The sequence below is a fragment of the Lithobates pipiens genome, unplaced genomic scaffold (genome assembly GCF_037356315.1).
Source record: "Lithobates pipiens isolate NorthernLeopardFrog02 unplaced genomic scaffold, aLitPip1_a1.2 Scaffold_28, whole genome shotgun sequence".
Classification (NCBI taxonomy): Eukaryota; Metazoa; Chordata; class Amphibia; order Anura; family Ranidae; genus Lithobates; species Lithobates pipiens.
The window spans coordinates 201,241,664-201,313,752 of record NW_027507789.1 but is presented as its reverse complement, the minus strand read 5'-3'; the positions used below and the strand labels follow the sequence as shown (position 1 = coordinate 201,313,752).

General features: G+C 42.2%; 1 protein-coding gene across 1 annotated transcript; it reads left to right on the top strand.

Annotated features, from left to right (window-relative positions):
* The first annotated feature begins 34,864 nt into the window (after positions 1-34,864).
* HRH3 (histamine receptor H3) lies at positions 34,865-70,310 on the top strand. The gene is made up of 3 exons (XM_077460281.1): positions 34,865-35,425; positions 55,391-55,557; positions 69,023-70,310. Exons 1-3 carry the CDS (start codon positions 35,182-35,184, stop codon positions 69,920-69,922), a joined length of 1,311 nt encoding a protein of 436 aa, XP_077316407.1. The 5' UTR covers positions 34,865-35,181; the 3' UTR covers positions 69,923-70,310.
* The last annotated feature ends 1,779 nt before the right edge of the window (positions 70,311-72,089 follow it).

Sequence of the window (72,089 nt, the reverse complement as noted above, 5' to 3'; positions counted from 1 at the left end):
ATTGCACTACGTAAAACTATTCCTTTTGTTGTTTTTAGATTTTAGAATGCAGTGCCTTGAGATTGTGCAAAATTTTAAAGTGTGCCTTGACTGGAAAAAGGTTGAGAAACACTGCCTTAGGGCATCTGAAAAACATTTTTGTTTCCCCTGGCGGAGCAAACTGAACCAAGCTTTATAAGGGTTTTTGCCTTCCTCTGGATTAACTGTGGGTATAGGGTTCTGTATGTGGAGGTTTTTAATTAATGTATTCATTATTCTATCGGTTGACCTCAATGGACTTGTGTCTTTTTTTTCAATTTGACTAGCTAGTAAGTATGTAAAATGTGCCATGTTGCTTTGTGGCTCACATTGGACCTTGAAAGAGAAAAGGATTTTAATTACCAAGTGTCCTTCATTATCAAAGACGGTACAAGGCTCTCCGCTCTGCTCATACTGTCCATACTAATGCACCGTCACTGTTTCGGCGCATATGTGAGACAAAAGAATACAAAATATAATGATCTGTGTCTGGCTGTCTGATAAATATCAAGCCGAGGGTCCTTTTATGTCCTACTAAATGAAGTCAGTGTGACTTAAGGAGTCAGATCATACAGCACATAGAAAAATTTAAATTACAGGAAATCAGTGTCAAAGGTGTGCAGCATCTTAGGGTAGCCACTAAGACTGATCATACTAAGCTTGTGGAAGCTTATCTGTAATTTGCATCATTGAAACCAATCTGTTTTCCTAAATTACCCGAGGAAGAGTGGACACATACTGTAAGGAAAGAAAGCATACTGCCGGCATCTAGTATACATCCAGTCATTAGGCTAGAAATCTAAAGCATTGCTGTTGTTGCATGTCTGAAGTAGAGGTAGAGAATAGTGTCCACATGAATGAGTGTTATGGGACTCTTGAATGATGCACCACCACGTACTGGATAAAACAAATCTATCTACATTAGTAAGTTATTTGGTGTAACCCAGACAGGGATAGGAGTGTGCAGTAGTAGGCAGGGCACTTTTCTATTCAGCCATGGGGGAACTGTCCAACAGGCATGGTGCTGAATGCTTTGTAATGCAAAAAGTGATGTTAAAGAGGAACTGCAGTTACATAGTTACATAGTTATTCAGGTTGAAAAAAAAGACACAAATCCATCCAGTTCAACCACAAAAAAAAAATAAAAAAAAATAATAGCATACGATCCCATATACCCAATTCTATACCCACAGTTGATCCAGAGGAATGTGAAAAACCCCAGCAGAGCATGATCCAATTTGCTACAGCAGGGGAAAAAATTCCCTCCTGATCCCCGAGAGGCAATCGGATTTCCCCCCCGGATCAACTTTACCTATAAATGTCAGTACCCAGTTATATTATGTACATTCAGGAAATAATCCAGGACTTTCCTAAAGCAATCTACTGAGTTGGCCAGAACCGCCTTTGGAGGGAGCCTATTCCACATTTTCACAGCTCTTACTGTGAAGAAACCTTTCCATATTTGGAGATGAAATGTCTTTTCCTCTAGAGTAGACGTAAAGCGTGCCCCCTTGTCCTCTGTGTTGACTATAAAGTGAATAACTCAACACCAAGTTCACTATATGGACCCCTTATATATTTATACATGTTGATAATCTCCCCCCTTAATCTCCTCTTATCAAGAGTGAATAAATTCAGTTCCTCTAATCTTTCCTCATAGTTGAGCTCCTCCATGCCTCACTGCAGTCTGTTCACATAATTTGTAATAAAAACATCTTTGCCATTCTGAAGCTTCCCTCCAAGCACTTTGCATATTATTTTATATACACTGTGATTCTCTACTTGCCAAATACGCTGCAGAACTCTCCCTACACTGAGTCTGGCTGCAGCCATCTTAACTGTAGGCAGCAGAAGCTGCTGCCTGTTCACTTCCTGGATTTACACAGACACATAGAGACACACCTCCAGCTCTGCAGCTCTCATTTGCCCTCTTATGAATCTCACCCTCCCTGCAAACTCTCATGAGAGTGCGCAAGAGAGTTGTGCAAGATGTCATAAGCCTAGGCTTTTTACAAAAGACTACAATGTCTAAAAAGTGATACAAAAAATGTGAAGTGTCTGACACTAGAAAAAAGGAGAACAAATGAAGTCCAAATCTCAAGCAAATAAATTAGTCCTTGGAGTCCACATGAAATGTAATATTTCACACAATGTATGAACCGAGAAGTGATCCCAGAGACATTTCACATCAGTGACATCAAGGTAGGTAAAAAAATGGGTACTCTCACCGGAACCACTGGACCTGTGCATGAACACTAGGTCATACAGGCATGTATAAATGGAACCTTGATGAATCCCCGTGGGTCTGTACACTACTGGAGGGGCTATGGGTCCTCAGGCCAATAAAGGAGTGGTCTGCACCAACAAGGAGGTTCCAGTCTTCTTCTCCAAGGATCCAGATGAAATGGCAAAAGAGGTAAACTCCGGCCAATAGTTTGGCGGTATATAAAGCCAAACTCGTGAAAGGGATCATATATGAAACGAAAAAGAAAAACAGCTTCCCATAGTGTAGGTTGAAAAAATATAAAGATGGCTGTTTATTGGCATAAAACCAGCGTATACAATAAAAAAATGAATAAATAAACGTGATCACATATTAAAAAAAGGCAATACAGGGAACACGACAACCTCGCCAACCTGGGCGAGGTTGTCATGTATGAAATATCTATTTTTATTAATATGTAGAAAAAACCCTTTACATGATGATTAAAACATGAGCTTCAGTGGGAAAATAAAAATAAATGAAAAACGGATACATATTATCAGACAATGGTTACATATCAGCATTACATAATAAATTTCAAGATAGTAAACGAATTTCAGCCCTGACGCATTTCAACCCCAACTGGGGTCTTCTTCAGAGGGACTTGCTGCTAAAGAAATGTATAACAATTACTTATTGCAAACACTGTTGACATATCATAATCACATAAGGTACAAACAGTTGGTATAGTTACCCCATAAACTGTATCCGAAAAGATGAAGAAAAATTTATTCCCACATGAAGAACCTCTTACTTAAAAAGAGAAACCTCTCTGACTCCCCAACCGGGGTTCCGGATTACTCCACGGGCGCCACAACCAGGAACAGGCCAAGGCCACAGTATGGCTTGCGAGAAGTCACACTTATAGGGTCCTATAAGTGATTATGATATGTCAACAGTGTGTGCAATAAGTAATTGTTATACATTTCTTTAGCAGCAAGTCCCTCTGAAGAAGACCCCAGTTGGGGTTGAAACGCGTCAGCTGCAATTGGTTTACTATCTTGACATTTATTATGTAATGCTGACCATTGTCTGATAATATGTATCCATTTTTCTTTTTCTTTTATTATTATTTTCCCACTGAAGCTCATGTTTTAATCATCATGTAAAGGGTTTTTTCTACATATTAATAAATATAGATATTTCATACATTGCCTATTCACTAGTATTTCCCCCTCTCTTTTGTTTGACTGCCTAAAAACCCCACAATAGGGGAGTTTTTTCCATTTTGTGTCTTTATATACTGTTGCCAGGTAAAAGCAATTTAGTTCTCTTAATTACTGATAAATCAGAATATTGCTGATGTTTAACCATATCTATCATAGTATAATTATTGCCGTATTGATTATTTGTAAAATTACAATTGCTAATCCTCTCTTAATTCTGTTTTTTTGGCCTAATACATTCTGTGAAATATATCAAGGTGTGTAAGTATAACTGCATTGTGAGAGGCACTGCTGCCTTGACTTCTAGTATCACCAAATTTGGACTAAGATTTGGTGACATCACTATTTTGCTGCACACCGTTCTCCCTGCTGGAGAAGGAAGTGTAAATGAAGGCCTGCACTGCATGAATCTCCCTGCTTCTGCTTCAATCATTCTGCATATCTGTGTTTTCTGAGCCTTTTCTTTCTGCTGCTTGATCAATCAATCATCAAATTGGCAATCAGCAGTGGGGCAGCCTTGTCATGAGGAAGCAAAGGGCTGCTCCGCTACCAAGAGTGCCACCATACAGAGACAAGGAATGGTATGTCAATCCTGATCTTTTGATCAACTGCAGGTAAACCACAAAAAATCGTGATGAGTATTGCATTGCCCTTTTTGGACACAGCTTCCAGTGTTCAGGTCTTCTTTAATCAATATCATAAACAGCACCAACTTTTATCAGTTCAGTTATACCTTAGGATTGTTGCTCAGGGTAACTGCACCTTGGAGAGAGGGTTTAGGGCCCCTTTATACAAAAACTGGAGTTAAGGAGTAAGTCTATTAAATCAGTGACACAATTCTAGGCTTATTGTGAGCACCAAAATTCTGTAAACCACCACAAGTAGTCACAATCAATCTCATACTAATTAGGTGTCAGCACAGTGAATTGTGTTTTTTTTTCTAGGCTTTAGAACTTTGCAGTAGTGCTTTGCCAAATGTATACAGACTTTCAGTTTGTGCTTGCATTCCTGACTCATTTCTATGACTATGGCCAGCCTAATGCCACGCACATATGATTGGAATTCTCGTCGGAAAAAGCTATGATGGTTTTTCCGAAGGAATTCCACTCAAACTTGGCTTGCATACACACGGTCACACAAAAGTTCACCGAACTTTCGACCATAAAGAACGCGGTGATGGACAACACTACGACGAGCCAAGAAAATGAAGTTCAATGCTCCCGAGCATGCGTCCAATTGCTTCCGAGCATGTGTAGGAATTTTGCGTGTTGGAATTGCTACAGACGATCGGAATTTCCAATCTAAACTTTTTCCGTCTGAAAAATTGAGAACGTGCTCTCAATCTTTTGCTGGCGGAAAACTCGACCAGCAAAATTCCGATGGAGCATACACGCGGTCGCATTTTCCGACAAAAAGCTCATCGGTCTTTTGCTGGCCGAATTTACGATCGTGTGTACACGGCAGAACTCATCAAAGAGGGACACTGACTTGTTCCTGTGCAATGTTTATGAATCTGGAAGAACCTACACCCACCAAACACCGTGGTTGACATTTATATATATTATTTGCAGGGGCTGTAGTGGGGATCAGAGCAGAAATATGGAAGGTAAGTAAAGTCACTGGGGAATGGGGGAGCAGTTTTTTTCTTCTTAATCCAGACGCGCATCGAGAGGTAAAAAAAGAACTTTACTACCACATTGATTTACAAAGTTCCCTTTACACCGAAGGCAAATGAGCAATCAATGTCTCTAGTCTGGAGGGAGACAATATGGATCTCTGGGAAGCAGAGTCTGAGATAAGAGCAGTTCATTTAGCAAGTAAATAAATTCTTCCTTCGTTTCTTGCATTTAGACTTAAACTGGGTATTGACGCCAAAACAGTCTCTGCTAATGAGCCTTAGGCATAAATAGGTTTCTAGAAAGCTAGAGCTACACAAAAAAAGTATTTAAAAAAATACAAAAATAAATGTATACACACACACACACACACATTATATATATATATATGTATATATATGTATATGTGTGTGTGTATGTATATATATATATATATATATATATATATATATATATATATATGTATATATACTGTATTTACAGTGAGGAAAATAATTATTTGATCCCCTGCAGATTTTGTACTATTACCCACTTACAAAGAAATTAAGGGTTGTGGATGGGTCTTCCAGCATGACAATGACCCAAAACATACCGCCAAGGCAACAAAGGAGTGGCTCAAGAAGAAGCACATTAAGGTCATGGAGTGGCCTAGTCAGTCTCCAGACCTTAATCCTATAGAAAATGTATGGAGGGAGCTTAAACTTTGAGTTGCCAAGAGACAGCCAAGAAACCTTAAGGATTTAGAGAACATCTGCAAAGAAGAGTGGAACAAAATCCCTCCTGAGATGTGTGCAAACCTGGTCACCAATTACAAGAAATGTCTTACCTCTGTGTTTTCCAACAAGGGTTTCTCCACCAAGTACTAAGTCATGTTTTGCTTGGGGATCAAATAATATTTAACTCACTTAACTGCAACTTAATTTATAGCATTTGTTTTTTGTTTTTTTTTCTGGAGTTTTGGTTGATATTCTGTCTCTATCATTTAAAATACACCTATGATAAAAATATAGACCCTTCATACCTTTGTAAGTGGGCAAACTTACAAAATCTGCAGGGGAACAAATAATTATTTCCCCCCACTGTATCTCTCTCTCTCTCTATATATATATATGTACAAACAGCAGGTAAAAAAATATTGAACACTTCACCATTTTTCTAGATAAATATATTTCTAAAGGTGCTATTGACATGGCATTTTCACCACATGTCTGTAACAACCCATGCGATCTATACATACAAAGAAACCAAAACAAATGAGTTAAAAAATTAGGTTTTGTGTAATAAAATAGAATGACACAGGGAAAAAGTATTAAACTCACTAACTGAAATGTATTTAATACTTCAGACAAACTCCTTTGTTGGTAATGACAGCTTAAAGAGGCCTCCTGTATGGAGAAACCAGTTGCAGGCATTGCTCAGGTGTGATTTTGGCCCATTCTACCATACAGTCTTCAAATCTGTGGACTTCTTCTATGAATTCTGACTTTTAGTTCTTTCCATAGATTTTGTATTGGATTCAAGTCAGGTGATTGGCTGGGCCATTCTAGTAGCTTTATTTTCTTTCTTTGAAACCAATTGAGAGTTTCCTTGGCTTTGTGTTTGGGATTATCATCTTGCTGAAATGTCCCTCGTTTTATCTTTTTCCATTCATCTCTCCTTCAATGACATATAGTTTGCCAGTACCGTATACTGAAAAACAGCCCCACACCATGATGTTCCCACCTCCAAACTTCCCTGTTGGTATGGGTTGTTTTTGGGGTGTTGTGAAGTGCCATTTGACCTCCAAACACGGGGTGTATTATGACATCCAAAGAGTTCAATTTTGGTCTCATCTGACCAGACAATATTCTCCCAGTATTTCACAGGCTTGTCTAAATGTTGTGCAGCAAACTTTAAACGAGCTTCAACGTGCTTTTTCTGCAAAAATGGAGTCTTGCATGGGGAGTGTAATTACAGGCCATGGCAGCTGAGTGGATTACTACTGTATTATTATTGTTTTCTTTTAAATAATTATAACTGCTAATTCCAGTTCTTTCTGAAGCTCTCCACAAGTGGTCCTTGGCTCTTGGACAACTCTTCTGATAAATGTTTTCACTCCTATGTCAGAAATCTTGCGAGGAGCACTTGGTCGAGACCAGTTTTTGGTGAAATTATGTTCTTTCCACTCCTGGATTATGGTCCCAACAGTGCTCACTGGAACATTCAGAAGTTTAGAAATCTTTCTGTAATCAAGGCCATCAGTATGTTTTGCAACAATAAGGTTGCAAAGATACCTAGAGAGCTCTTTGCTTTTACCCATCATGAGATGTTTCTTGTGTAACACCTTGGTAGACACCTTTTTATAAGCAATTTGTTGAAACAAAACCAGCTGATATCAATTTGCACTGATAAGGGGCAGGATTGCTTTCTAATTACTGATAGATTGCAGCTGGTGTCTTGGTGACAGTCTGGTGACTTTCCATGCCTTTTTGCACCTCCCTTTCTTCATGTATTCAATACTTCTTCCCTGTGTCACTCCATTTTATTACACATAACTTCATTTCTGAACTTACTGTATATACTCGAGTATAAGACGAGTATTTCAGCACATTTTTTATGCTAAAAAAGCCCCCTCGGCTTATACTAAAGTGAGGGCAGGGATACCAGGCATTAGGCTGCTTGTCCTGGGGCTGCATTGAACTGTGGCTGCAGCGCTCCCCTCTCTCCCTCCGTTACACAGAAGACCAGTGTGTCTCAGAGCTGACTCTGAAAATTTCGGCCTCGCTGTGACAAAAGTCCCACCCTCCTCCTAGACCAGCTCGTGTGATAGACAGAACACTGCGTCTATCACATGAGCTGGTCTGGAAGGAGTGCGGGACTTTTGTCACATCGCAGCTGAACATTTTAGATTGAGCTCTGAGATACAGCAGGAGATGCCTGCTGTGCAATCCAGGTACTGACTGCTGCTTAGACTGCATGAATGGGCACAGTCACTACTAGTGAGGCTGCAACGACGGTGTCAGGTCACCTGAGACTAGGTGACAGATGCACTCCGTAGGAGTCGGAAGTGCACCGCTAAGGTAGTGGACCTTAGGAATGACTGCTGCGGATTGTACCCAGGGAGATTCAGGATGCAGGTCTACTGGATCACTAACACGGATCCCAGTGGGAGCAAAAGGAAAAGATTCCCCATGGCGTGGAGTCTAAGAGCCAGCAGGTGTTCACCAGAGCCTCCAGTGGTGAGGATGGACTTTGCTGCAGTCTGGCTCCAGGTCGCGGCCCCCAGGGTCTCCCAGCTCACGCTCACGGTAGACTACAGCAGAAGTAAATAGCAGGCTGGAACAACAAGGATAGTAAAGGGATAAGGCAGAGGTCAGGGTAACTAGCAGAGAGGAACAACAGAGTACACGCCAAAGGTTCAGGGTCACAGGTAGACAGGGATGGTTGGGGACACGCCAAAAGTTCAAGGTCACAAACAGACAGGAATCGTCGAGAACATGCCAAGGTCGGTAACAGAGATAAACGTAGAGCACGCGGCAAGCAGGAAACAGGAAGCCAAACACACAGTGAATACACAATGGTTGATAAGCAAAGCTGGCTTGCAGCGCACAGGTTAATATAGGGTTCCCTGATAGGGCCTGGGGTGGAGCCATGCTTAGAGGAGAGGTTATAAAAACCACCAGGTGGAAGTGGCTGGCCTCTTAGTCTGAACACATGAGGATAGGTAAGCAGACAGAGGAGGATTACTGCATAACCATGACAGACGATCACATTGAGGATGCAATGACAGGCTCAACGAGGCGTCAATGATGGGCATGGTGAGGCTGCAGTGATGGGCACAGTGAGGCTACAGTGATGAGCAGTGAGGTTGCATTGATGGGCACAGTGATGCCGGCAGCCTCTGTGATGTCCGTGCCACACTGCATCCTGAAAAATTTACTAGTAGCTGCTGTATTTCCCACCCTAGGCTTATACTCGAGTCAATAGTCTTTTCCCATTTTTTTCTGGTATAATTAGGTGCCTCGGCTTATATTCGGTTCAGCTTATACTCAAGTATATATGATACTTGTTTTGACTTCTTTGTATGTTTGGATTGTATGGGTTGTTACTGACATATGGTTAGAATTTCATGTCAAAAGCACCTTTAGAAATATATTTACCTAGAAAAATTGTGATGTGTTCAATACTTATTTTACCCACTGTATATATATTTCAAAAGGGACAAGGAAAATAACGCAGTAATGGAAAATTTCAATCCAGAAATATTCTTATGCAGTGAACAAAAAAAACATAAGAAGGCCAATTTTGGGCCATTCCCATCCTTTTTCAAGCTCCAGTGTATATGCTGTATGACAAGTTATGCTTAAATAAAGAGAAGCAGGAAACACAGAAGCGGAAGCAATAATGTGCTTCCTGTTTTTCTTTCTTTTTTTGTTTAATGTATACATTGCACTCCCAGTCCTTTTATGATTTTGGCCAATATGTGAAAACTCCCATTTTGGACATATAACTAATCGGTACACCTTACTACTACCGGGTTGGCCCCCCTTTTGCCTTCAGAACTTCCTTAATTGGCATAGATTCAACAAGGTGTTGGAAACATTCCTCAGAGATTGTGGCCCATATTTACATAACATCACACAGTTGCTGCAAATTTGTCGGCTGCACATCCATGATCTCAATCTCCCGTTCAACCACATCCCAAATGTGCTCTATTGGACTGAGATCTGGTGACTGTGGAGGCCTTTGGAGAACAGTGACCTCATTGTCATGTTCAAGAAACCAGTGGTGAGATGATTGGAGCTTTGTGACATAGTGCATTATCCTGCTGCAAGGAGCCATCAGAAGACTGGTACACTGTAGTCATAAAAGGATGGACATGGTCAGCAACAATACTCAGGTAGGTTGTGGCATTTAAATGATGCTCAGTCGGTACGAAGGGGTCCAAAGTGTGCCAAGAAAATATCCCCCACGGCATTACACTACCACCCTCAGCCTGAACCACTGATACAAGGCAGGATGGATCCATGTTTTCATGCTGTTTATGCCAAATTCTGACCCCACCATCTGAATGTCACAGGTGAAATCAGACCAGGCAAACTTTTTTCAATCTTCTATTGTCCAATTTTGGTGAGTCTGTGCGAATTGTTGCCTTTGTTTCCTGTTCTTAGCTGACAGGAGTAGCCCCCCGGTGTGGTCTTCTGCTGCTCTAGCCCATCTAATTCAAGGTTTGATGTGTTATTCGTTCAGAGATACTATTCTGCATACCTTGGATGTTAGGAGTGGTTATTTGAGTTACTGTAGCCTTTCTATCATCTGAAAACAGTCTGCACATTCTCCTCTGACCTCAACAAGCCATTTTCCTCCACTCAACTGTCGCTCACTGGATATTTTCTCTTTTTCGGATCTCTGTAAACCCGAGAGATGGTTGTGTGTGCAAGTCCCAGTAGATCAGCAGTTTTTTAAATACTCAGACCAGCTCATCTGGCAACCACAAGACAGGGTTTTGAAGAGTAAGGCCAGAGCCACAAAGACGTATGTGTAAGTCAGGAGACCCCTGTGTGGAAAACACATTGATTTTGTTTTCTGAACTTTCTTTTAATAAATTTGGGCAAGCCCTTGAAAAGAAGTAAGCGAGTGGCGAGTCCTTAAAGCGGAGTTTCACCCAAAAGTGGAACTTCCACTTTAAATACTCCTAGCCCCCTGACATGCCACAATTTTTTTTTGGGGGGGGGGGTGGGACTTCCTAAACCATTTCCTCCTTCCGACCGCCTAGGCAATTCCTAGGTGGCCCCTCCCTCCTGGCAATGTTCTGGGACACGTGACAGGTCCCAGAACATGGCCTGGCCATTGACAGCCAGGCGCCCACACTCACAATGTCAGCATCGTGAAGAGGAGGGGAAGAGAGCGGAGGCTTCGGGCGGCTGCATCACGGGACCGTGGTACAGGTGAGTGGCTGTTTATTAACAGTCAGCAGCTACACTTTTTTCGCTGATGACTTTTAATAAACTCAAAAACCAGTGGAACTCCACTTTAAGACCTCTTTCACACTGAGGCAGTTTTCAGGCGTTTTAGTGCTAGAAATAGTGCCAGAAAACAGCCTCATATTCATTTCAGTGTGACTTTTCACACCCGGGCGGTGCACTTGCGGGACGTTTAGGAAAAGTCCCGCCTCTTTGGGGCAGTTTGGCAGCACTCCCACAATGCCCTGCCGATTGAAATGAATGGGCAGCGCTTCCAAAGCACCTGAAAAGCAATTTGGAAGCGCCACAACATGGGCGTTTTTAACCCCTTCTCTGGGGTTAAAAGTGCCCCACTAGTGGCCGAAAAGCGCAGCTTAAACAGCGCCCCTAAAATGACTGGCGCTTTGGTGCTAACGGCTGGCGCTCTACCAATTTAAGTGACTTCTCACAATACATACAAGCATATAAAGTTATCAGAAGTAATAATCCAAAGAATACATGAAAAATCTGCTAATAACATATTCCACTACCTACCAGAGGTCACTTCATATTCTGCAGAAATCTTCTCCAAGCGACTCCTCACCACAGTAGCCTATTTTACTATTCAAACAATCCTTCATTATTAATAACAAATACAATGGCAGACTGGGAGAGCTTCCCATAAGAGTCTCTGTAAACTGTAATTCTGCTGGAACTTTTTTTTTGTGTGTTTTTTTGTAGTTTAACTTTGGACATTATAGAATGATCTGATTCTGAAGAAAATTAAAGGATTACTCAGAGGTATATAACCCTTTCTTGGTGAGAAACAATGAAATATACATCAGTACTGACAGCCTCCTTTCCCCCAGTTCAGTAGGGTACGTGGCTAAGTTCTGCTCTGTTACAAAACAGATTTTTTATGATTTAAAATGTCAGCTTAAAGAAACACTGTCACCTGTCAATTTGGGGTACAGTGACAGTACTTACTTATATCCCCCTTCTCTCCCAGCAAGTTATGTTTACCAACCCAAGCTCCCTCACCGGCTTCCCACTGCAGGGGTCTACCCTACATCAGTGTCACATGGTGTCAGAGCTTACTTATGTGGATGACACTGTTCCCCCTCAATGTGAAAATCTTCAGGCCTGGACATTGGTCAGGCAAGGTCACATGCTTCCCTACAACTTAAAACTCTGCTATTCTACAGAAATAGACTGAGGGTTCTAATGGAGCATGAGTGGGTGCTCCCCCCAGCAGTGGGGTCTGCCCCAAGAATTACATTTTAAAGTGATACTACAGGTTCAAAGTTTATTTAAAATTACAAATGTGTCATGCTTACCTGCTCTGTGCAATGGTTTTGCCCGATTCTCTACTTCTGGGATCTCCTGCTGCTCCCCCCTACCGAGTGCCCCCGTTTGCTATAGGGGCACTTGTCCTGGCTTGCTACTGAGTAGCTCTGCCCAGTCTCGCCCCCATTTGCTATAGGGGCACTTGTCCTGGCTTGCTACTGAGTAGCCCTGCCCAGTCTCGCCCCTATTTTCTATAAGGGCACTTGTCCTGGCTTGCTACTGAGTAGCTCTGCCCAGTCTCGCCCCCCTTTGCTACAAGGGCACTTGTCCTGGCTTGCTAATGAGCAGCTCTGCCCAGTCTTGCCCCGTTTGCTATGGGGGCACTCGTCCTGGCTTGCTACTAAGCAGCTCTGCCCAGTCTTGCCCTGTTTGCTATGGGAGCACTAGTCCTGGCTTGCTAATGAGCAGCTCTGCCCAGTCTCGCCCCCGTTTTCTATGGGAACACTAGTCCTGGCTTGCTACAGAGCAGCTCTGCCCAGTCTCCTGCTCTCTGTTCACTGGTTGCGATTGACAACAACAGGAGCCAATGGCTATAAAAAGGCACTGATCACTGTATAAATGACACTGGCAGGGAAGGGGTTAACATCAGGGGCGATCAAAGGGTTCAGTGTTTTCCCTGCAATTTTTTTCTAACTGTGTGGGGGATGGACTGACAGGAAGAACACAGAGATCACTGTTTCTGACTACTAGGAACAGAAGATTTCTTTGTTCTTCCCTGTCAGAATGGGCTCTGCCTTGATTACATAGGCAGATCCCCGTTCTGCTTCTCTGTGGAGTGATCGTGGGTGGACGGCGAAAATAGGGTCTGCCAGACCTGCGGATTTGCTCTCCCTACGTGCAGCAGGCGCTCAAGCCCATAGTATCTGTTGCACGAAGCAACATACAGGTACGTTGTTTCATGCAAAAGCCACCTTGCCACAGTATATATATACGGTGGGCGGTGTTGAAGTGGTCAACGTAAAAAAAAAAAAACCTTCTGTCTTTAGAACCACTTTGCAGTGGAGCAAAAAATTAAAAATAAATACTTACCTGACCCCCCACTCCTCCCTGAATCTATACCAGTCTCTGCAACCTCTTCTCCCCCATACTCTAGGATCCTTATATTATCAAAACCAAAGCAGGATCCATAGTCCTGCATTAGACATGAAAACGCTAAAAGACAGGTTACTGCTGGAGCTGGAGAATCACATAAGTAAAACTGGTTCTCCTCTCCCCTCGACAAAACAAGCAACTAAACCCTTGCAGTGCGGGCACATATTTGTTTAATTGTCTAGAGTCGAGCTTTAGCCCTGGTTCACATCGCAGAGATTTGGCATGCAATTTGACATGTCAAATCACATGCTAAATCGCTAGCTTTTGCCAGCAATGGCTCCGTCCGATTCCCAAAAGTTGTTCCTGTATTACTTTTGGCACTTCGGAGTATGATTTCAATAGACATTTTTGCAGAAACCCTCACAGATGTCTCTGAAATCGCCTCCAAAGTTGGGGTCGACATGTGGGAATGTAATCGCGTGAGTTCAGCTGAACTCGCACTATTTATTTTCTGCTGTCAGTGTGAACCTAGGCTTAAAGTGTAATTCCTGCCATTTTTAGCTTCCTATGGAATGGGGAAGGGTTAAAACCCCTGTTAAGTTTTTATTACTATTTGGACAGGAATTAACCCTCAGGAATACAAACAGCAATAGAAATTTGACAGTGGTTCCCTGCTGTAATAAAATGATTTGCAGTGCTGTCTGTGTCACTATTACAGAGATTTACCCATCACTTCTTGACTTGGGGATTATTGTTAATAAAACATGAAGTAGAAGAATCCTCCTAAGAGGGGTAAAACCTAACAGGCATCTTAACTTTCTCCCATTTTATCAAAAACAAAAATGTGTTGGCTAGATTCAACTCTGTTGCTTCTGAAAAAAATAATGTACAACTAAAGGCAAAACTTTCTTTTTAGTTTTGGATGAAGTGTTGAGGGATTAGAACACCTGTCATTTTTTATTGCTGTCTGTGTCCCCCGTTGGGAAATTCACCCTCTCTATTTGCTCTGTTTACCGTTATCAATGAAAGTGCTTTCCCCAGAAAAGTAATAAATGGGGACACTAGTTCTGGTGACCTGGTGGGCTCCCTTAATTTGCAGGGATTTCCTCACTTCCTTTTGGCTATGGGACATAAAGTGAAGGTAAATCTCCCCAATGGGACGAGGGCAAAAATAAACCTTACAAGGGTTATAACCCTGCCTTACTATTTTGCTTATAGTTCTACTTTAAACAAGGAGGGATCTGTTAAAGGACCCAGTTAACACTTACCTATCCTGCAGCCTGCATCACAAAACTTTGCTATCTACCACTGCCAAAAAAATTCACATCATTCAATGGGGGAACTGGTGTCTGATATACCAGAAAGGTCTTGTTTGGAATTGCTTGTTTAGCATGATACACATTAGGCTCGCTCTTTAAAAAGCAAAAGAAAAGCATTCTCCAAGTCTTGGCTGATCTCTAGATTCCCACTACCTCCGACAGACTGCAAGGTTCAGTAGCCCTCTCCCACAGAAATCACAGCATGTAGTGCTCAGTATGGGCCCAAAAGGACCCTGAACCCAGCCTTCGATGACGAAATGCGTACGGAGACAACATTGTTTGTCATCTCTGGAAATTTCTTTTTAATGCACATGCGAATATATATATATATATATATATATATATATATACACATGCCATTCTTTGATAAATAAGCATACCAGATGATATTTTATGCTATGAGGAGTATCTGTATGTTTGCCTTCACATGAGTTTGTGTTGCTGAAGATCAAACCTGGCTGTTTGGTGAGCAGTGTTTGTTGGCGATTCTGGGACATATATATAGAGATATGCCATTTGGAATAATAGGGGGGGAGTTTAGGACTTTAAATGAAGCACACGATCTGTGCCTACATCCCTGATTCAGGTACAAGAAAAAAGGAAGGTGGGACTTTAAATGAGGCTATTGATTTGTGGGGGTGAGATAATTAGAAAGTATATTTAATTGGCATATGGAGTCCAACAATACATAACAATAATGCACATAGTAGAAAAGGTTTAATAAGTATACATACACATACATGGTATTGACCTCATGAATACATTACATATACAGTGCCTTGCAAAAGTATTCGGCCCCCTTGAACTTTTCAACCTTTTGCCACATTTCAGGCTTCAAACATAAAGATATAAAAATTTTATTTTTTGTGAAGAATCAGTGGGACACAATTGTGAAGTGGAACGAAATCTATTGGATTTTTGAAACTTTTTTAACTAATAAAAAAATGAAAAGTGGGGCGTGCAAAATTATTCGGCCCCCTTGCGTTAATACTTTGTAGAGCCACCTTTTGCTGCGATTACAGCTGCAAGTCGTTTGGGGTATGTCTCTATCAGTTTTGCATATTGAGAGACTGAAATTCTTGCCCATTCTTCCTTGCAAAACAGCTCGAGCTCAGTGAGGTTGGATGGAGAGCGTTTGTAAACAGCAGTTTTCAGCTCTTTCCACAGATTCTCAATTGGATTCAGGTCTGGACTTTGACTTGGCCATTCTAACACCTGGATACGTTTATTTGTGAACCATTCCTTTGTAGATTTTGCTGTATGTTTGGGATCATTGTCTTGTTGGAAGATCTCCATCCCAGTTTCAGATCTTTTGCAGACTCCAACAGGTTTTCATCCAGAATGGTCCTGTATTTGGCTGCATCCATCTTCCCCCTCAATTTTAACCATCTTCCCTGTCCCTGCTGAAGAAAAGCAGGCCCAAACCATGATGCTGCCACCACCATGTTTGACAGTGGGGATGGTGTGTTGAGGGTGATGAGCTGTGTTGCTTTTACGCCAAACATATCGTTTTGCATTGTGGGCAAAAAGTTCGATTTTGGTTTCATCTGACTAGAGCACCTTCTTCCACATGTTTGGTGTGTCTCCCAGGTGGCTTGTGGCAAACTTTAGACGAGACTTTTTATGGATATCTTTGAGAAATGGCTTTCTTCTTGCCACTCTTCTATAAAGGCCAATTTTGTGCAGTGTACGACTGATTGTTGTCCTATGGACAGACTCTCCCACCTCAGCTGTAGTTCTCTGCAGTTCATCCAGAGTGATCATGGGCCTCTTGGCTGCATCTCTGATCAGTCTTTTCCTTGTCTGAGCTGAAAGTTTAGAGGGACGGCCAGGTCTTGGTAGATTTGCAGTGGTCTGATACTCCTTCCATTTCAAAATTATCGCTTGCACAGTGCTCCTTGGGATGTTTAAAGCTTGGGAAATCTTTTTGTATCCAAATCCGGCTTTAAACTTCTCCACAACAGTATTACGGACCTGCCTGGTATGTTCCTTGGTCTTCATGATGTTCTTTGCGCTTTCAACAGAACCCTGAGACTATCACAGAGCAGGTGCATTTATACAGAGACTTGATTACACACAGGTGGATTCTATTTATCACCATCAGTCATTTAGGACAACATTGGATCATTCAGAGATCCTCGCTGAACTTCTGGAGTGAGTTTGCTGCACTGAAAGTAAAGGGGCCGAATAATTTTGCACGCACCACTTTTCAGTTTTTTATTTGCTAAAAAAGTTTAAATTATCCAATAGATTTCGTTCCACTTCACAATTGTGTCCCACTTGTTGGTGATTCTTCACAAAAAATTAAAATTTTATATCTTTATGTTTGAAGCCTGAAATGTGGCAAAAGGTTGAAAAGTTCAAGGGGCCCGAATACTTTCGCAAGGCACTGTACATGTCAAAAGGACAACATATAAAATTAACAAAAGATTTAATGGGGTAAAATGAATTATTGCAGATTCATATGTATACACATCATCTAAATGGCACTATGCAGTATAAACAATGGTAAAAAAACATATGATCATTTGGTTGTAGATAACCAAATTCCTTGTTTTTTTATTGTTGCTGTTAGCATTTAAATGGTTATCTAAGTGTGGTCTAGGACTCCTAAAAAGGTGTAATTTTTTGTATTTGATCTCCTGGCAGGATAAACAGGTAAGGAAGGAACTGAGGTCAGCTGCTAGGAACTGACTGAGAAACTCCAGTGCAGACACTGCAGCGGCACCAACACCGTATCGCTGTTTTCCATGTTATCTTTCCAGCAACTCAGACATTTGAATATCTTTTGCATGGAGCACCCAGCTGGTGGAAGGGCCTGAATGGCATTCAGCAGACCTGGACATGTTGCTCAGCAGAGTATAACCAAACCCTTCCAAGCTCTTCAAGCTGTTCATCCTCATAATGCAGCCATTATTTGACTATGATCTGGGACAAATCAATGCAACAAACACAAGCTGACAATAACATTAGCAGATTGGTGAAGGTTCGGAGAGAAGACATATGGCTTTGTTTAACAGGAGATGCTATCTGTTTCGACAATTAATGCTCCGCTAGTTAAGAGATCCTGACATGCTGCCCAAAAACGTGAGATGATTGTCTACATTTCTGGAAAGGAAGCTACTCTGGGAAAACAATAAGTTGTCCATGGGGATTCTGTGATCTCTGCAGACTACCTGTGGATGACCAGTGTTGGGGAAATTTCAACTTGTTGTCTGTAATTGCTTTATTGTTCTCCTGAGATATAACCTGTACCATGGTGGCTATTTTAGGGCTTGTTCACACTGGTCTGCACGGTAAAACACTTGGCGAATGATGCCCGTGCCAAATGGTCGTGGCCAAAATTCTTTGTTCAGAATGCAGCAAAGCATCCGCTCAGCATGGGACCCGGAAGCTAATAGAGATCACTGGAGAAGCCGTGTCTACCACAGTGATTTCCAACTTCCAGGGGCATCGACCAGGTATGGTATATACATCGTTACATTGGTCCAAGCAAATTATGTAAAATATCGATAACCGGAATGAATTTTATTGAAATGCCACAACCGCTTTAACCATGCTATTCTATGCTGTGGATTGTAACGCTGGGCTACATTGTCCCCCCTGGGTTCATACCTTTTTTCCCATAACCCCTTATATAAGCAACAAATGTCACTGTTTGCTACCTGTTGGGTCCTCTTTGCAGCTTTAAGGTCTAATTTTAATTCATTTTTCTTTGTGCTCTATTTTAACCATTTACAGACCGTGGCACGCAGATATACGTCCTAACTTTAAAGAGGAATATCGTTGTTATGGCAGCAGCTACCTGCCATAACCCTGGCATCCTCTTCTACGGGCAGTGGTCTGCTTTCAGATAAAAGTGGTCTCTGTGGCGGATCCACCGCAAAATCCCTTTTATTGGCGGTGGGAAAGGGCACCCCTCCCGCTGCGCTCCGGTGCCCTCCGCTGCTTACCGGAGCCGTCGGCAGCGGCGGAGGCGATCGGATGTAGCTCCTTCCTTGGTATGAAGCGAGTGAGGGGAAGATGGCCGTCTTCATACCATTGCAGGGCGGAAGCAACGTCAAACCGTCACTTTTGTCCATAGCTCTTAACCACTACAATACAGGGCACTTTCACCCCCTTCCTTCCCAGCCCAATTTTCAGCTTTCAGCGCTCTCGCTCTTTCAGTGACAATTGCGTGGTCATGCTACACTGTACCCAAATGAAATTGTTATCATTTTTTTCGCACAAATAGAGCTTTATTTTGGTGTTATTTATTCACGACTCCGTTTTTTTTTTTTGCGATATAAGCGCAAAAATAGCGGAAATTTGGAAAAAAAACTATATTTTCTTTTTTCTATTTGAAAAGAAATCCAATAAAATCAAATTTTGTCATAAATTTAAGCCAAAATGTATTCTGCTACATGTTTTTGGTAAAAAAAATTCCGTTAAGTGTATAATAATTGGTTTGTGTGATCACGGACATATGTACGCAAATGATCATGTACATATGTGTGCAGGTGATCACGTACATATGTGTGCAGATAATCATTGGGACATGTGATTTTAGTGGGACATATGTGGGGGACATGTTTTTATTATTAGGGACATGTGTTTTTATTATTTGGGGACATGTATGTTTTGGGGACATGTGTGTTTTGGGGACATATGTGGGGACTGTGTTTGTACTGTGTGGTGTGTTGTGTGTGTACACTACACTGATGATCAGTGAGTAAAAAGCTGTAAAAAGCAGCCCATACTCACTGATCATCAGCCGGCTGCAGCGATCTGCTCTCTTCTCCTCAGCGGTGACTTCCGTGTGAGGAGAGGAGAGCCGATTGCCTAGCAACCGGCTGTTTGTTTACATCACATGACGGCCGTGATTGGACACGGCCGTCATGTGATCAGGAGGGCCAATCACAGAGCCCTCCTGCCGATCTGAGATGTGCCGTGTCCGGGTGACACGAGCACATCGGGATCGCGCCGCTGCGCGGGCGCGCGCGCGATCCCGCTGCTCCTGAATGACGTTCCCAAACGTCCTATCAGGAGCAGGCGGCTCCCACCCGGCCGTATATACGCATTGGCCGGGTGGGAAGTGGTTAAAGGGCCATTTTTTCAAATTTTTTTTTTTTTAATTACTTTTTTTTTTTTATTGCATTTTAGTGTAAATATGAGATTTGAGGTCTCTTAGACCCCAGATCTCATATTTAAGAGGTCCTGTCATGCTTTTTTTTCTGTTACAAGGGATGTTTACATTCCTTGTAATAGGAATAAAAGTGACACATTTTTTTTTTTTTTTTTAAAGAACAGTGTAAAAATTAAATATAAAAGGTAAAATAAATAAGAAAAAAAACATTTTTTAAAACGCCCTGTCCCGCCAAGCTCACCTGCAGAAGTGAACGCATACATGAGTAGTGCCCGCATATGAAAATGGTGTAGGTATCGCCACGATCGGTAGAGCGAGAGCAATAATTCTAGCCCTAGACCTCCTCTGTAACTCAAAACATGCAACCTGTAGAATTATTTAAACATCGCCTATGGAGATTTTTAAGGGTAATAGTTTATCGTCATTCCACGAGCGGGCGAAATTTTGAAGCCGTGACAAGTTGGGTATCAATTTACTCGGCGTAACATTATCTTTCACAATATAAAAAAAATTGGGCTAACTTTACAGCTGTCTTATTTTTTTATTTAAAAAAGTGTATTCTCTCCAAAAAAAAGTGCGCTTGTAAGACCGCTGCACAAATACGGTGTGACAGAAAGTATTGCACACTAGCTTTCATTGGAACGCATGCACTCCGTTTGGCCAGCAGGGGAGCCTGCAATCAGCCACTCATGATCGTTCCCCGCAGAGACAGAATGGGGATCTGTTAAAGTAAACAAGGCAGATCTCCGTTCTGTCAGGGGGAGAGATTTGTCTTCCTGCTAAGCAGGAAGATGGATCTGTGTGTTTCCCCGATCACACAGTTCCCCCATACAGTTAGAAAACACAAACAGGGAACACATTTAACCCCTAGATCGCCCCTGATGTTAACCCCTTCCTTGACAGTGTCATTAGTACAATGTCAGTGCATATTTTTAGCACTGATCACTGTAATATTGTCACTGGTCCCCAAAAAAGTGTAAAAAATGTCAGTTAGGTGTCCGAACTAGCACAGCAATGTCGCAGTCCCGCTAAACATCACTGATCGCCGCCATTACTGGTAAAAAAAAAAAAAAAAAATGCCATAAATCTATCCCCTACTTTATAGATGCAGTAACTTTTGCACAAACCAATCAATATACACTTATTGGGATTTTTTTTACCAAAAATATATAGAAGAATACATATTGGCCTAAAATTAAGAATACATTTTTTTTTTGTTATATATTTTTTTGGTATATGTATTATAGCAAAATGTTAAAAATATTTTGTTTTCAAAATTGGCGGACTTTTTTGTTTATAACGCAAAAAGTTGATCGAATAGCACCAAAAGAAAGCTCTATCTGTGGGGAAAAAAATTACGTAAATTTTGTTTGGGTACAACGTCGCACGTGCAATTGTCAGTTAAAATAACGCAGTGCTGTATTGCAAAAAATGGCCTGGTCATTAAGGGAGTAAACCCTTCCAGGGCTGAAGTGCTTAAGGATGCTCCTGCCCATGCTCAGATGTTGACTGGTCTTTAGCTGTTTCCTGTGTCCTACTTTAATCCAGTGTATTTCATTTGTTGCTGACTCGGCTTGCTCCTGACCTGATCTCGGATTCTGCTCTTGACATGTTGCCAGTTGCTGACCCAGATTTTGTTCTTGACTTCAGCTCTACTTGTGAAACAGGCTTTCCGCCTGCTGATGACCCTGGTTAATCTTGGGACCATGCTTCTGCCTCTGATATTTGCTTCCCGACATGTTCGAGTGTCTAAATGTTCCAGCCTCAAGTGTACTGAGAGCACTAACAAGCCACACCTTCTGGGCCTGCAGCACAAGTGGAGTGCCCCTTTAAAATCGGCTGGACTGTTGAGCACGGTTACTGTCCCTGACCTGATGGTTCACCAGTCTCTTTGGGATCGCATCTCCTGCTGCAATTTATTTTATCAACATCCACAGGCACTCGTGTTCCTCCTGTCCCTCGGCACTCTCTGTTCCACTCTCAGTGGGGCTTGGGCTGGAGATACAAGGGAGTCCTACCTCGTGATTTCAGTCTCCTCTCAGGTACGTGACACCTTTCTTTCTGCTGCCCTGTCAAGATCAAAGCCTCTTACTCTTTAATATATTACAGGGGTTTGTTTTTTTCTGTTTTGTATTGCTAGGGCATGTTTGGGATTCTCAAAATGCAGCACTTGTTTCTGAATTGTTGTGGGGCTGCTCTCTGTATGCATCATGCTGCTGCTGTGTTGTGCAAAAATAGAGTGCACCGGAAGCATCTCACATTGCTTACATTCACCTTACACCCCCTTATTGTCATAGTAAAAATAAGTGAGGCATACATCTTCCAAGAAAAAGACAAAGACAAGCCGGTCTAAAGGCAGAGGCAGATGTTTTGCATATGGGTGTTGCCATTTGTATGCAGCATGCTGCCATGTTGTTATTTACCACGCATTCACCTCCCTATAACCATTAATTAGATAAAAGCTAGGCAATCACCCACAAAAGAAAAAATAATGGTCAAGGCCAAAAATGGGAGGCAGAGGTGTCTATGCACGGAGGTTAAAGGGCCTAGCAGGTCCAGCAGGACAAAGTGGTGGTGAGGTTGCACACAATGTGGCCAATCAATCTAGCCACATCAAGTACAGGAGTGCTGATAAAAAAAGTCAGCTGTCACTGAGGCAATCTGTGAAAACTGCATGGTTCCATGACACCGTGTACAGCGGTACACGATTACCTAAGCCTGCAATTTAAAGGATTTGTTTGTATTTCATTTGGACCCCAAAGCCACACAACGTCCCCCCACTCATATTTAATTTTTACATTTCTCTTTAGCAATGCAGAGCTTAACTCCTAGTGTTATTTGTTTGGCAATAGCCTGCCAAACAACCCCACTAGACGACACAGTTGCTTATCAAGATTCACCTCCCATTGATTTCAACGGGGCTTCATAGTGGAATTCATGGTTCAATAATTTTTTTTATGAATTTGAAAAACCTTTGAATCTCAGTAGTTTTCCTCATTGTCATTGTTAATCCATCTGATACAGGATAAGGTAAATTCCAATATACTATATTTGCCAGCTAATTCCCTCCACGGCAGCCGTCATCCAGATTCCCAGGTAATGTATTCCTACTCAGTCTCTCCACTACTCCCTCAGCTTCTCTCGCTCTATCTGTCAGAGCCTGGGGTCTGACCAAATATCTGTGTCTCCATCAAATCCGCTACTGTCTTCTGGACTTTGTTTAAAGTGGACCTGAAATCAATAAGGGTTATCTAGAACAATGTTTCTCAACTCCAGTCCTCAAGTACCCCCAACAGGTCATCTTTTAAGGATTTCCCTCAGATGAAATGGCTGTGGTAATTACTAAGGCAGTGAAACTGATCAAATCACATGTGCACAATAATGGAAAGCCTGAAAACATTGCCTGTTGGGGGTACTTGAGGACTGGCATTGAGAAACATTGATCTAGAACAGTGGTTCTCAGCCTGGGGGTCAAATGATGATTTGCCAAGGGTCACCGAATCCTGGACTGTTCCTGAAGCCCGCACCACTCTCCCAGCCTTTTTGTGGCCGCCCAGCAGGGCTGTCCGGGGAGCCTGTGGCCGCCCAGCTAGGCTGTTTCTTGAGCCTACGGCCGCCCACTTAGCCTCTTCGCACCTGCGCATTCAATTCATGGCATGGCTGGGAGGCAGAGACTATAAGTCAGCTGACTGGTGAGGAATGTGAAGTGGGAGGGGCTGGAGGAGACCCTATCTCTTGCTTTCCACATAGGTGTCACTGCTATGAGACATCACAAAGTCGGAGACACAGTGAAGCTAGAGACACAGTGAGTAACACTACCTGTGATTATAGTTGCTATTAAAAGTCAACACTACAGTTCCCAGATCAGCAGATGTCCTTGATCAAGAGCACCTAAGCTGGCTGATCAATAGGGGTGTAACATGTTGCTAAAGGTGGAGGTAGCCTTTAAGGAGTATTTTGTGGGTACAAAGGCTGCAGCATGTGTATACAGTGTGTACTGCTTGTTGTCTTATACTATAACAATGTTCCTTTAGGCCATATTCAATATCCAGCGCAGTTTAGCCACACCCATTTCTCGCTGCAGTGCCTTAAGCACGCTGCCACTTTTTGCCTTTCAGGATGAACCTCATCGGCAATGTCAAATGTTGGGATGTATGCATGTGGCCCTCTCCTGCAGCTGCGGCACCCCCCTTATCTCTGCCTCCAACTTGTCTCAGCAGTTGGCAGCAGAGAGGACAGAACTCCTGCACCAGATCCTGCACTTCTCTGTGCAGCCACGGAGGCTTGTCTCTGCCCCCCACCCCCCCCCCCCAACAGTCAGCAGCAGAGAGGAGGACAGAACTCCTCCACCAAGATCCTGCACCTCTCTAGGCAGCCAGACTTGCATAATTTGCTTCAAGAGTGTGAGTGGGCTCTTTGCCGGTCTGCCTCTGGCCCTTCACAGCTAAAGCTTTACGTTATTACTAAAACCAGTAATATTTAAATACAGAGGCATTTATTTAATATGTTAAAGAGTAGATACATTTACATAGTCCTACAGATACAACTGGTCCTTTAAAGGGCAACCATAATGCTGATGCAGCCCAAGATGAAATTGAGTTTGACACAGCTGATCTAAGGCATTGCTGCCTCTGACATATATTATTCGTTTTGGAGTGAGATTTGCTCACTGTACTCCTTGGTGGAGAGAAAGCTGTACCAGAGGACCTGCAATGCAAGGATCTCACTGATTCTGCTTTATTTATTCTGCAGATCTGTGCTTCCTCCACCTCTCTTACAACTTCTTAAGTAGGAGCTTTAGTCTGTAGCTGCTGACTTTTAATAAAAAGACACTTCTTAGCCACCCAGGGATCCAGTGCTGTCTCCATCCAGGCTGGTTCTTCACCAGTCTTCAGGTCCCTGGCGCCACTATGTTTACTGTGGGAAGCCAAATGTTACTTCCTGTGGGCTCACAGTTGGCTCACCACTGCGCATGTATAAAAAAATGTGCTGCAGATTCTGAATGGTCCCACAGCCTCCTGGAATCTGCCATGTACCCCAGGAGGTTCTAGGTGGGAGGGGGGTGGTGAACTGGTACCTGCGGAAGTGGGAGCAGGTACCTGTCAAAACTAGCTACTGGTTCCCTGAAAACAAAAATGAGGAGAAAGGAGGGGGGAGGACATGTCTAACATGAGTAAGCAAAGGCCTGCATTTAGAAAAATGGCCACCTCAGCACAATTCAGAAGAAGGCATGGTAATGGGGTAAATACCCGCTGTGCCCTACGCTTACCAAGTTTGGTTACCTTTCACAGTACAGGTCCTTTCCAGTGTAGACAAACAGGACTAAAAGATTTTTTTTTAAATTGTTTTAAAACATTGTTTACATGTTTATGTAATTATTGAATGTTAATATTGTTAATATTAAACTGATCAATGCAAAAAAGCATGGAAATCCCATAGTACTTATATTTTTTATTAAAAAGACATCAGGTATAGTAAATAAAGTCAAGTCAATTTATTTTAAACCATTATAGCTTCGCTGCCACCTTCTGGTGAAAACTGGTATCCCTACAATTATCACAAATATAATGGAGCTCTATTAGAACAGTTGGACTGCAGCTTGCAAAGAACCAACAGCAAACATCTACAAAGCTGCATACTGCAAACTTAGTATATCAGAATATAGTCATTACATAAAGTACCCAGAGCTGTTCAAGGTATGGTTGTTCTGTAATGTTTCTTATAAATCACTGTAAAGCAGAACTTTAATCTGTCAGTCAACTATTTTTAATCCTTATGCTGTATTGATTTGTTTAAAAAAAATTGTTCTTTAATTGCTTCCTGGTTTATGGTCTAGGCCAGAATGATGTCATACATCCCAGGGGTCTTCATGGACATTTTTTCTCTTTCATATGGTGGAGAGGAGGAGGGGCTTTCTTAGCTTGACATGCCTGCCTGCCTGCCTGAGCTAAGGGCAGATGGATTCCAGAAAGTAAATGTTACATGAATCATTTGCCCTTACTCAAGATGGACATGGCTAGAAATGCTAGGGTGTGTTTATCAAAGTATTTTACTGACAAAATAAAGCATGGAGGCATGGATAGATTTGGGGGCTTTGAATATTAAAAAGAGATTAAATAGTGTTTTCCGCTTTAAAGGCTCATTTCCACTGTTGCTGTATACCTACAATTTGGTAAGAAACCAAATCTCATTGAAACAGCATGTAAAACTCTCTGGCATGGCATTCATTAATACAGACTCTGTGTTTCAATGGGAAATCAGTTTGTAAAAATGCAGCCTGTAGCTTTTCACCGCTTGGTTTCCACCATACCTTCAACCCCAGCCAGCAGGCAATCCATGAAAAAAAGGCATGCAAACCTCAAGTCAAGTGGAAGCAAAAATGCATATGTTTTACAAACTACAAGAGTCGCAATGTGTCTTAAAGTAATTCTTAAAAAAAAAAAAAAAAAAAAAGCAAAACAAATACAATATACTTACCTGCTCTGGTTTTGCACAATGCAGACATGATCCTCTTCTTTTTGAGCCCCCCGCCGGCGGTCCTGGCTCCTCCCCCCTGCCGAGTGCCCCCAGTAGCAAACTTCTTGCTATGGGGGCACTCGGGCAGGTTCGCTCCTGAGACGTGCTCTCTGTGTCCATTCACACATAGAGCGCTGCTTGGCCCCTCCCCCACTCTCTACTCATTGGTTTACTGGCTGTGATTGACAGCAGCGTGAGCCAATGAGGAGAGAGTCCCGGGAGAGCAGCTGATCTCGTACAAACTGCTGTATCGAGATGGGGCTCAGGTAAGTATAAGAGGGGCTAAGGGGAGAGCTGCAACCAGAATATTTTTCACCATGCATAGAATGCATTAAGGTAAAAAAAAAACTTGAGCTTTCAAAACCACTACCGGTACTTGCCGACCACCCACCGCAGTTGTACTGCGACAGGTTGGCACGGCTGCTAGAATCGCCATCGTCATCGTATGTCGGCTCCTTAAAAGGCTTTAGCAGGTGTGCACGCCGCCAGAGGCACGCCGCTTCCCCAGAGCCAATACGGATGGCCGGCGGCCGCGATGTACACTGAGTTGCCAGGATTGCTAGAGAACTGACCTTGCCACCTGCGATCGCTCCTCAGAGAGCCAGAACGGGCATCTGTCAATGTAAACAGACAGATCCCCGTTCTGACAGGGAAGTATAGAGAGATCTGCTGTTCCTAGTGTTCCTAGTTTATAGCGCAAAAAATAAAACCGCATAGGTGATTAAATACCACCAAAAGAAAACTCTATTTGTGGGGAAAAAAAGGACATACATTTTGTTTGGGTACAACATTGCACGACCGCGAAATTGTCAGTTAAAGCGGCGCAGTGCCGTATTGCAAAAAATGGCCTGGTCATTAAGGGGGCAAATCCTTCCGGTTCTCAAGTGGTTAAAGCTATTGAAAACACAAATTAATTCAACAATGTATTCTTAACATTGCCTTATTACATGCATTTTTTAATGCAGGAAGTGTAGATACCTGAATTAGACTTGGTGCCAGCCTCTTGCAATTCTTTGTACAGTAGAGCAGAGTCTGGGGGTAAGGAAAAGTAGCACAAGGAGCCAATCATCTGTGCAACATGCTAATAAAAGGAGAGAGCAGAGGGATAGAAAGATGAGCTTATCAGTCTCCTGCTTCTCCATTGACTTTCCAATCACTGGCTGGGGAAGGGACAAGACCTGTGTATGCTACTTAAAGTGTTACCCCAACACTTCATATTCCTGATATGTGGCTGCTTGTATGAGAATGTATCCCGTTCTCTTTGTATTGCTTCCTTTGTGTGAAATTCCTGCCAGTCCCTCAGCTTTCCTATTAAAAACTGACCACATTAAGCAGCAGAGCACACCAAGGTCAGCTCTCTAGCAATGCTGGGAACTCAGTGGACTCTCCTCCAATGATCAGACTTTGTCCTGACACGCCCCCCGTTGCACAGCCATTCACTTGGAAGCTCAGTGTGCTATTGCTTCTCCTCTCCCTAGCTCTAATGCAGCTGAGATCAGAGGGAATGTGATCACTTATTAAAAAAAAACATAAATACCTTTTGTATATCTATACAAAAATGTTTTGCCTTTTATTTTCATTTTCATCTAAATGGGTTGTTTTACAAGGTGATCGTTTACAACCACTTTAACTGCAACAGCGAAAAATCAAATCTCCTGCCCTGCCAGACAGAGCTGTGCTTTGTGGCAGAGCTGTGTAAAGTGGATGGACAAAAAAAAAAAAAGAATACAATTCCTATGGCAGGTAAAACAGATCTCCTATATGTAGATGATCTGTGTATTTAACTGTTTGCCCGGGGATCAGCTAACTGTAAATGAAGAGCATCTATGGTTATTACAAAAGCCTTTTGAAAAATATTAAAATATTATGCCCTATGGGAAATGCTTGCATTTGCTGGTAGACCTTGTTATGGATGTCTATCGCTAAAATATCTGCAATATGCTTCCCATCCTCTCTATAGGGCACACGGATATATTTTTCCCAGTTGCAATGCATACACGTTCATATAACATTATTTTCGTAGAAAGATCTTTGACTGGGGGCATTATCAGGATGCCAGTTGGTAATGACTGTAGGCAACTTTACAGAAAATAAAATAGACCTAGAGGCAGCTAGAATCATTCTCGTTAGCTTTCACCCATGTTATTCGGAGAAAAGGGCCTCTCAGTCCTCACAACCTTTAGAACATATTGGATTGGTGGGAAGCCGATTTTTCAGGGAAATTACTATAAGCCTTCCCCTTGAGAAATGTGACTGATGAGCTTAAATTGTCAAGAAAGCAGGCTTCTTCTAAAATGATGAAGAGGTCATTTAAACCCTTTACCAGTGCAGGTCTATATGACAATTCTATACGTGGTAAATCCCTTTTCATTTAAAGTAGAAAAATCCCCAACCTGAGATTGACAAGCAGGAGATGGATCATTTGCAGCCTTGTCTAATGTAGATGTAGAGCGCTAACAGCCTAATAGGTGTTTACATATATATATATGGAGGTGATTATTTGTGGTCTTTGTTAAGGGAATATTAAAATCGCTCAGCAGAGAGAGAAGAGATGTGTCTGAAAAGAGACATGACCCAATGATAAAAGGTTGTATTAAAGCTGAGAAAATTATCTTGTCAACCAGACAGCTGTTCAGACTGTCATCTTCAAGAAATGTAAACAGTGCTCAATGAATGGCAATCTTCAAACACTTTCTACAAAAATGCGCGGTGCATAGTTGTCCATCGCTGGTTCGCAAGACCAAAAAAACCTTAATAAGAAAACGTTGCATATGAAAAGCAGCCATTAATACCTATTATAGCTAAATATTTTAAATAACCCCAACACGTCCAAAACATGAGATGCTTGACATTGTATGCTGCTTTATTTTAACGTATGTTCTAATAATCTCCTGAAATCGTAAAAAAAAAAAAAAAAAAGGAAAAAGGGTCCAGTAGGGATGCCCACAGTCATCAAATATTAAAGGGCTTGTTTTTGGACGTGTGTTTGACATGTTTGAACTTCTTTTAAACTGCATCAACCTGCTTTTATGTTCCTCTTGACTTGCATTGGGAGAGAAGCAGCTCAGACCTAAACAAAAGCCTGTAGACCCAGTGGGGTTAATTTACTAAAACTTGAGAGTGCAAAATCTGATGCAGCTGTGCACAGAAACCAATCACGATTTAACAAGCTGAAGTTGGAAGCTGATTGGCTACTATGCACAGCTGCACCAGATTTGCACTCTCCAGTTTTAGTAAATCAGCTCCACTGGGTCTACAGGCTTTTGTTTAGGTCTGAGCTGCTTCTCTCCCAATGCAAGTCAAGAGGAACATAAACCCCTGTCTGTTAATATAAGTTCCAACATGTTTAGGAGGGTCATAGAACATCCTCTTCTTTGGGGCTTTCAAGGAAAAAATTATGCATCCTAAGGACCGGTTCACACTGCTGCAATGCCAGACATCGCATGTGATTTGCACCGCATTGCTGTACAGATCACATGCGATGTCTGTGCGATGCAATCTCAGCCATACAAACAGTATGGCTGAATTTGCATTGCATTCAAACCAAACTCTGTCCGAATTCACAGTTCGCACTGCGATCTGCAAACCAACCTGGGGGTGTAATTAACTGGGTATTGACACTCCCAGCGGTTTGAATAGAGAGTCCACTGTTATCCAAGAAAATATACCTTGTGTACATGGATACAAAATGGCTATAATATATCAAATAACAAAGATCCGCTTTTGCTTTCCAAGCTGGCCAAACTGAATGAATCTGTTGCTCTCCAGAGGTGACTGATGGTAACTGAAGGCTTTGGAGCTTAATTAGCTCAGGCTGCAGGACACATGTCCTGAAGACACAGTGAAAGTTGTATGTTGATAGAAAAGGGTGAGTGGGGGACAGAAGAGCGTGAATGAGAACAGAAGTGGTGAGTGGGGACAGAAGAGGATCAATGAGAACAGAAGAGGGTGTGTGGGGACAGAAGGGGACAGAAGAGGGTGAATGAGGACAGAAGTGGGTAAGCATTGACAGTTGAGGGTGAGTGGGGACAGTTGAGGGTGAGTGGGGACAGAAGAGGGTGAGTGGGGACAGAAGAAGGTGAGTGGGGACAGAAGAAGGTGAGTGGGAACAGAAGAAGGTGAGTGGGGACAGAAGAGGGTGGGCGAGGACAGAAGAGGATGAGTGGTGACAGAGTGGGGAGGGTGAGGACATTAGAGGGTGAGTGCGGACAGTAGAGAGTGAGTGCAAACAGTAGAGGGTGAGTGTGGACAGTAGAGGGTAAGTGAGGACAGAAGAGGGTGAGTGGTGACAAAAGAGGGTGAGTGGGGACCAGAAAGGATGATTGGAAACAGAAGAGGGTGAATGGGGGCAGTAGAGGGTGAGTGGAGACAGTAAAGGGTGAATGCAGACATTAGAGGATGAGTGCGGACATTAGAAGGTGAGTGCGAACATAAGAGGGTGAGTGCAAACATAAGAGGGTGAGTGCGAACATAAGAGGGTGAGTGCGGACAGTAGAGAGTGATTGCAGACAGTAGAGAGTGAGTGCGGACAGTAGAGAGTGAGTGTGGACAGTAGAGGGCGAGTGCAGACAGAAGAGGGTGAGTGCGGACAGTAGAAGGTGATTGTGCGGACATTAGAGGGTGAGTGCGGAAATTAGAGGGTGAGTGCAGAGTGAGTGCGGACAGTAGAGAATGAGTGCGGACATTATAGGGTGAGTGAGGACACCGGACATTAGAGTGAGTGCGGACAGTAGAGGGTGAGTGTAGACAGAAGAGGGTGAGTGTAGACAGAAGAGGGTGAGTGTAGACAGAAGAGGGTGAGTGTGGATAGTAGAGGGTGAGAGTGTGGATAGTAGAGGGTGAGTGTGGATAGTAGAGGGTGAGTGTGGATAGTAGAGGGTGAGTGTAGACAGTAGAGGGTGAGTGTGAACAGTAGAGGGTGTGTCAGGACAGAAGAGGGTGAGTGGGGATAATAGAGGGTGAGTGGGGATAATAGAGGGTGAGTGGGGAAGAGAGAGGGTGATTGGAGACAAAAGAGGGTCAATGGGGGCAGTAGAGGGTGAATAGACACAGAAGATGGTGAATGTGGACATTAGAGGGTGAGTGTGGACAGTAGAAGGTGAGTGCGGACAGTAGAGAGTAAGTGCAGACAGTACAGAGTAAGTGCAGACAGTAGAGAGTGAGTGCAGACAGTAAAGGGTGAGTATAGACAGTAAAGGGTGAGTGTGGACAGTAGAGGGTGAGTGTCGACAGGAAAGAGTGAGTGTGGACAGTAGAGGGTGAGTGTGGACAGTAGAGGGTGAGTGTGGACAGTATAGGGTGAGCGAGGACAGTATAGGGTGAGCGAGGACAGTAGAGGGTGAGTGAGGACAGTAGAGGGTGAGTGAGGACAGTAGAGGGTGAGTGAGGACAGTAGAGGGTGAGTGAGGACAGTAGAAGGTGAGTGTGGACAGTAGAGGGTAAGTGTGGACAGTAGAGGCTGAGTAAGGACAGAAGAAGGTGAGTGAGGACAAAAGAGGATGAGTGGGGACAAGAGAGGGTGAGTGTGGAAAGTAGAGGGTGAGTGTGGATAGTAGAGGGTGAGTGTGGATAGTAGAGGGTGAGTGTAGACAGTAGAGGGTGAGTGTAGACAGTAGAAGGTGAGTGTAGACAGTAGAAGGTGAGTCAGCACAGAAGAGGGTGAGTGGGGACAATAGAGGGTGAGTGGGGAAGAGAGAGGATGATTGGAGACAAAAGAGGGTGAATGGGGGCAGTAGAGGGTGAATAGACACAGAAGATAGTGAATGCGGACACTAGAGGGTGAGCGAGGACACCGGACAGTAGAGAGTGAGTGCTGAGAGTAGAGGGTGAGTGCGGAGAGTAGAGGGTGAGTGCGGAGAGTAGAGGGTGAGTGCGGAGAGTAGAGGGTGAGTGCGGAGAGTAGAGGGTGAGTGCGGAGAGTAGAGGGTGAGTGGAGAGAGTAGAGGGTGAGTGTACACAGAAGAGGGTGAGTGCGGACAGTAGAAGGTAAGTCAGGACAGAAGAGGGTTAGTGGGGACAATAGAGAATGAGTGGGGAAAAGAGAGGGTGATAGGACAAAAAAAAAAAAAGAGGGTGAGTGTGGACAGCAGAAGGTGAGTGTGGACAGTAGAAGGTGAGCGTGGACAGTAGAAGGTGAGTGCAGACAGAAGAGGGTGAGTGTGGAGAGTAGAAGGTGAGTGTAGACAGAAGAGGGTGAGCGGGGACAAGAGAGTGAATGTGGACAGAGGAGGGTGAGGCTTCATGTAAGTTATATCCAGGAGCGGCACCACAGGGATGGATTTAAGAACTAACAAAGGTACTTGTAGGCACCATAATGGACCTGGACATTGGCAGCACTGTTACTTTTGAAATGCCAAGCCTTATTCCTCTATTAGAATTCTAAGCACTTGACTGAATCCAAAACTAAATTTGGAATTCAACCTGTCACTCCTCTTCCTCTACAACTCAGGATCTGATCCCCTGTGCTTGTCTGTGCAGCGTCCTGACTATACAAAGCCAGTCAATAAATAAAACACAATGTTAACGCAAACAGCAGAATTCCCATCAACTTGTGAAAGTCTGTCCCAGTGCAGCCTCTCTATACTGCGTTATCAACCTGCAGTACTCAAGATGGAAGATAATTTCACACATAATGAAAGGGGGAAAAAAAAGCAAGCTGATATCTATCTGCCAAGAAATGGATAGGACCCTTATGCACTAGCCAGTCTGTCTGCTCATTAAAACAAATCAAATATTATCTACGATATTAAAGGGTAATTGTTATGTTAATAAGCTTCGCTGAGAATGAAATTGAGACAGACATGATTTATACAGGCTCTCCATGCCTGGGCTATGTATTATGCGGCCACATATACAAAAATAACAGAAATAGATAAAAGAATATACAGACGTCATACAAAAAAAACCCCACTATAGCGCATTGATTTCACTCTAATGCCAGCCACGCAATATTTCATGGTAATTTTAGGATGTTCTTTTTGGTTCCTTTTGGTCCACCTTAACAGAACGCAAAAATTGAAATCTAAGTAAACACTTTGTTTAAACCTTAGAAGCACATAATCACCTGTACAGCAAAGAGAGAGAGCATATAAAATATAATGTATGTAGGAGTATGTAATGTACAGCACAAGATACAGAGTACAATGGTCAGAAATATGTTATGTACAGCACAGGGTACAGAGCACAATGGTCAGGATTATGTCATGTACAGCACAGGGTACATAGTACAATGGCAAGGAGTATGTAATGTACAGCACAAGTTATAGAATCCAACAGTCAGGATGGAGTATATAACATACAGCTCAAGTTACAGTACAACAGTCAGGAGTATGTAATGTAGAACACAAGTTGAAAGGTGCAGTAGGCAATAGTATGTAATATACAGCACAGCGTGCAGACTGCAGCAGTCAGAAATATGTCTGGGGGTTTGCATTCTATGCAGGCATGTAGTGTCCTCTTACCTTGGTGGTCAATGGAGAAGTGTCCTCCACATTAGTAGTCAAAGGAGAAGTGCTCTCACATTGGTGGCTAGTGGTGAGGTGTATAAGGAGAAGTGCCTCCTTATATTGGTGGTCAGTGGTGAAGTGCCCTTTTACACTGATGGTCAGTGGTAATGTGTCCTCTTGCATTTGTGGTAAATGGCGATGTGACCCTTTATGTTTCTGGTTATTGGTGATGTGTCCCCTTACATTGGTGGTCAGTGGTGATGTGTCCCCTTGAATTGGTGGTAAATGGAGATGTGACCCTTTATGTTTCTGGTGGTGTTCCTTTACATTGTTGGTCAGTGGTAATGTGTCCACTTGAGTTGGTGGTAAATGGTAATGTGGTAATGTGACCCTTTATGTTGATGGTCATTGGTGATGTGTCCCCTTACATTGGTGGTTTGTGGTGATGTGTCACCTTACAGTTCTTAGAAATGGAGAGGCCACGTAACATGCGAGTCATGTCACAGGGACTTTCAAGCCTTCATGATCTTGCTGCAACAAATTTATTAAAACAGAAATTAAAGGTAAACTAAAAGGACATTTTACTTTAGTACAGTTGCAATGTTTCCTAGAAATCATCTCCTTGAATTATTTTTTTTATGCCAGTTACATTTTACCAGGGCATTACAAAATAAAATACCTACACTTAGACAATTTTAAACTACATTGCAAGCGATGAAAAAAAGAAAGAAAGAATCAAGGGCGTATAAATAAAATAAACATACTGGCAACGGCTAGGGTAATAATGACCCTCCAATTTAACTTAAACCTTTTTACCTACACAAGACCAGACACCTCTCCAGTGAATGCAGAGCCCCCAATAGCCCCTGTAAAGCAGTGCCAGACCTGCTTCATCATTCAGCAAAGACTGAGTTAAACAAATTCCTTTTCAAAGCTGATTTCCAGCTGATTGTGTCTGATATTTATAACCAAGCTCCTCTCTCTCGCTCTCAGAGAGGTTGTGGAGTGTGTGAATTGTGTGAGGTTCTTCGGCTGGAGGTGGGAGGGAGAGCAAGGGAAGGAGGGAGGTTCAGTCCTACAAGAGAGATGGTTGGGAGGAGGTATCTCTTCATTACTGGAGTGGGGCAGAGATTCAGGTGGTAGGAGAAGCAGATGGGCTCAGACAGATAATGAGTAGCCTCTCAGACAGACACTACAAACAAGAGCTGGGCTTCTCTGCATAAGCCTAAGTTGAATTGGAAAGGACCATGAGAAGACAAATGCCTTTGGATATTAAATTAAGTCCACCTCAAGACAGCCAGGTTCAGTTTCACTGTCCATCTACGACGGGGAGCTAAGGATGGCCAATTTGTTGACTTTTATCAATGGTTACTATGCTCTCTACCTAGAGGTTTATTAAGCTGTGGTGCTGAAATGGCCAGCACCCAGCAAACTTGGCATCTCAATGACTCCTGGAAGGGCAATGGTGGAGGAACCGGCTTTCCAGGCAACTTTGCCTTCTCCTGGACTGTATTCTTGGCTGTTCTCATGGGGATCTTGATAGTCGCCACAGTGTTGGGCAACGCTTTGGTTATGTTGGCTTTTGTGGTAGACTCCAGCCTTAGGACTCAAAACAACTACTTCTTGCTCAATCTGGCCATCTCTGACTTTCTAGTAGGTAAAGTATCACTCTATTTAATGTCTATCACATTTTCCTCATCTGTATAAAGCCAACAGACTTTAACCATACCCCCTGCTTCAACAAAAGCATATGATCTCCTGCCACTGAAATAGTCAGGCTACAGAGCCAATTTAGCAAAAAGCCAATTAGGTTGGCCATACATTATAAATTTTTCTTGTTCAAGTTCTTTTATCTTGACCTTCAACTATGTCGTGCCAGGGCCTGCCTGATTGCATACAAATTGAAAGTGTTTAGGTTTGACCTCATATCATATGGTTTTGGTAAATGTAAAGAAATATTTTTACGAGGAAGTTGTATAATGTATGGCCAACCTTAATCAAGTGGTATGTTTTCAGGTTGTGGAAATAGATTGAAACACTTGGAGGAAACCCATATCCCCAAAAAAAATTCTCTTTAGGGATTTGGATTTGTTTACAATTTGCATGAAAATTTAATCTAGATTTTACAAAATCAGATTGAGTACTCATGGCTTAGGCTAGATTCGTGTTTGATTGTTAACTAGATATATATGTAGGCTGTATAAACACTCTGTGACCCATAGTAACCAATTGGAATTTAATTAGTTACTATGTCGCTATACAATGCACAAGATTTCCAATCCTTTGAATGGCCTGATTGAATAAGCCAGTCTCTAAATATGCATTTACTGTAAACCAGCATATCACATTTAAGTGTAAAGAACTACTGAACTTGCTTTTAATATATAAAGTCAAGGATTTAAGTCTCATATGAATTCTTACAAACAGCACAAAAGATATATAGAGAGCTTTTTTAATGCGTGAAACAGAAAGTACCATTAGGTATATCCCCCTGCTGCTGCCTTCAATGGGCTGCATTTCACAGAAGAAAACCAAGCACTGCAGCCTCACAGTTGCTTGTCAATGCTAACCAAGCAGTCGGTAGGTAGAGATACTGAGTGGACAGTAACCTGCTGGTCAGTTACCGGGGTAAAAACAAGAAACTCTTTAAATATCCACCTACCCCCCAACAGAAAAATGACTCTACTATAAAGTTTTAGTAAGACCCATCAAGGTTCCATATCGAAGGTTACATAAACATCACTGTGAAAAAAATGAAGATATTTATAGGCATGCTATAATAGGAGATAATTACCCAATCCATACAAGATTGCAAGCTCTTTAGCCTAAGCGCCACTTAAACCGGTTTAAGGGACCACATCCCAAAGGGTTTTTTTTATTCTTTAAATCTGAACATGGATTTCTAGTTGCCCTTTGAGGGATGTCTCTATCAAGATGAAGATCATGCAGTAAATATAACAAAATATACAATTTCCTCTCCAATTTATTATTATCCTGATCCTTTACAGATACACAGCCACCCTCACAGTCCTATATATCTGTAGAAAGTGTAGGGGACTATACAGATTCTATTCAGAGCCATCTCTTGCTTGTGAGCGATTTCGTACAAATCACTTCTGGCAGGGTTAATTATCAATGTCATTTTCAGTTCTGGCTCTACTTGTCAAGTAGTTTTCTGAGCCCAGAAGGAACGTAATAAAATGTGTGATACAAATTAAGTGGGTTTTGCTTTACACGGGTCTCAGCGTTAACATCAGCATTAAAGGTATACTAGGGCATTCTTTTTGGGGAGGTATACACAGACCAATCTGTCATACAGAACAAAATGACTCGAGAAGTCTGCCTACCTTAGCCTGAGTCAGATCTCATCAGGACCTGTTCTGATCTTTCCTAGCAAAGATATAATGCACAGATTGGGTAGTGAACGCTTTGTTCTATTTTGATGATTGTTTGCAGGTATTATATAGCATGTAGGGAAATGTAAGAATGCCATAAAAATAACTGCCTGCCAGTGCTCTTCATATATTCTGCTATTTGCCCCTAGATTGAAGAAAAATTTCAGACGTGATTGCCTTGATTGCATTTACAGTATTGGATTGTGAATAGCCAACCCCCACACAGGAAAATGTTTTAGACTACCAGATGAACTTGCCCTACAAAAGTGGGCTTGTACCATTAATTGCTAAAGCAGTCACACCTGACTCATGGCTTTGCTTTGGCACACGTACTTAGCTGAACAGTAGGCATACAAAGAAATATACCCGCCAAAGTATTTTTCATTACAGCCCCTTCATAGACCTGACTGTGGGATGAGACTTACAGGTCTTCTCTACCCACCACCAACCCACTCATTGATTGGACAGTGAAAGGATAAGCAACAGCCCACCTCTCTGTCATTCTGCTCTCTCCTCCCACCATCAGGTTTCTTGTTAGCACATGAGTGGTGCTTTTGGCACACTTTGCATCTTCTCCCTCTTTCAGTCTGAGCGCTGCTGTACCAAGGTCACAAAAAAGCTAATATAAACTTGAAGTGGTTGTAAACCCTCACATACAGCCTCTTAAAGCACACATTTTACAAGTCTCTGAGCTTTAGCAAGCAGGGAATGAGGATCTGATGTCACACAATGCACATCATAGAGCCAGGAGCTAGGTGTAATCTGAGACCTTAGTAGAGGGAAAAGACACACCCCCTTCTATACAGTCTCTTAGGGAAACATGCACAGCCGAGGCTGTCAATTAGTCTCTGTGTGCTGGGGAGAGAGGATGTCCCCTGGGACTCTGTGGTGTGGGCTTAACCTGTGAAAAGTGACTCACGCAGATAGCAGTGGAAAGAGAGGGCAGATAGGGACCCCCACTAGTTGCATTGGATTGAGGCTAGTACACACTATAGAATAGAGTTTCTCAACCAGGATTCCATGGAACTCCAGGGTTCTTCCAAATGTTGCTAGAGGTTCCTTGATTAATGAGACATTTCTCCGTATCGGATAAGTTCCCACTGACACTATTGATCTTTCTTGCTATCTGTACAGGGGTAATTATTCCCAATGGCCACAAGTGTAAGGAGCATTCTTCCCACTGACTATTACACTAATATATATCATGAGATGTAGATATAGTCATTTTTAGCAGGGGTTCCTTACATAGTAAGTGAGGTTGAAAAAAGACACACGTCCATCAAGTCCAACCTATGTGTGTGATTATATGTCAGTATATCCCTGTATGTTGCTGTCGTTCAGGTGCTTATCTAATAGTTTCTTGAAACTATCAATGCCCCCCCACTGAGACCACAGCCTGTGGAAGGGAATTCCACATCCTTGCCACTCTTACAGTATAGAACCCTCTACGTAGTTTAAGGTTAAACCTCTTTTCTTCTAATTTTAATGAGTGGCCACAAGTCTAACCACTTCCGGACCAGCCCCACAGTTTTACTGCGGCAGGTTGGCTCCCCTGCACGAAACCACTTTACTGTGCGTGGTCTTGCGGGGTCTGGATAGCAGGCGCACGCCCGCTGCACAGCGGGGGTGCCGATGCTCGTTGGCCGACGGTCGCGGTGACCACTGGCCACGAGCGATCATGACCAGGAGACACAGAACAGGGACAAGTGCGTAAACACACACTTCCCTGTTCTGTTCTGACAGGAGTGACAGATCATGTGTTCCTACTAGCTAGGAACCATGTTCTGTCACTTCCTGTAGTTAGTCCCTCCCACTTCAGTTAGAATCACCTCCCAGGGAACACAGTTAACCCCTTCACTGACCCCTAGTTTTAACCCCTTCACTGTCAGTGAAATTTTTAGAGCAATCAATGCATTTTTAATCCCCCAGACAGTTATAAACACGCCCCAGGACACACTTAATCCCTCCCTGCCCCCTAGTGGTTAACCCCTTCACTACCTGTGACATTTTTACAGTAATCAATGCAATTTTATAGCATTGATCGCTGTATTAATGCCAATGGTTCCAAAAATGTGTAAAAATTGTCCGATATGTCCGCCATAATGTCACAGTCATAATAAAAATCACAGATCACCACCATTACTAGTAAAAAAAAAAAATAATAAAAATGCTATAAATCTATCCCCTATTTTGTGGACGCTATAACTTTTGCGCAAACCAATCAATATACGCTTATTTCGATTTTTTATTTTTTTTACCAAAAATATGTAGAAGAATTCATATCGGTCTAAACTGAAGAAAAAATCTTTTTTTTATATATTTATATATACAGTAGAGGTGATCAAATACCACCAAAAGAAAGCTCTATTTGTGGGGAAAAAAGAACGTCAATTTTGTTTGGGTACAAAGTCGCATGGCCGTGCAATTGTCAGTTAAAGTGACACAGTGCCGAATCGCAAAAAGTGCTCTGGTCAGGAAGGGGGTAAATTCTTCCGGGGCTGAAGTGGTTAAACTCCCTTCTGCGAAAAAGTTTTATCCATATTGTGGGGTCACCAGTATGGTATTTTTATATTGAAATCATATCTCCTCTCAAGTGTCTCTTCCCCAGAGAGAATAAGTTCAGTGCTCGCAATCTTTCCTCATAACTAATATCCTCCAGACCCAAAATTAGCTTTGTATGCAATGGGGAGCTGCACTGACTGCATACAATTTAGAGTGTCGTAGTATAACGATTTGAGCTGCTGCTTATAGGGTGGTATATCTGAATAGCGCAGTTTCTTCCTTTGCACCCTTAATTAGCTTTGTTGCCCTTCTTTGTAGTCGCTCCATTTCCAGTACATCCTTCCTGAGGACTGGTGCCCAGAACTGGACAGCATTCTCCAGGTGCGGCCGAACCAGAGTCTAATTGAGTGGGAGAATTATAATTTTATCTCTGGAATTAATCCCCCCCCTTTTTTTTTCAATTATTGTTTTTATTAGTCATTTCAGTAAAGTTGACAATACATAGAAGTTGAGGAGTCAGTGAAATCAAGTGTAAATACGAAACAACGTGCTGTCTATATGTAATAGAATCAAGGGTGAATAAATCGTTTACATTAGCGGTTTGTGATATGGTTCAACTTCGCCATCAGCAAAGCTAGTAACACAAACCCTGATAGACGGTATTATATTAATCCCCTTTTTAATGCATGCCAATATTCTGTTTGCTTTGTTAGCAGCAGCTTGGTATTGCATGCCATTGCTGAGCCTATCATCTACTAGGACCCCCAGGTCCTTTTGCATCCTAGATTCCCCCAGAGGTTCTGCCCCAGTGTATAGATTGCATTCATATTTTTGCCACCCAAATGCATTATTTTCCATTTTCTACATTGAACCTCATTTGCCATGTGGTTGCGCACACCATTCGTTTTGTTCAGATCTTTTTGCAAGGTTTCCACATCCTGCGGAGAAGTTATTGCCCTGCTTAGCTTAGTATCTTCAACAAATATCAAGATTGAACCGTTTACCCCATCCTCAAGGTCATTTATGAACAAATCAAATAGGATTGGTCCCAGCACAGAATCCTGAGGGACCCCACTACCCACCCCTGACCATTCTGAGTACTCCTCATTTATCACAACCCTCTGAACTCGCCCTTGTAGCCAGTTTTCAATCCATGTACTCACCCTATGGTCCATGCCAACGGACCTTATTTTGTACAGTAAACGTTTATGGGGAACTGTGTCAAATGCTTTTGCAAAATTCAGATACACCACGTCTTTATCTAGATGGCAACTCACCTCCTCATAGAAGGTTAATAGATTGGTTTGGCAAGAAGGATTCTTCATGAATCCATGCTGATTACTGCTAATGATACCGTTCTCATTACTAAAATCTTGTATATAGTCCCTTATCATCCCCTCCAAGAGTTTACATACTATTGATGTTAGACTAACTGGTCTAGAATTCCCAAGGATGTATTTTCGGCCCTTTTTAAATATTGGTGCTACATTGGCTTTTCTCCAATCAGCTGGTACCATTCCAGTCAGTAGAATGTCAGTAAAAATGAGGAACAATGGTCTGGCAATTACTTGCCTGAGTTCCCTAAGTACCCTCGGGTAACCATGGAGGTGCTTCCTGTCATGTGTCATGAGGATAAACACTGCAGTTTTGGTTACTGAAGCCCGCCCCCCAATTCCCTCATGATAAAATGAGGAGAAGAATAAATTCAATACCTTCGCCATCTCCCCATCCTTTGTAACCAGATGTCCTTCCTCATTCTTTATAGGGCCAATATGGTCTGTCCTCCTTTTTTACTGTTTACTATTTTTTTTGCTCTCCTCTGCTATGTGCCTTTCATGTTCTATCTTAGCTATCCATCTTATCCTTATTGCACAGTTACATTTCTTGCTGCATTCTTTATAAAGTCTGAATGCTGATGATCCCTCAACCTTGTATTTTTTTAAGGCCTTTTCCTTTGCTTTTATATGCATTTTTACATTGGAGCTAAGCCATCCAGGATTTTTGTTCACTCTTTTAAATTTATTACCCAATGGGATGCACTTTCCATCCTTGCTGCTAATCCAAATTGTGAGTGTGATTCCTTGAGACTGGAAAGTTTCAAGTGTTCCTCTGTGTTGCAAAGGTTGAGAAAGGCTGTTATAGAAGAATACTTTTACTGTTAGTATTCATAAAAATACATTTATTGATGTATTAATAATACCATTGCTGCATTAATGTATGTATGCCATTATGTCTGCCTGGAAATTTGCTTAAAAAATCCCTGTGTCTATGAGAAAGAGAATGGCTGCTGATTGGTTGTGAGACATTTAAGTCTATTACCACCTCATACTGGCCAGATTGTTGCCACTCTGTTAGAACTGTCCAAACAACCAATAAATGTTGCCCTGTGTGGCCATAAAATAACAGAGCTGAATTGGATACCAATGATTTTTCGCTCCTATGGCCGATGGGTCAGGCTCTTTTAAGCTGACCACACATTTTACAACGCGGTTTACAATCTATGAAGCTTAGGTCGAATGGTGCAAAAATAGAAATGAAGGAAAACTGGATTGCCAAAAGAGATCAGAAAGAGATGATCAGTGTAACAATCTGCTCAGATGAAATAAAATTAAGTGCAACCAGTTTAACATGTAAGTTTTCCAGTATTTATAATTACTTTAGATCTTATGTGAATCCACCCATTCAGAGTTCAGTACAATTCTATCTAAACTGAACGAGAAAATAAATATTTAATGATCAAATAATCAGTGTTGTTATTTTAATGTTTTGCTGCAGCTTTGGCCTTTAGAGAGTCTAAAGAAGGCTCAATGCAAAACTCTCTCTCTCTATTTAACAACTGTTAAGATATTAACTGCACTGGGAGTGAATTGATTTTAGTAAGTCATCCAAAACATAGACCTGTATTGGGAAGAGGAGCAGTAAAACCTTGTATAGCACTGCAAAGTGGGAAACAGAGCCAATGTAAATATAACAAGCAAATATGGCTGTTCCTTGAATATATATAATTTCAAAGTATATATATATACAGAAAAGATTTTTAAAATATGAGTTTAGAGATTACATTTTTAGTTAGAACACTAGGAGTTGGTTCCTTGTGTCTGTATCTTAGAAAATATGATTGAAAAACTGTACATTCACTTTCAATCCTTGCTCCAACCTTGTTAAAAAAAAAGTTGTTAACGTAACCCATGACTGTTTTTGTAGGCACATTAAGTGGGACTGCCAGAGAGTAAAAAGGTTTCGGATCTGGGTCTACCAAATGATCTACACGGTAGCAGGAGGCAGGTCTTTTCGTAATGATCCCTGTGAGGCACTTTTGTTCGAACAACCTAAGGATCGTGTCAACTCCCAAACCAGTCAATCCTAGCAGACAGAAACAATAGGTGACCCAATTAACAATGGGAATTCACACCTAGGAGGCACACAATGGGGAAATGATACCACGAGAGAAAGACACTCTAATAAACAGATTATAGTAGGAGACCCCAGCATCAGGTTGTTTTGAGCTGATTATATTAACATCTTTTCTCTGAGTCTCTGAGTCTATGAGGGGGTGAAGCAGTCTTTGCTGGTTTGGGCACGGAGGCCCCAAATCTGTATCCAGGTCCTACATTTCCAGAGCATGTGTGTTTTCGGGAAGACACGGACCTGAATCCGAAGGTAGCCCTGCTCACCCAACGAATTAAATTCAAAATACTAACAACTTACAAAGCCATCCACAATTTAGCCTTCAGCAACATCACTAGCCTAGTCTCAAAATACCAACCTAAACATTCTCTTTGTTCCTTTCAACACCTCTTGCTCTCTAGCTGCCTTGTCACCTCCTTCTTTGCATGCCTCCAGAACTTTTTCCAGAGCCTTTGCAATCCTATGGAACTCCTAACCCCAACCTGTCCGATTATCTCCTACTCTAGCTTTTAGATGGTCCCGGAAAACCCTCCTCTTCAGAGAAACCTATCCTACCCACACTTAACAACTGCATTTTAATTTTCCTAATCAGTTACATAGTTACATAGTTGGTGAGGTTGAAAAAAAGACATAAGCCCATCAAATCCAACCTGTGTGTGTGCTTTTATGTCAGTATTACATTGTATATCCCTGTATGTTATGGTCGCTCGGGTGCCTATCTACTAGTTTTTTTTAATTATCTATGCTCCACGCTGAAAGCACTGTCTGTGGAAGAGAATTCCACATCCTTACCACTCTTATGCCCTGTACACACGGTCGGAATTTCCAACGGAAAATGTTCGATCAGATCGTGTTGTTGGAAAATCCGATCGTATGTGGGCCCCATCTGACTTTTTCAGTCGGAATTTCTAAAAAACAAAAAGTTTGAGAGCAGGCTCTAAAATTTTCCGACAACAAAATCCGATCGTTTAAATTCTGATTATGTGTAGACAATTCCGACGGACAAAGTGCCATGCATGCTCAGAATAAATTAAGAGACCACAGCTATTGGCTACTGGCTCGTTTATAGTCCCAACGTACGTGTTGTACGTCACCTCGTTCTGAACGATTGGATTTTCCGTCAACTTTGTCCGACCGTGTGTATGCAAGACAAATGTCCGACCGTGTGTCCAAGGCATAACAGTAAAGAATCCACTACGCATTTTAAGGTTAAACCGCTTCTCTTCTAATTTTAGTGAATGGCCGCGTGTCTTATTAAATTCCCTTTCGCAGAAGAGTTTTATCCCTATTGTGGGGTCACCAGTATGGTATTTGTACTTTGAAATCATATCCCCTCTCAAGCCTCTCATCTCCAGAAAGAACAAGTTCAGTGCTTGCAGTCTTTGCCCATATCTGAGATCCTCCAGTCCCTTAATTAGCTTTGTTGCCCTTCTCTGGACTGTCTCTAATTCCAGCACATCCTTCCTGAGGACTGGTGTCCAGAACTGGACAGCATACTCCAGGTGCGGCCGGACCAGAGTTTTGTAGAATGGGAGAATTAATGCATGCTAAAATTCTGTTGGCTTTGCTTGCAGAAGCTTGATTGCATGCCATTGCTAAGCCTGTCATCTACTAGGACCCCCAGGTCCTTTTCCATCCTAGATTCCCCCAGAGGTTCACCCCCTAGTGAGTAGATTGCTTTCATGTTTTTGCTACTCATATGCATTATTTTACATTTTTCTACTTTGAACCTCATTTGCCATGTAGTTGCCCACCCCATTCATTTGTTCATATTTTCTTGCAAGGTTTCCACATCCTGCGGAAAAATTATTGCCCTGCTTAGCTTAGTATCGTCCCCAAATACTGATGCTTATCCCACCCTCCAGATCGTTTATGAATAAATTAAATAGGATTGGTCCCAGGACGGAACCCTGGGGGAGCCCACTTTTCAAACTGGCCCAATCCAAGTACGCCCCATTTATCACTACCCTCTGAACTCGCCCCTGTAGCCAGTTTTCAATCCATGTACTCACCCTTTGGTCCGTGCTAACAGACCTTTGTTTGTACAGTAAACGTTTATGTGGAGCCGTATTGAATGCCTTTGCAAAATCCAGATATACTAGGTCTATGGGCCTTTCTTTATCTAGATGGCAACTCACCTCCTCATAGAAGGTTAATAGATTGATTTGGCAAGAACTTCATGAATCCATGCTCATTACTGCTAATGATACCGCTGTCATTACTAAAATCTTGTATATAGTCCTTTATCATCCCCTCCAAGAGCTTGCAAACTATTGACATTAGGCCAACTGGTCTGTAATTCCCTGGGATATAGCTTGGTTTTTTTAAATATTGGTGCTACATCTGCTTTTTTCCAATCTTCTGGTACCATACCAGTCATTAGACTGTTCTTAACAATAAGCAACAATGATCTGGCAATTACTTGACTTAGTTCCTTACAGACCCTCAGGTGCAAGCCATCTGGTCCCGGTGACTTATTAATGTTAAGTTCATCCCCCACAGATATTACCTTTTGTTTCACTTGACAGTCCCTTCTATATTGTAAGCTCTAACGAGCAGGGCCCTCTGATTCCTCCTGTATTAAATTGTATTGTAACTGTACTGTCTGCCCTCGTGTTGTAAAGAACTGTGCAAACAGTTGGCACTATATAAATCCTGTATTATAATAATAATAATAATAGGCTGTCATGAATCTGCAGTATAACTTTCATGCCCTGTTTGTCTCTTACCTGGTCTGTGTATCAGCCTTAAGGCCTGCACTCTGACACCTACATGGTTAAGTAATATTCCCTCAGTGTGGCTTCACCCTAGCCTCAACAGGAACCACTATTTAACACTGTGTTCTCCATGTTTGCCTTGCTGAGCAATATTGTGTGTTTGGTTTCCTGTCTCCTGCTTGCCATGTGCTCTACGTCTGTTTCTGTTACTGATCTTGTGTTGTTCTTTGACTATCCCTGCCTGCTTCTTACCCTGACCTTTGGCGTGTTCTCTGTCTATCCTTGTCTACTAGTTTCCCCAACCTTTGGCTTATCTCCTGACTATTCCTTGTTGTCCTGGGCTGCTGCATCCTCTCTATCCTCCTATAGCCTACCGTGAGTGTGAGCTGGGAGACCCTGGGGCCGTGACCTGGACCCACTTACAGCACAGTCCATCCTCCCCACTAGAGGCTCTGGTGAACACCTGCTGGCTCTTAGACTCCACGCCCGGGAAATCTTAGGCTCTAGCTCCCAGTGGGATCCGTGTTGGTGCTCCAGTGGGCCTGCCTTCCTGAACTACCCAGAGTTCTATCCGCAGCAGTCAGCAGTAGGGCCCACTACCTTAGCGGTGCACTTCTGACTCCAGCGGTGTACATCTGTCACCTGGAATCAGGTGATCTGACATAGCCCCTCCAAGGGTCCCCCAGGCACACACCTTGCAAAAATACAGCCTCCTCAAAAGCCAGGGCCCATAGAATTTCAAAATTAAATTTGACATTGGTTATTAGTTACAGTTTTATTTGACATTTCACTCTCATCACAAACTCAATGATGCTCGATTGTATCACTTTAAGGGAGATATCCATTGGTGGTATCTCTACATGGTATTATTATTTCTAATCAAGTTAATTATATAGTGACTAATTATTATATATCTAGCCTGTGTTTAGCTGTAGTTTGAGAGTTTAACCACAAGATGGCGTAGCAATGCTTAATGCACAGGTATGTGTCTGATTGGCCAAGTTGCCCTATATAAGTTAAGCATAGACACCTGCACATTATCCAGATGAAGTGCTTGCCTAATAGCACGAAACGAGTCGACCTAGTGTAGCCGTAATGCTGCTGTCGCCCCCCACTACACACCCCGAGTGACTTCATATTCAATTGCCATTATGGGTTAATTTGTGGACATTCTCTTGTCATAAAGTACTGGTATGAGCTCAATTTAGAGCTCCCTGTGCTGGTTGCTTCTGCGGAATTGATCTCTTTGGAGACTGCTGATGACCCGGACATGCAGAAACTTCCTGTTCCCTAACGCTGACTAGCAGCCACTCCATGGGTATGGGGAAATAGTTCCGCTTGTAGCCTGCCCTCTGTAGACTGGGGGTTATCCCCAACATTGTGGATTGGATTCTTTTGGACTCCCTCAGACAGCACGATCACAGCGGTATGACGGACAGCCTTTTGGTATGAATGGCACGTTACCGGCATACTCAATGTTCCTGTTTATGTGACTCTATAGATTTTTGGCTGTTGCTGTGAGTGTTCTCTGGCTGGACAAGGCTCGCGGACCCATACTGCGGAATATAGATATCTGCTACTCTTTATATTGACTGCAGAGTATCTTTTATGCAGAGTGATAACGGTTCCAGGAGAACGGGTCTGTACGGACTCAAGGCTTTCTGATCTTTTATACACTGTAAGTGCAATTTTACTTTTTTTTATCTCTGGTAATAAAGGGTTTTACACTATTTGGAGTTCTATCTTTTTTTTTATGGCTTTGATGTCTCCACCCCGAGTCCTGTTGGATCTATGAGAAAGACCCCTGGGAGTATTTACTTTACAACCCTTACTTGGAGTGGTGATACAGGGAGAACACTAAGGACCCCGCCAGGCTGGAAGACATGTTCATATCTAAAGGCCTTTTGTGACCCTCTGTAGTGGGGGGTCATGCCCTTCTGGTAAGCGGCAAATTTAATTGTGTTTTGGTGGTGGCTCAAGCACTATTGCAATGGACCCAGCAATGGATTTTTTTTGATTCTTTATGTTTTATTTGTGGAGGACTTTTGTTCACAGTTATTCTACAAAAAATAGTCTGCTGTGATTTATACACTTGGACTTATTTTTCATACACTGGGTGTGTGTTTTGTGTAGAGTTTTTTTAGTGCCTATGTTATTATAGGCATATGTTATATGACTCTATACCGCAAGGAATGAGTGATTTGCATTTATAATCTATATATGTATTTTGTTATTTATGACACAAGTGTACACTAATTCACGTGTAGAGGATATTAACTGTTCACGATTTTTCAATTGTTGCACAATTTGATGTTTATATAAGTTAGCGCGGCTTATTATTTTTCGAAGATGTGTGTAAAACCTGTGGGATTCCCCTCTAGATTTTTGTGCATCTTTTCAATAAAGTTTACCTTTTGATGATTAAAATAAATTATTTTGTTGCTTTTTTTTCCCCGCTGTGAGCAGTCGTAAGCCCTCTATGGTCTCGCCCCCCTTCCTTTTTGTGCATATTAATTCTGCTCCATGGGAGGGAGCCCGTCATATTGACGTGTTAATTTTTGATCTTCAATAATTTGGGTAGATTGATGAATGGATTCAAGTGCATTTTTATCGCTTTTTCTAGTAGGCAAGGAGCTACCCTGCAGCCCCTTCCAAAAACCCCTGTCCTGGTTTGGTCTGTCTCTCTCATCCTCTGGAACTCACTACTCTAATCTGTTTGGCTATCCCCTACTCTGTCTTATTTTAGGGGATCCCTGAAAACTCATCCCTTCAGGGAAGTCTATCCTGCCTTCAGCTTCACCTTCACCAAATCTTTTATTTCTCCCATGAGTTCATCCCTCACAGTTATCAATAATCATCCCAAGAAAACCAAAGAATAACTTCCTGAATGAAAGACCACAATGACGTCACACTCACAGGCGAGTGTTAATGGTGTGAACCCTGAAATCTCATTTCTCCAGGGAAGCCCATCCTGCCTTTAGCTAATAACCAAATCTTTTATTTCTCCCATCAGTTCATCCCTCACAGTCATTACCTTTTTTTCCACCAGCCCCTCTATTAGATTGTAAGCTCCCAGGAGCAGGGCCCTCCTAACCCTCTTGTATTGAATTGTATTACTGCTGTATTGTCTTCTTTTATATTGTAAAGTGCTGCACAAACTGTTGGCGCTATATAAATCCTGTATATTCATAATAATAACCGTTTTCTGGGTTAAAGAATTGGCACATCAACCCCTATTTCTCCCCCATCCCATCCCTTTTTTTTTTTTTTTTTTAAACAAAATTTCTTTTGAAAAAACCTATAAAAATGTATTGAATAAAAAAAGTAACCCAAACTCAAAAAAGTAACCCAAACTCAAAAAAGTAACCCTACAAAAAGCAGTTCAAGCTACAACACTGACCTCCTTTCCATTGTTGGTGTCAGCAACAAAAATGATACCCCAATGCTGATGTCAATGGATAGAATAGTGACCCCAAGGGTCAGATTAAGGCAAGCAAAGGGCTGAATCCCAAGGGCCGCAGTTTGGAGACCCCTGCCCTACAGTAATAGCTTTTTGCCATAAGATGTCCTCATTTTTTAGGTTTACTGACACCCAGTGCCATTCAACCTGGAAGACTGAGATATAATGTGAGTGCACAGCATCATGGACCTTAGTTGCCATTTGTTCACATAGCAATTATGCAGAGAGCAGAGCTAATGTCTTCAAGACAGCACTGCTTTCTGTGTTGAGGACCTTCCACAGCCAGCAGAATACCAGCAAAAAGAGGACCCTGTGCATGTGACTGGCCTGAAGACTTTTGAAAAGGATAGGAAGGTGCTTATAAATGTAGCACTCTCTAGTGCTAAAATTGTAGATAGTTTTTTTGGTGTTGAGTGTAGGAAAATGTGTGCAGGCTTGCTTAACAACCAAGCCTGTCTGTGTTTTTTCCTGAGTTGGGCAGAGATCTGGGGAGAGCTGGATGACTCACAGGCAGCATCACTGAGACCTCCCCCTTATTTCTAGAATATGCTGGAAACTTGTGGAAAGATGGGAGGGAAAGTAAGGTGGAGCTGCCTGGAGTTTTCTGAGGGCCCTAACCAATTCCCAACTTGGATTGGCAGGGGGCAGGCCTTGGGCCTGGGCTCAGGTGGGACCTTCTCAGAACCCATGGAGGTGTCCTGGCCAGGAGGCACTGGGAGCAAGGAGAGGACAGCGGGAGAACACTGTTGGACATGTCTCCAGGACAACAGGAACAGCCAGGAGGGCTGGTGAGTGGCAACCAGTCAGACGGACTGAGAGGCATGCCTGAGAGGACTAGGCTTGAGAAGTCTGGGATGGGCGCAGAGCCAGTCAGGAGGACTGTGGTGGCACAGGCAGTGGAAAGGGGCAGCTGTAGCCAGGAGGGCTGGCAGTACCTGAAGAGGTGGTGCTGGGAGTAGTAGCCACAGATAGGACAGCTAACACAAAAGACTTTAATTTGCTACACCATAGGGGCCAGCGGTCCCTGCTTTCAAATAGGAATGGGTGAATGGTTGGGCCCAAGCATAAGTTCGGGCCCGAACTTTCGTTGTTCGGACGGATCGTTCAACCATTTGTTTGTCCCCCAAACCGAACACAATGCATTGCGGCACTGAACAGTGCATTGCAAGACCTGATTGACTGAAGCAGTGAAAGCTTCAGCCAATCAGGGCACAGAGCACTGTCAGAGTCATGATTGGACACTGTCATCATGACTTTATCCAATCATGGCTCATTTCCAGCCCACAGTATAAAAGTATTCTTTCAATGGCAGCCATTTTCAGTGTGATATCAGCGTGGAGAGAGATAGAACAGTCTCTGTTCAGTGCCATTAGTGTGCTATACTGTGCTCTTTTACTTCAATTGTCAGTGTAGAATATTAGTTTAGTGTCAGTCTAGGGATAGTGTGAGTGTAGTGAGATGGACCATCATTCAGCTTTGCATAATGTGCAGCTAGAGTAGGGACAGCTCAGATAGTTTCACTGTAGTGTAGTGAGACCGTGTCATTCATACATACATTAGTGTAGAGTAGGGACAGCTCATATAGTTTCAGTGTAGTGTAGTGAGACCATGTCAGTAATCTTTACATGTATGTCTACAGTGTATATTTAGAGTAGGGACAGTTCAGATAGCGTCAGTGTGGTAACAGTTGAACACTGTCTATTTGATTGCGTTACTGCCAGTTTAATGCCATTTACTTCTGTGTGCGTTACTGGCAGTTTAGTACTATTTACTTCTGTGTGTGTTACTGCCAGTTTAAAGCCATATCGTTTTGTGCGTTACTGCCAGTTTAATGCCATTTACTTCTATGTGTTACTGCCAGTTTAACGCCATATAGTTCAGTGTGCGTTACTGCCAGTTTAGTGCCATTTACTTCTGTGTGCCTTACTGCCAGTTTAACGCCATATAGTTCTGTGTGCTTTACTGCCAGTTTAACATCATATAGTTCTGTGCGTCACTGTACGTTTGGCGCATTATATTGCAGTATATTATAGTGTATCCATGGAGTGCGTCTGTTTTCTTTTTTCCTTACATTTGCTTATAAGCACCGCCCCCTCCCTCCCAATAATGTCTGGGAGGACAACAAGGAGAGGCAGATGTTACCTTGCAGTGTAAGGGGGGCAGCAACAAATGTATCCACAGGCAAAGCTGGACATGGTGGTCAGTTCTAAGGCAGGGCATCATTTCCTCTGTTTAGTGAGTTTGCCCGTACTATCCAGAGAAAGTGGTGGACTGGCTTACTAAACCTTCCTCATCCTTTGTCACACAAGCAGAGACAAGTGTGCAGTCTCCTGCAGTTGCCAGAGTGGATAAACCTCCCTCCTTGTCCACATCTATTCCTGCCATAGCCTCAACATCAGCCACTGAGGAGTCAGCTGAGTTATTTGACCACAGCGTCAGCTACTTGCTCCTTGATGATGCCCAGCCATTACTGGGTTCAGATGTTGGTTCTGAGGTTGAGGATGACAGGAACATGAGCCTAGAGAGAGGGAGGAACACTGGTAGACACATTGACATTCATGTTCCCCAAGCCACAGCGTATTGCCAAGTTGTCTCCAGTGGTAATGATGAAGATGTAGGAGATGGAGATGATGATGATGAGGTCACTGATGTGACTTGGGTGCCAGATAGACCAGAGGAGGAAATTGAAGGTGAAACGGCACAACCCCAAGGAGGTCGACATCAAGAAAGAGTAGAGAGCAGCCACCCTATTCCATCACATTCTGCAGCTGTTATCTCTCAGCCCACTCCCCAAAGCTCAGCTGCCTGGGCCTTTTTCAGCACATCTGCAGCTGATGGCACTGTTGCTATCTGCAAACTGTGTCTCAGGCACATCAAACGTGGCAAAAATACCAGCCATTTGGGTACCACATGCTTAAGAAGGCATTTAAAGTCTAATCACTCAGCCTGTTGGCAAGAGCACCTACAAGCCACACAAAAAGGGCACAAATATGTCCCTCCTCCCCTTACCCACTTCAATCTGCCCCTGCTATACCAAGTCATTACCTCTCATCAGCCTCCACTGACAGGGATGATGGTATAGCACAGGGTGTCCCAGGTCCTAGTAGCACATCTGCCAGCAGCACACCACTAGCTGTTGACTGTAGACGGCAAATTTATGCTGCAGTGGAAAAAAAAAATACAGTCCCTGCCACCCACATGCCCAGCATCTAAATGCAAGCTTGTCAAAGCTGGTGGCTGGCTCTCCAACTTCTGTGTTTCACCCTGGTGGATTCTGCCCCCTTCCGTGAATTCGCACAATGGCAGGTTTCCAGTCGCTACTACTTTTCATGTAAGGCCGCTCCATCTCTCTACCATCACATGGAAGGGAATGTTCTGGCATTGTTGGGCAAAGCAGTCACCCATAGATTCCACCTTACTGCTGACACGTGGTCCAGCAAGCATGGGCAGGGACAATATATTTTGTTCAGAGCACATTGGGTAACACAGCTTGTTGTGCCCTCACATCTCCATATAGCTGCTGGTGATGATGCCAGACCTGTAAACTCTACCCCCTTCTCCTCTGCCACCTCCATGCCCTCCTCTGCAGAACTGTCCTATGAACATCAGGTACCCCCTAAGCGTTCAAAGGGCTATTTCATGAGTCAGGTTATGCAGTGCTTCTGCTGGTATGTTTATCTTACAGGAACCACACCGGAGCAGAGATTCTTGCAGCTATGCAGGGACAGGCCCAGAGGTGGTTCACAACATGCCAGCTGGAGCCAGGAATGGTGGTGTGCGATAATGGCTCAAACCTCCTGTCCGCCCTTAGACAGGGAAAGTTGACACGTGCCATGCCTGGCACATGTCCTCAGTTTGGTGGTGCAGCATTTCCTAAATAAGTACCCAGGGTTGCAAAGTGTGCTAAAGCTGGCCAGAAGAGTCTATAGCCATTTCAGGCGGTCATACACAGGCAGTGCTTGGTTGGCTGAAATTCAGCTGGAATTCCATCTGCCATAAACTGCCTGATTTGTGACATGCCCACCAGGTGAAACTCGACTTTGTCAATACTGCAGCGGCTATACGTGCAGCAGAGGGCCATCAACAAGTACCTCTGCGAGTATGGCATGATGACAGGCACAGGCCGCCTCAGCTTTTTTTCCCCATGCCAATGGCTGATCATCAAGGATGCATGCACTGTATTGTCACCATTTGAGGAGGCCACAAGGATGGTGAGCTGTGACAGTGGATGCATCAGTGACACAATCCCTGTTGTGTTCCTGCTGGAGCAGACTCTGCGTGGCATTATGGACAGGGCACTGGAGGCAGAGCAGCAGGAGGAACAGGAGGACTTCCTTTCCTCTCACGGCCCACTTTATCCAGACACCATCATTTCTATGTCACAGAACACACAGGATGAGAGAAGGGAGGAGGATGAGGAGGAGAATTCTGGCACTTTCATAGGCTTCAAAGAAGAGGAATACATGCGTCAATCTGTAAGCGATGGCTTTCCAACCCCAGAACCCTTGGGAGTAGTATATGGCTGGGAGGAGGAAGTTGCTCCGTGGACCGTTTGACTTTTATAAAAATGAATCAGTCCTGGATTACCAGCAATGAAGCCCCTGATGCCAATGTCACTGATTAATTCTTTTTGGGATGTGAAATCTCTGCAGGACTTTGAAGCTGCCTAGCTTTGAGGGTGTTCAATCATTTCATCTGGAAGAATGTTTTTGGTATAGGTTTCATGAGCACAATTAACACCCAAAGTAAATTTTTTTAGCAACTGTTTGACAGGTGCATATCATTGCAATTTTTTTACATAAAAGGCCAATTCTTGCTTACATCGAGAGTACCTCTATAGGGTTACGGTGGGAAGGCGCCTAAAGACCAATTTTTACCTTTATCCAAAGTCAAAATGACACCAGAATGTATTAAAAAAACCTCAAATCTTGTTCCCAGTGCACTAGATTGTGGCCTCATCATACATGGCTCCCAGCTGTTGCTGAGCAAAATAAAGGCAGCTTGCAGGGAAGATGTAATTTTTTTTTGGGCTTTATAAATGCAATTATTGCTGCAGCAGATTCTAGACATGGTACAGATCTACCACTTTACAGTTAGACTAATGGCACGTTCACATGACCGGACTTTTCGGGAGACGGGGTCCGACGGTCTTCCCAACGGACTTTCATGGAGTTCCGACGGACCTTCTGAGCGAACGACTTGCCCACAAATGAACGGACAAAGTCCATTCGAAAGTCCGTTAATTTTGAACGTGATGACGTAAGATGGGACTAAAAAAGAAAGGAAGTTCAATAGCCAGTAGGCAATAGCTTCCCTTGTGTCGTATTTGGTCCATCGGACCAACATACAGATGAACGGTTTTCCCGATAGGAATTGAGTCCGTCAGACAGATTTGAAACATGTTCTATTTCTAGGTTTGTTTGATTTTTTTAAATGAAAAACGATCGGATTAGCCCACATGTGATCGGATTGTCCGACGGACTGATTCCGTCGGACCTAGTCTGCCGGAAAGTTTGGTCATGTGTACGCGGCATAAGGGGACCACACAGGCACTATATTGTGCTGTGTTCGAAAGTTCTGGTGCGAACCGAACAGGGGTCCATTCGGCCCATCCCTACCTGCAAAGGGCATTCCATCAGACCCAGCTGAGATTGTGCTGGGCCTGAAACCTGTGCTAGCTGTTCCTGGGAGTGATTGTCTGCAAGCAAGTGTATGTGCTGGAGATTGAGGAGAAGAGATTGTTTATACAGGAGTGTATATAGTTAAGTCCCTACCAAGTTTCATCAATCAAGTGGGCATCGCATATGTACCGTTTCCCCATCCAAGTTTAATTCCCCATATAAAACAAAAACAAACAAAAAAAAAAAAATGTGCAAGTACTTCTTCTTGTGTTCGGAAATTCATCGGCCTGGCTATGCAGGGCGGGAAACTAACCACATTCACCAGCAGCCCCTGTGGGCGTAGCGCTACAACCCCCAAATAACCATAAATTACTGCTGGGGACCACCTGGAGAAGAAGGGGAGGTAAAGAATTTAGGAGAGGGACTACTGGAGCTCAGAGTTGGTCTTTAATATATTGTACAAGCAAACTGCAATGTGTTTGGTAAGATTTTAATCTGTATTTCTTTTTCTACTTGTAGGGGCTCTGTGCATCCCTCTCTATGTCCCTTATGTCCTAACTGGCAGATGGAGCTTCGGCAGAAGCGTCTGCAAACTGTGGCTTGTACTGGACTACTTACTGTGCACCTCCTCAGTTTTTAACATCGTCCTGATCAGCTATGACAGGTTCATCTCAGTAACCAGAGCGGTGAGTATATGCCCCGAAGCAGTTAAACATGGCTGCTAGATGCTGCCAGTTCCTGATGATGCAAATATAAGCATTTTAATGCAAATGATACAGCTAGGACTGGAATATACAATGTGGCACGTATGGCTAATGCAGTGTGTTCGATTAATTTAGGGATTCTGGTCTCAGATTTACTCCCTTATCCCCAGTGTATTGTATTGCTACAAGCTGGTTCATTAGCCCAGGGGAATTATAAAAATTGTGCAGTAATTCTCAGCTACAGATTGTCTAGCCAACCAATAAAATATAAAATGCTAATGTCCTGTATATATCTTGATCTTGTCATATAATTTGGGAAAATAAATTGCAACTCAAAGCTTGCGCAATTCATAAGCACGCAGCTTTAGTTTAAGGATAGCGCACAATTGGATTGACAACTACGCAGCCGAAATGACAATGCTCTTCTCCCTTGCCTGCTATTTGTGTCACTTATGATCATCAGTCATCACACATTAGGGTTTCTCCTTCTGCTGAGCCCACCTAAGTACCCCCTCCCAATCATCCTAATATACTCCTATACTGCTACTTACATACCGTATATACTCGAGTATAGGCCGACCCGAGTATAAGCCGAGGCCCCCAATTTACCCCCAAAAAACTGGGAAACCTATTGACTCGTGTATAAGCCGAGGGTGAGATATGCCTGTCCATCCCTGTGTGTGTGTCCATCCATCCATCCATCCCTGTGTGTGTGTGTGTCCATCCATCCATCCATCCCTGTGTGTGTGTCCGTCCATCCATCCATCCATCCATCCCTGTGTGTGTGTCCATCCATGTGTGTGTGTGTGTGTGTGTGTGTGTGTGTGTGTGTGTGTGTGTGTGTGTGTGTGTGTGTGTGTGTGTGTGTGTGAGGCCTTGTGTGTCCAGCCTACCTGTGTCCCCAGCCTCCGTCCGGTCCCGAGCCTCCGTCCGGTCCCGAGCCTCCGTCCGGTCCCGTCCCGTCCCGAGCCGAGCCTCCGTCCGGTCCGGTCCCGTCCCGTCCCGAGACTCCGTCCGGTCCCGTCCCGTCCCGAGCCGAGCCGAGCCGAGCCTCCGTCCGGTCCCGTCCCAGGATCACCGCTCTTCGTCGGCGCCCATTTTCCTGTTCAAATGCCGCGCCTCCCTGTCTGTGATAGGCGGAACACAATTTCCCAGCAGTCTGTGTTCCGCCTATCACGGCCATCCTTTCATCCTCGTCCGTAGTACGAGGATGAGCGGATGTCCGTGATAGGCGGAACACAGGCTGCTGGGAAATTCAGTGTTCCGCCTATCACAGGCGAAGGCGGAGCCGGAGGCGCGGCTTTTGAATTAGAATAGAATGGCCGCTGTCTGTCTGCTCGACACGCTGATCGAGCAGGCAGACAGCGATGACTCGAGTATAAGCCGAGGGGGGCACTTTCAGCCTCAAAAAAGAGGCTGAAAATCTCGGCTTATACTCGAGTATATACGGTAAATCTTCAAAGTGGAAGTTCACCATAGAATTACTCTATGAACATTAAACAGCCATATAACATGTTAACTGTAATAAATGCATAGCACCATGTTTGACTTCCCAACTCTCTGAGATGGGAATGAGGGACGCCTAATTATCAAAAGAATGTAGGCATAGGACACCCCCTTGCCACATCCCCTTAAAGGAGAATTATACCAAAAAAATATTAGTTATACCCACAAGTGCTTTTTTTTACCACTACTATTCATTTATACTGGCTTTTGAAATTTACAAATGCAGCAATTTATAAATTGAATAAATGGCTTAGCAATAGGAAACACTTTTTGATAGATAAAAATTATATCTATCTATATATATATATCTCTAGATATATTTTTGTTCCAAATCTGGGACAGTTCCTCGAAATCAGGGACAATTGGGAGCTATGCATTTACCATACAACTCACGAGGGTGTATTTATAATAAAAATTACTGTTCCCCAGCTATGCTACTTGTAAATTTGTTCTGTGCGCATTGGGAAAAACAAATGTTCTCAGGCTATATATTCACTGCAGATTGAATGTGTGACTGGGGAAAATACTGCATAATGGCCACTAGATGGCATTGAATACTTATAGAAATATATTCCTCAGCGCCATCCAGTGGCCACAATTAAAGCGTTACTAAACCCAGTTATTTGTTGTTATGAAAATAGTCCATCTGCCCCCACCACAATGCCCACAGGTTATAAGTCTTCTTCTTACATTAAATTACTACCACTATATACCTTTTTTGGCTGATCTGTATACCACGGTCAGTGATAAACTGCACAGTATCTCCAGTGCTGCGAGTTCAGGTAGGAGGAAATTTGCACTTCAGCCTGAATACCCGCCCACATGTGTGATGCCAATATCATGTGACCTGGCTAGCTCTGAGAACAAGTAATTATTCTCTCCAGGCTAAAAGACACAACAGAGCATGTGCAGGTCAGTTACTCTGCCTGTGTTAGCTGGCTTTCCCCAGATAGACAGTTCAGGAGGGGAAGGATCTGTGCATACAGGATCAAACAGCCTTTTTACACAATGCAGAGTATTAACCCCTTAAGTTTCACAGTGAGTATAACAAGCATGCTATGCTGCATATACAGACAGATTTTACTGTTGTAAGTTTAGTAACACTTTTAGTATTTTTTTCCATTGACACATTTGATCTGCACAGAATACAGGTACATCTCATAAATTAAATTCAAAAAAGTGAAACTCATATATTTTATAAAGATGTGTTACACACAGAGTCATATATTTCAAGCATTTCTTTCTTTCAATTTTGATGATTATGGTTTACAGCTGGTGAAAACCCAAATTTCAGTATCTCTGAAAATTAGAATATTACATGGGACCAAGAAAAAAACAAACATTTTTTTAAAACAGAAAGGTTGGCTTACTGAAAAGTATGTCCATGTACAGTTTAGTATGCACTCAACACTTGGTCGGGGGTCGTTTTGCATGAAGTACTGCATCAATGTGGCATGGCATGGAGGCGATCAGCCTGGGGCACTGCTGAGGTGTTATGGAAACCCAGGTTGCTAGAGGCCTTTAGCTCATCTGAATTGTTGGGTTTGGTGTATCACATCTTCCTCTTCACAATACCCCACAGATTCTCCGTGGGGTTTAGGTCAGGTGAGTTTGCTGGCTAATCAAGCACAGTGATACCAGTAAACCAGGTATTGATACTTTTGGCAGTGTGGGCAGGTGCCAAGTCTGTCAGGAAAATGAAAACCGCATCTTCATGAAGCTGGTCAGCAGAGGGAAGCATGAAGTGCTCTAGAATTCCCTGGTAGAGGGCTGCACTGACCTTGGATAAAACACAGTGGACCAACACCAGCAGATGACATGGCTCCCCAAATCATCACTGACTGTGGAAACTCCACACTGGACCTCATGTAACTTGGATTCTGTGCCTCCCCACTCTTCCGCCAGACTCTGAGACCTTGATTTCCAAACAAAATACAAACTTTTCCACAGTCCGTGATGATTTGGGAGCCATGTCATTCTGCTGGCATTGGTCCATTGTGTTTTATCAAGTCCAAAGTCAGTGCAGCCCTCTAGCAGGAATATCTAGAGCACTTCATGCTTCCCTCTGCTGACCAGCTTTATGGAGATGCTGATATCATTTTCCAGCAGGACTTGCCCACACTGCCAAAAGTACCGATACCTGTTTTAATGATCATGGTAACACTGTGCTTGATTGGCCAGCAAACTCGTCTGACCTAAACCCCATAGAGAATCTGTGGGGTATTGTCAAAAGGAAGATGAGAGACACCAGACCCAACAATGCAGACCAGTTGAAGGCTGGTGTGTATCAAAGAAACCTGGGCGTCCATAACAACTCAGCAGTGCCACAGGCTGATCGCCTCCATGCCACGCTGCATTGATACAGTACTTCATGCAATATGAACCCCGATCAAGTATTGAGTCCATACTATACTGTACATGGACATACCTTTCAGTAAGCCAACATTTCTGTATTAAAAATCCTTTTTTCTCATTGGTCTTATGTAATATTCTAATTTTCTGAGATACTGAATTTTGGGCTTTCATTAGCTGTGAGCCATAATCATGAAAATTAAAATAAATGCTTGAAATGTATTACTCTGTGTGTAACGTATCTATATAAAATATATGAGTTTCATTTTTATAATTGAATTACTGAAATAAAGTAATTTTTTTGATGATATTCTAATTTTATGAGCTTCACCTGTATAGCCTGAAAGCATTTAATTTTGCTCCTTTTGTGTAGAAGGAAATTACAGCAGTTGCAATGGACCAACAGTTATGCAAATTATATATAATTGCACCTCATGGTGTTGTTCAACCCCCTTCATGCTATCGATGTCTTTGCCAGCATCAGAGCACAGAGGTACATGTGTTATACAGCTGTTTAGTGTCCACAGAGTAATTCTAGGGTGAAGTTCCACTTCAAGCTGGATTCACTTCACTTGTGCTAAATGCCCTTGAGTTGTCGTGTTATGATGTGTGTTAACAGGCGTTGTTGTTGTGCATTTAAATTTATATATTTTTTTTCAGCAGGAGACAAAATATTGGATTTTCAATGTTGTATATGAATGTAGCATGTTTTATTTTCTCCAAATGCACACCAGCACAGCATGTTGGTGTCAATTTGGCCTACTAAAAACAGTGGAATTTGGCTTGTCATCGCATTGGGTCTGCGTTGAGCAACACCACCCACTGGGTGTGAATAGGTCCTTAGGCATGTATTACATGGGCTTCATACCCCTTGAAATTTTCCACATTTTTTCATGTTGCAACTAAAAACATAAATGTATTTTATTGGGATTTTATGTGATAGACCAACACAAAGTGGCACATAATTGTGAAGTGGAAGGAAAATTATAAATGGTTTTAAAAACATTTTACAAATAAATATCTGAAAAGTGTGGCATGCATTTGCATTCAGCCTCCTTTACTCTGATACCCCTAACTAAAATCTAGTGGAACCAACTGCAGAAGTCACCTAATTAGTAATCAGAAAATAAAAAAAGTGGACGGGTGGACGGCCATGTCTTGGTAGGTTTGCAGTTGTGCCATACTATTCTATTTTTGAATGATAGATCGAACAGTGCTCCGTGAGATGTTCAAAGTTTGAGATATTTTATTTATAACCTAACCCTGCTTTAAACTTTTCCACAACTTTATCCCTGACCCGTCTGGTGTGTTCCTTGGCCTTCATTATGCGGTTTGTTCGCTAAGGTTCTCTAACAAACCCCCGAGGGCTTCGCAGAATAGCTGTATGTATACAGAGATTAAATTACACACAGGTGGACTCTATTTACTATTTAGGTGGCTTCTGCAATTGGTCCCACTAGATTTGACTTTTTTTCCTTCCATTTCACAATTATGTGCCACTTTGTGATGGTCTATCACATAAAATCCTGACAAAAATACATTAACGTTTTTGGTTGTAACATGACAAAATGTGGAAAATTTCAAGTGGTGTGAATACTTTTTCAAGGCACTGTAAAAGCAGTGTGAACAGTGAGCTTTGACAAAGCAGTTGCCGAGCTTTCAGGAAGATTTGTTGAAGCTTTTAATGTACCATTCAGCTCCAGTTTGTAAATGTTTAACACAGACCCGAATGGGAGTGTTGATTGCCACTTTAAACAAACTCCTAGCAGGCACTGTTCGCATTCCCCTGCTATCCTTCGGACACGTGTTTTGGAACTGTCCGGTGGTCCAGGACTTTTGGGCAGAAATTTTATGTTGCTTTTCTGGGGTTACCTCACTGCCTTTGCCCATGACTGTGTAGGTTTGTCTTTTGGGTCTGATCGAGGGCCTGGCACCTACTAGGGCTCAGTATACCCTGCTCAGTCTCTTATTACTCAATGCCTGAAAGGTCACTGTTTATGTACTGGAAAAAGCCAGCGACGCCCTCCTTAGCCTATTGTAAATGGCTGGTGAACAAAATGATCCCATTTTATAAAACTACTTACAGGAGCAGAGGGTGTCCTAAATTTTTTGAATAAAGTCTGGCAGTCCTGGCTGGACAGTTCCTTCACCACTGCCTACAGGCAGAGTCCTATTGCTCTATTTAATACTTTCAATGCTTAGTCCGCTACTGAATGTTTTCATGTACCAGTATAGCCATGGTGAGCGCTCTTACGACCTGCTTGAGATCCCCAGATTTTTCTCCAGACTAGCCAAAGGACCCTTGACGTTATTAGGTTCATTTGTATATGATTTTTGGGGTTGTCACGTATTTTGGGAAATATTGTGTCAAATGTTCATCTCGCCCTTGGGGATGCTAGCATCCTGTAGGGTGAAGTTCCTCACAGGTTAGGTTGCCTGGAATGGGGGGAGGAAGGTTAGTAAGTGTACTTTTTTGTCACTGAGGCTGGATGTCTTTGTACTTTGTAGTTTTTCTAAGCAAAATTAATAAACAGAAATAAAAAAACAAATAAAAAAGCCGCTAGCAGGCTTTAGAACTTTTTGAAGCTTGCTGACAACCTGCTAGAAGATTGCTTAAAGTGGCATTCAGCACTTCTATTAGGATCTGTGTTCAGCATTTACAAACTGAAGATGAATGATACAAAAGCTTCAACAAAGCTTGCTGTTCACACTGCTCTGAGCCCCCGTACACACGGTCGGACATTCTGCCAACCAAATCCGTCGGATTTTGTCCGACGGATTGTGTCTGAAACTGTTGCATACACACGGTCGGACCAAGTTGTCAGAAAATCCGATCATTCAGAACGTGATGACGTTATTTCGTTACGACGGGACTACGTTCAAGCTAGTAGCCAATAGCTTTGGTGTAGGAATTTGATCTGAGCATGCGTGGCACTTTGCCCGATCGGAATTCTCTACACATGATCAGAGTATGTCCGATCGGACCAGTTTGTCAGAAAATATTTCCAACAAGTTGGAAAATTGGGTCCGACGGATATTCCGACGGAATCAGTCCGATGCATACCACACACAGTCGGATTATCCGACAACACAGTCCGATAGGACACATTCCGACGGATTCTCCGACCGTGTGTACAAGGGCTTATACAAGATTAATCCTGTGTGAAACAAGCCTTAGGCTGGATTCACACCTATGCATTTTTAGTGCTTTTTGCAGATTTGCACTACGGAACGTGTTCCATAGGAAACCATGTTAAATGGACTGTAGGGCAAATCTGCAAAATGCAAAAAGCACTAAAAATGCATAGGTGTAAACCCAGCCTTAGGGTTCAGATTAAAGAAAGTATAGGTTTTCAAAGTTGTAAGTGTTTGTTTGCTTTTGGGTCTAAAGTTGGAGATGACTTGAGTCTTTAAAGAGCAGCCCTTCTCTCTTAGAACCAGTACAGCTGGTACTACTAATACTTGAAACTGTTTTTATATTTGCTTACTTTTAATACCCTGCACCAAAGGATTTTTGCATTTCAGATTACTATTAAGTTTAAACTGGGGCTCATGGACAGGAGTAGAAAAATTGATGGGTTGGTAGGTGTGGTGATACTCCCTCACTGTCCAATCAGCAGGCTGGGCATGGCAAATAGTGAAACTGCGATGGAGGAAACTCAGGTTCCCTACCTGACCACAAAGTCTGGATCATAAGCCAAGAACTGTTCTCTTCCACGAGGACTTTGCAATAAGCAAAAGCCAATTTGCTTTGTTATGTGGCATGTCGTGGTAGTTGTAATGAAGCTGTAACTGATGATGACAACCATAGAACATGACTGTAACATCGTGGGGAAATCCTGCTTGCAGCATAGTCAGAACGCTTAGGAAAAGACAGACAATTGTGTTCTAGGCACAGAGGTCTGCTTCTCTGTGTGGAATTACATGAAGACACTTGTAACAGGTTATCCATTCTCAAGGGAGGAGGGTGGTCAGTCAAAGTCAGGAAGCGCAGCAATCATGCGGGTAATCCTCGCTGTCTTGGGAATCTTTATTGGATTTCTACACATCAAATGAGCATCCCAGCACGGCCAGCTGACTGCAATAATTACCCCAGCAGACATGTTACCAGCCCCTTCAACTGCTCGTCTTCTGCCAAATACAGATGAGCTTGGAGACAGCAACCAATTACACAATGGGCAAACGTTATTAAACATCGACATTTGCTAATAATCTTTGGCGTATGGAGTAACATTGACTGCTAATCAATCAATTACAATAAGATACCCAAACAGGTGTATCAAAGTATCCAAAAACAAAACAAGTCAAGATGTTTTACAAAGTATATCGAACTGTACTGAATGTATTGCTTGCTTGTTAATTAATGTGTTTGCTCTTTATTGCCTGTTTTTATTTTTGTTTACACATTGTCATTGTGAAATTCTTTATTTTTTAAAAATTAATTTTCACCTTTTATCCCCTTGACCCCCAGAAGATTTTACCGCCTTAACCACTTCAGCCCCAGAAGGTTTTACCCCCTTAATGATCAGAGCATTTTTTGCGATATGGCACGATGACGCTTTAACTGACAATTGTACGGTGGCGTGCCGCTGTACCCAAAAAAAATGTATGCCCTTTTTTCCCCACAAATAGAGCTTTCTTTTGGTGCTAATTGATCACCTCTGCGTTTTTTATTTTTTGCGCTATAAACAAAAAAAAGAGCGGCAATTTTGTTATTTTTTTTTTTTACTTTCTGCTATAATACATACCTCAAAAAAAGGTAATATAAAAAAACGTATTTATTCATCAGTTTAGGCCGATATATATTCTTCTACATCTTTTTGGTAAATAAAATAGCAAAAGGCATATATAGATTGTTTTGCGCAAAAGTTATCACATCTACAAACTACTGGATTGATTTAGGAACTTTTATATATTTTTATTGTTTTTACTGGTTATGGTGGCGATCTGCGATATTTAGTGGGACTGCAACATTGCAGTGGACAAATCTGACCCCAAATGACACTTTTTGGGGACCAGTGACATTATTACAATTGATCAGTGCTATAAAAATGCACTGATCAATATAAAAATGACACTGGTAGGGAAGGGGTTAACACTAGGGGGCGATCAAGCGGTTAAGTGTGTGTTTTTTTTTGCTTGTTTATTATATAAATGAGAAAACAACAAAATTTTGAAGAAAAAAAAAAAGAAGTTATTTTCTACTTTCTATTATAAAATACATCCAATAAAAAAATGTCTTCATCAAGTTAGGCCAAAATGTATTCTGTTACATGTCTTTGGTAAAAAAAAAAAAAAAAGGGAGAGGAGACAGATCGTGTGTTCATACTAACTATGAACACCCATCTCTCTCCTCCCCTAGTCAGTCCCATCCCACTTACTGTTAGAACACACCTAGGGAATACAGTTAACCCCTTGATCTCCCCCTAGTGTTACCTCTGCCAGTGACATTTATACAGTAAACAATTTTATAGCACTGATCGCTGTATAATTGTCAATGGTCTCAAAAATATGTCAAAAGTGTCAGATTTGTCCGTCACAATATCGTAGTTCCAATTTTATTATGCAGATCACTGGCATTACTAGTAAAAAAAAAAATCATAATAAAAATACCAATCTTTCCCCTATTTTGTTGATGCTGTAACATTTGCGCAAACCAATCAATATACGCTTATACACTTATTTTTACCAAAAATATGTAGAAGAATACATATCGGCCTAAACTGAGGAAAAAAAAAAAAAAAAAATATATATATATATATATATATATATATATATATATATATATATATATATAAAAATTTAAATTGGGGATATTTATTATAGCAAAAAGTAAAAATATTATGTTTTTTTTCAAAATTGTCACTCTTCTTTTGATTATAGCGCAAAAAATAAAAACAGAGGTGATCAAATGCCACCAAAAGAAATCTCTATTTGTGGGAAAAAAAGGACATCAATTTTGTTTGGGTATAGTGTCGCACGACCACTAAGTGATAACCCCTTCCCTGCCAGTGCCATTTATACAATAAACAGTGCATTTTTATGGCTGTATAAATGTCACTAGTCCCAAACAAAGTGTCAAAAGTGCCCAATCTGTCTACCGCAATGTCGAAGTCCCGCTAATCACCACCATTACTAGTAAAAAATCAATAATAAAAATGCCATAAATCTATCCCCTATTTGGTGGACGCTATAACTTTTGCGCAAACCAATCAGTATACGCTTATTGCGATTTTTTTTTTTTACCAAAAATATGTAGAAGAATACATATTAGCCTAAACTAATGAATACATTGGTTTGTTTAAATTTTTGGGGGGGATTTATTATAGCAAAAAGGAAAAAATATTGTTTATTTTTCAAAATGGTCAGTCTTTTTTTGTTTTAAAAAAAAAAAGGTGGTCAAATACCACCAAAAGAAAGCTTTATTTGTGGGAAAAAATTGTTTGGGTACAGCATTGCAAGGCCGGGCAATTGTCAGTTAAAGCGATGCAGTGCAGTATCGCAAAAAATGGCCCGGTCATTAAGGGGAAAAATCTTCCGGGCTGAAGTGGTTAAACTGACTCCATTTATAGACCGAAGTTCATTCATTTGATCTAAGAACAAAATGTTACTTTTTTTACCAAAGACATGTAACGAAATACATTTTGGCCTAAATTGATGAAGAAATGTAATTTGTTTATAGTTATCGGGGATGTTGAGATAAACTTGGCAGGCTCCCTGTATTTTTTTTTTGTCAGCTGTCAAAAGTGAGCAGAGAACTCTGCACTTGTTACATAGAATCAGAAAATGCTGTTTTAAGATCGGGAGCGAAGTAGAATTCTTAACGATTAATCGTGCAGCTCTATTCTGTATTCATTATTTCAACATTAAATGTAGATTTTTTACATGGAAGCAAAGTAAGTACCAGAATTGGACCTGGCATTGGCTTTTTTTTTTTTTTTTTTTTTTGCAGTCCCTGTATTTTAGAGCTTAAACTGGGGGAGGGAGAAGCAGCACATAGAAACCAAACAGTTCATGTGCTGACAGGAGGAGAAAGCAGAGTGACGGAGAGATAAGCTCATCATTTTCCTGTATGGTCCAGTAACAAGCTAGGGATGAACATGACTGCCTAGGCTCAAAGGAAGTGATTTGAATGATGTTGGCTTTCATTCAACCTGAAAGACCGAGGACATGTTGGGGCAGTAAGAATTTAGTGCAGGGGTCAGCTTTTGACTGAAGGTGAATATTAATGCATTGATTTGAATTTTTAATGGCTACTTTTTCTTTATCTTAGTGTAAATATTTTGGTCAATGTGTGTTGTCTGAAAAACCTTGGATATGTATAGCTTCTGATAATATGTGTACATGGGGGCTGCCAAATTTTCGCATTACATGCAGGCTTTGCTTCCTGCTTAGCTGTGCTTTGCTGATCCCGTTATCTCACTGCAAGTGTACCATACTATGTTTGCCTGACTAAAAACAACAAATACTACAGCCTCTAATGACTTGAAACACTCACAGTACTCCTGTTAGCCATTGACCATGTGATCTAGGCTGCCAAGATGTGGGTGGCATTTGCAAATACTGCTTTTTATTTATGATAACAAATAATCAAGAGTTTAGTGCTATTTTGGGATGCTGCCACGTCGACTATTATCTAAAGTGTGAATTTTAATGCCAGGTCCGCTTTTGTACATCCATTGTTATGTTCTTATTCTCTCTGTGTGTCTATTGTGAAAGAAAAGCTTTGAGCTAATTAAAAAGTGGTAAAATCAACAATATTTCCAGGTCAAACTTTTACCTACTTTTCTTGCAAAAGTAGAGCAGGTAAAATGAAGTTCCGCATCGGACACCCTTTCTTACTTTGTATCTGCATCATACTGGCTGAGATACCATAGGTGGTTACATCCCTCAGCTGATAGTTCCAAGACAGATGGTGGTGCACATGCACAATCCAGCTATTGAGATAGACCCTTTTTAAAGGATACATAAACATGTACGTTCTGCTCAACGTGTTTAAGCTATGGAGCAGGGAAAAGGAAGCAGGAAGCCACTCCAGCACTGACTTATCTTTGGGGAATCAATAGCAATCGGACAATTTTTTTTAAGACCTGTCCGATCGATGTTTCCTCAGGGATCGGTTGGTGAAAAGCATCAGTTGGTACAATGGATAAGAAACCTCTGCCAGATCCAAACACTTATGTTATGATCATATTTTAATGTTCCTACCAGATGAGAAGTGATGGAGGATTCTCTGCAGATTGGAGGAGTTTATTCTCCTAAATATCTGAGACTATTTTGACCCTGCGTGCCTTGAGCTCAATTAATGTTGTTGGTTGGAGTTGTGGACCTCTACATAAAGTTAGCAGAAATGGCTAAATAAAAGGTAAAAGGCTAAAATATTTACCTTTGCTGGAAAAAAATGCTACCTGGCAATAAGGCGTAGGTACGTGGTCATGTGATTTCAGCTGAAGGCGAACAGAATTCAGATTGGCTAATTCCTTCCTTCAGCAGACATCACATGACCACACTGTCTACACAACAACACATAGGATCTGTAATGAATGGAGCCTGGAGCAGCATTATTTTCAGGAAAGGTAGGCAATTTTTTATCTATCCTCATTAACATTTAAGAATAGGGTTCAGAAGACCTGGGCACATCCTTAGATCAAGCAGCATGGAACAATATTTGGCTTTTCACCTCTACATGTTCCTTGACTATCTTAGCCCAAGAAAATGAGTTTAAATTGCTTTTACGCTGGTATATGACTCCAGATCGCTTGTCTAGGTTTGTGCCCACCATTTCTCTGATGTGCTTCCAGGGCTGTCAAGAACAAGGCACCATGCTTTACACCTGGTGATTCGCTTTTGAATGTAGGTTACACAATGACTAGAACCTATTTGAACATCTGCTTAGAACGCAACCTGTGGGAGATCCTACTACACAGACCCATCCCAACACTTTCCAGGAGTCAGAGGAAACTGGTGGGCTTTGTAATTTCTTGCCACTCCTCAGATGTCAGCTAAAGCATGGTGCCGGCCATTTATCCCATTTAAGGAAGTCAAGCAATAGTCATGGTGACTATGGTTCATGAGAAGTTCATCTTAATCCTGAACAATACCTATACCAAGTTCTTGAGGTTCTGGGACCTATAGATATCCTAAAATGTTGGCCTGAGGCTAGATGGCACTTTGCCTTCAACCTGATTCGGCCCCTGACACCCTTTTACCCTGGGCCTCAGCTTGGACCCTGCGGGATCTCTTCTTCTCCCTCCAATTTTTTTCCTTCCTCTACCTTCTCTATTTGCTTTTACGCTCTCATACAGATCACCCCCTGCCCCCCCCCCCCCCCCGTATACTGTAAAACTTTTACAAAACTTCAACAAATCCTGTGTAAAAGGGTTCAGTTAAGAGTGGCTCCTTTTAAAGAAGTTTTTATTAAAAAAAATTACTGTGGATATATCTGTAGGTTTAATGGTTTACTATTAACATGGCTTCCTGCAGTGACACCAATTGTTTACTTTCTATTTCTCTGTATGCTCATTCTTACTTACGACATACTTTCTTTATAGTGTTAGAGGATTCATAATAACATTTTGTTTCCTCTTAGGTGAGCTACAGGGCTCAGCAAACTAACAGTAGACATGCAGTGCTGAAGATGTCAATGGTTTGGATACTGGCCTTCCTTCTATATGGACCTGCCATTCTAACCTGGGAATACATTGCTGGTAAATCCATCATCCCAGATGGAGAGTGCTTTGCTGAATTCTTTTTTAACTGGTACTTTCTAATCACAGCTTCCACAATAGAATTCTTCACTCCTTTCATAAGTGTGACCTTCTTTAATGTGTCAATCTACCTGAACATCCGGAAGAGGACAAAGGCCAGACTGGATCTCTTGCAAGAGCCATACAGCCAGACAGCCACTGAAAATATAAAGCCAACACCAGAACCGCCCAGGTCTAGTTCTTTGAGATGTTGGAAAGTGACCCATAAAGCAATTAAAAAAGGACGATCTGATGGTGAGGCCTACAAGTCAGCAGAGGCTGAAATACTGGAAAGGGTTAAAGGAGTTAAAAGGTCTTCTTTAAACGGGAGTACGCTATCTGTTTTAGGTAAAACAAGAAGTACTAGAAGAAGCTTTACAGAGTCGGGATCCACCCCATCATTGGAGAAGCGCATGAGGATGGTCTCCCAAGGAATTGCCCAGCGTTTCAGATTGTCAAGAGACAAAAAAGTAGCAAAGTCTTTAGCCGTCATTGTCTGTGTATTTGGAATATGTTGGGCACCCTACACCTTGCTGATGATCATTCGGGCAGCCTGTAGAGGCCACTGCGTGCCAGAATATTGGTATGAGGCCTCCTTTTGGCTCTTGTGGGTTAATTCAGCTGTCAACCCTGTTTTGTATCCTCTCTGCCATTATAGCTTTAGGAGGGCATTCAAAAAGATTTTGTGCCCACAAAAGCTTAAAATTAAACCACATAGTAAATTTCATCTCTGTTGGAAATGAGTGACCCCCCAAAAAGAAAAAAGCAGAAACGCGTTGCTTAAAGCAATAGTGAAGAAATCAAAAGGTAGAACAAAAAACATTCAATGAATCCAGAATGCGTCACAAAAATGTTAGATTGCAGGTTATTTGAGATTTTGGAAGACAACTGTTTGAGCAAAATGTCCAGAATCGTTATTTCTGAGGAGATAAAACATTTAAAGAGGAGTTCTCTTACAACTTTATGGATCCTGGTCCCTCTCCTAGTATTGTCTTGTTTTATGGTTACTCCTAGTGGTGTCACCATACTCTAGATCTTGGCATTAATGATCTCAACCACACCTAGAGATATCATTTATGTTCCATCAATGGATGTAATTCTATATCTTGAATAAAACATTCTTCAAACATGTGTACTTTGCAATCATCTTCACAGATCAGATCCCTTGACTACTGATTGGATCCCCTTGTGCCTTCAGATACCATGCCTAAACTTTATTCACTTGACATCCAAAGTAGATAAAAGTCTTGACGATTCTTGCAAAAGTCAAGCTTAGCCCCGCCCATGAGTCTCCTTCTTCATTCAATATAACAGATAGCCTCTCCTAATGAGGAGGAAGAGCCAATTTAAAAATTTAAAGTTAAGATTTACATGTACAATGAGCTGTGTCTCTAAATCTAATGGACACATAGACATATGGTATTTAATGACAGTAATCTCCGCTTATTGTGGATGTAAACCCCAACTGAATGACATTAGCTTTCCAATGTACTGTGAATCTTAAACAACTGCCATTTTTCTAATAAAATACTTGCTTTCAGCTACTGTCAACATGCATTCCAGGGATGGTGAGAACAGTGAACGATGCCTATGTAATGTATTGTAAAATAACTACTTGTAGTGTCAGATGCCTGTGTGACAATGGAGGAGAACATCTAGTAGACAGGGACAAAGTGTTGTCACTCCATTGGGGGAAAATCCTGAACATAAATTTTTATGGCAGGTTTGCCAGATATTATTACAATGAAAGCTGCAGATTTAAAAATACTGAAAGTGACAGTTAAAATTACATTATGTTAAAGCTTGTAAAAGATTTCAGTCACTGGGTTTACATCTATTTTAAGCATATTTTCACAGTTTGATCAGTTTCATTTGTCCATATTTGTGACCTGTCACAAAAAAACGTAGGGTTACTAAACCTACAACAGTAAAATCAGTCTGTATATGCAGTAAAGCATGCTTGTTATACTCACCGTGGAACCTAAGGGGTTAATCCTCTGCATTGTGTAAAAAAGGCTGTTTGATCCTGTCTTCTTCGATCCTCCACTTCTTCCACTGTCTCCTAATAATTTCCTGATAGCACAGAGTCTATGGAGTCAGGCTGCACATACTCAGTTTTATGTGTATTGCTAGACAGGTTTTTTTTTTTTCTTGGGAGAGTGCATGAGATCAGCATGGCGCCAATCAGTACTGTCCAGAAAGAGGGTCGGGGGGGTCCTGCAGTCTCAGAGGACAGTCAGAAAACTCCTTCTACAAGCTTTACCGATGCTCTAACTTCCATTGAGAAAAGGTATTTTTCAGTATATATTTAGTAAAATAATTGCATTACCATGTTCTGTATACTGTGTGAGACCAGATATAGTAAATGCAGGGCCCTGGGTTGTCCATCTTTGAGAAGTTTTGTTCTGTTTTAAAAAACCCTGTAAGGTAACTCCCCCCCCCCCCCCCAAGGGAGTTAATCGATGCAAGGAGGAGCCACAAGCACCACCGGGGGACCTCAGAAAATGAGGTTTGGGGTGCAAAACAAACTGCACAGTGGTGGTAAGTATGCAATGTTTGTTAATTAAAAAAAAAAAAAAAAAATATGAAGGTTTATTGTTACATTATATTTTGTAAATGTTGCTTAAGGTATCAGTCTAATATCTTGCTGCTGTGCTCTCTAGGTATGTGTTTATATACTCAGGCATATTTGTTTGTTTGTTTTTTACTACTTTGAGATAAGACACAAAGTTGCTTTATCCTGTGCAAGAATTACAGCAAAGTGGGATTGTCAATGATTGGGAAAACAAAAACATAAAAGGTAGCAGAAAAACAAAGGCAGTAAATGTAGTTACAAAAGGGCTAAGAAAAAAACAAAAACAAAAGTCATGTATAGGTGGCAACACTCTACAACTTTTTGCCAATTTACAG

Bases quoted from the DNA above. Each gene is read 5' to 3' on its own strand.
- HRH3 (XM_077460281.1), top strand. From the start codon at position 35,182: ATGGCCAGCACCCAGCAAACTTGGCATCTCAATGACTCCTGGAAGGGC. The intron at 35,426-55,390 runs GTAAAGTATCAC...TTCTACTTGTAG, and splicing joins CATCTCTGACTTTCTAGTAG to GGGCTCTGTGCATCCCTCTC. The intron at 55,558-69,022 runs GTGAGTATATGC...GTTTCCTCTTAG, and splicing joins TCATCTCAGTAACCAGAGCG to GTGAGCTACAGGGCTCAGCA.